Source organism: Cryptomeria japonica, chromosome 5 (assembly GCF_030272615.1).
Source record: "Cryptomeria japonica chromosome 5, Sugi_1.0, whole genome shotgun sequence".
In the NCBI taxonomy this organism is placed as follows: Eukaryota; Viridiplantae; Streptophyta; class Pinopsida; order Cupressales; family Cupressaceae; genus Cryptomeria; species Cryptomeria japonica.
The window spans coordinates 677,856,401-677,928,489 of NC_081409.1; the positions used below are offsets into that span (position 1 = coordinate 677,856,401).

Below are 72,089 nucleotides of genomic sequence, written 5' to 3' on the forward strand. Positions count from 1 at the left end.
GCTGATTAGGGTTGATAATGAAGGAAGCATCTCCTTATATAGAAGACGCTATAAGAAATGGAGGGATAATATTGAGAGGTGTAAAAGATAAATGGTTAGCTATGATTAGAGGGTAGGTAAAGAAAATAAGAAAATAATGAGAAGGTAGGTAGTGTAGGAATTAAGAGATGAATGACATGTGTCATAGGTAGAAAAGGTTAATGAATTAATTAAATAAATAAAGATTTATTTAATTAATAGAAGATGTGGGATCAATTAAATAAATAAAATATTTATTTAATTTAGAAAAAGGATAATTTAAATAAATAAAAGTATTTTTTAATTGAGAAATAAGGCTAGAAGAGGATAAATGAATTAATTAAATAAATAAAGATTTATTTAATTAATAGAAGAATTAGGTTAAAATAATTAAATAAATAAAGAAATTTATTTAATTAGACTGGACGATTTTAGGTGTCTACATTTTGCCCCTCTTTGAGACAATGAAGCTTGTCACGTTGTTTCAAAGAAGATAAGATGAACTGATACAAAGTTGCCCCAAGATGGGAATGATATGCCCCCTCGAGAGATTGGATGAAAATGTCTGAAAAGATCGCAGACAAGCTCTTGATAAGAAAGAAAGGCTAGAAAGGACTAACGAGATAGGATAGAGTGACAGAGTCACGAGATAACGAAGACTGACACCGGAGACTAGGGCTAGGGCAGTCTATAAGATAGACCAGGAGGGGAAAACATCCTCATTGTCATTCACACATCCAAGAGATCAGAGTGCAGAGAGAGAATAGAGTAGCAGCAGTCAGCAGCGATGACATTGGTGCATAGATTTGAACGCGTTCGCCGATATCAAAGGCCAGCAGATGCAAGGGAGTCGGTAAGTACCACAAAACCTCCTTGTACTTTTTCGCAATAAATGTTGTCAGTAATGCATGTTAGGTAGCGCAATAAATGTATTCTAGAATATGTCAGACAAGGTCAAAAAATGTTGAGGCGCGTCTGTACTGGTGCCAGGCGTGTCTGTGTTTGTGTCAGGCGCGTCTATGCAGGAAAAGGCGTCTATGTCAAATGTGAGCATGTCTGCATTGTGTTGGTGCGTTTGTGCTATGTGGGTGCGTTTGTGCAGAGAAGGCGCGTCTGTGCAAAAGCATAGGCACATCTATGTATTTCAGGCGCATCTATGCAGAGCAGGCGCATTTGTGCAATATGTAAGCACGTTTATGTCTTCAAGGCCGAATCGACAGTTCTGTGATGAACATACGTTGTCGATTGGATAAGCTGTTGAGAGGATACACTCAAGCAGCTCCTCTAGGGAAGACTAGGATAGTAGATAGGGCTAGGATTAACAAATCTATGATAGAACATATGTTGCCAATTAGGAAACTACTCAAGAGGATACACTCAAGAAGAGGCCCTAGGATAGGATAGATCAAGGCACTTTGTGATAAACAGTGAGTACCAAGACAGAGTACTTTGTGATGAACAGGGAGTACTAATATGAGCAACACTTTGTGATGAACAGGGAGTGCAAATATGAGTAGCACTTTGTGATGAACAGTGAGTGCAAATATGAGCAGTACTTTGTGATGAACAGTGAGTACCACTAGGATAAATAGCAACACTTTGTGATGAACAGTGAATGTCACTAGAATAGAAGCAACACTTTGTGATGAACAGTGAGTGTCACTAGGATAAAGTATCATAAGCACTTAGATAAAAAGAAACATTTTGTGATGAACAGGGAATACCACTTTAACTAACATAGTTGATTTGCTTGACTACAGGAGTACCTACCTATGCTAGAGTCACGAGAGAGATTCCCATCGACTTTTACGACCGGAGTTGACATTTGAGGATAGGGTAGTGGTTGAGGTTATGGGTCTGTGATTTATTTTGTATGTGCCTGAGTTTTGGGTGAACATGGGGTTGCTGACTGCGCTTGCTGAGAGATGACACTCTGAGACACGCACATTCCATTTGCCAATGGGTGAGATGACAGTCACCTTAGAGGATGTGTATAGGATACTAAGGATACTAATCGATGGGGAGTTAGTTACTTATGATCGAGACGGAGACAGATGCACTAAGACGAATGTTTCAGGATCCAGGATTGTAGATAAGGGTAGGACACATGGCTTGGGACACGATGACATAGATAGGACTGGCACTACCATCAGTACTGGTAGGAGTGATCAGTGGGTTCCTCTGTCCAGATAGGGCGACACGAGGGTTGGCTATGGGATGGGGGAGGAGAGGAGGAGGATGAGCTACTATCCTTGAGGGAGACCTGCTAGGGATAGGCAAATGAGATCCATGATTTGGAGAGAGATACGGCTAGACTCAGGAGACAACTGAGGGACACTGAGCGGGAGAGGGATCAGGCTATTCAACGCTATACAGAGGCTGAGACAACACTAAGGGCAGAGAGATAGGTAGCAGAGGACACATGGGCTGGATAAACCTATGTTCTATGGGTAGGAGAGGAGATAGACTACTGGAGAGACCTATACTATGGAGCGGTGTCACCAGATCAGTGGGCTAGGAGCTTCCCTAGACCATTGTGGACAATGACAACCATTGGAGGGAGGGATAGGAGATAGGCATCGAGCAATGGGGTCATGGGTCCTTCACCACCACCAAATAGAGGGGATAGGAGAGATGATCCTGGAGCGGGGCCTTCTAGGGCTCAGACTCCATCGAGGCCAACCGGCTCTGAGGGAGGGAATTCATCATAGCCTTAGAGGGCTCCCTATGTATCAGTTTTGTACCATTTTTGTATGATGATGTAGACACCTTTGGGAGATTGTAGCTATATGATTTTGACATCATTGTATCATGACACTTATGATTATATGTATATATATGAGATGATTCATCTTTGCGACAGCTATATGCATGTGTATCTATGTGATGAGATGTTCTTATGTGATGCTTATGATATGGATGCAAATATGTACATGATGGAATGCAATATTTTTGGTCTTTTATGTTTTTAATATGTTATGCCAATGCAAATGTGAATGTATGAAATGCAAATGAATATGATAATGCAAAGAACTATTTACATGATAAAAATGTAAAATTGCTAACATGTGTTGTGTGCAGGATGTGATGCAATTGTGATATCTATATGTATGTATGAAATGCTTAATATGTGGTAATGCAGGTGCAACTACATGAAATGTAAATGTTTTTGGTGTGTCATTATACTCAGTCATGTGATAGCAGACTACACGGACTCAAGAAGGATGATGGAGGTCAATCAAGAAAGGGGGATGAAAGATAGAAGATATGAAAGTGAAAAGAGCTTCTTGTGTGTTATCATCATTGAGGTTTATTATGGCAAGTAGGTTATGATAATCGAGGCATATGTTCAACCCAAAAAGTCATTGTACCTGTTTGCATGGAGATAAGACAGTCACAAACAAGGAATGCCCTAGTTCACACTAGACTCTCAGTGTCCTCATATCCTTGGACAAGTCATAGCATTACTAGGAGACAATCCACAAACAACAAAGAAAAATAGGTGACGATACCCCATCCTCGCCTTTCTAGTCAAAGACATCCTGGAGATAGAATCTCTAGTCAAAGACATCCCAGAAAAGCTAAAAGACATGTCACCAAAAGATAAAATCAAAATAAAACCAAGACTCGACACCAACATCCACTGTAGTCCTCAAGTTTAGTGTCTCTTGTCACTTGTATAAGTCTATTTGATTGTGGTCACAATGTTTACTTTCACAAAAGAATAGATAGCATTGAACCATAATGTTGTCTGAGTCTGTTGAAAGATTTGATTTGTTGAAGCCCATTGTTGTTTGTCTCATCTGAAACTGACTAAATCCATGCAACTGATACTTTATTGTGGAGAAGATGAAACTTTATTATGGATCGAAGATGCAATTGTTGCTTTATTATGGATTGTGTGTGGATAGACTGAAGAAAGGTGGAGGAAACTGTACTCCTCGAAACATGTGATGCTCTCAGTTCCACACCCATCACTAGATGTAAGATTTGCCTTAGCCACAGATAGGAGCTGATTTATTATGAATAGAAAGAGGTGAAAAGAAAAGGATTTTTATGAACGACTAACCAATCTTAGGTAGATCAATAACAAGCCATGATGGGAATGTGTAAAGTTTATTGTGGATGAATAGATTGTGAGTGTATGCAAAGTGACGGGATGAAAGTGAATCCTGAAGGAGGGAGGAGCAATGTCTCTACGCATGGTGCCAGTAACCCGATTTTCACCATGGTACTTGCCCAGGGCGCCACTAAAGTGGTTTTCACCGTTGGACGAAATGTTTTTCTTTACTTTTTTAATTTTTCAATATTTTTTTTTTGTGTCACAAGGCGCCTATTTGCCAAGTTTTCACCAAGTAACCATTTTTGTTTATGTTTATGAATTTTTTGTATTTTTTGAATTTTTTAATTTTTTTGTATTTTTTATTTTTTTTATTTTTTTGTATTTTTAAATTAGGATACTTTGAAGAGCTATGTGTAAAACCTGTGAAGGTGCATGCTATTGATAGGATCCTGCAAAGGTTCACCCTCTGTGGTTGAGAGCTGATATGCACCAGATCCATATGTTGTTGTGATGATGTAAGGACCAAGCTAGTTTGGTTTGAACTTGCCCTTCTTCTCTCTGTCTTGCTATTTTTTAGGATTTTCTTTGAGAACTAAGTCACCTACCTCAAATGTGTGAGGCTTGACTTTATGATTGTAACTACAACATTCCTTGACTGAATGATGTGTATCTCGAGTGACTGTCTTCCTTGATGAATGAACTAAGATAGAATTACTAGTGTGTGGACTACACAGGCCCGTATGCGTGTCACCTGAAGAAGTTTGGGCATCCTTGATGACAAAGTCCTTCAAGGAAGCTCCATTAAAGGTCCATGATGTATTGCCAGAAGGGAAAGGATGTGGAGAACAAGTGGATGAGTTATGAAGGCTTATGATTGCGAAAATAAGTGAAAGCGGGATAGCATGATGGAGACTTAGGATAAACAAGTATGCTTTTTGACTTAAAATTTTAAAACTTTTGCCCCCAGTTATTTTGATATCAGGGGAGATCAACTCTTGTTCTTTTTTCTCCATAGGATTTTTATCCTTGACTTTGATTTTTGCAGAGTCTAATAGCTTTTGATTTTGATTTGGACTAAAGGACTTTTCTTTAGTTTTGACTTTTAGATTTTTCTTTTCAAAGTTTGATTTCTGATCTCCAATGAGTAAGGGCTTTTGTAATTCTTGTTGATCCAAGTCTGGGAGAGGAGTGGAAATGAAATGAGTGGATGAAATGGTAAGGCTATGTGAGTTCTCAAGAGGGTTGGCGATACACTCAATAGATTCTTCGCTGGAACCACTCTTAGGACTATTGATATCAAGAGATGCTTGCACCACTAGAGGAGATTTGCATTCAGACTTAGTAGCCACAACATTAGGTGGTTCACACCCAATTCCTTGATATTGTAAATTATTTGTAGGTTGTTCTTGTCAACTGAATTTCTTAGGAGATAGTGGGAGTTGATCAACATGAAAGATATACTCACCACATCCCATGTCTTTAAACTTGAATTTTTCTTTGATCTCTGCTTGTTTTGATGTAGAAGCTTTCAAGGATTCTGGATCCACATATGTTTATGAAGGAATAGATTCTTGATTGACTGGTATTGTTATTTCTGATCTATGTTGCAGGTTATTGCAATATATGAATGGATTAGGATGACCATTAACTATTGCTTCAACTCCATTGTGTGGAAGCTTGATACATCGATGACATGTAGATGGTATTGCGTTCATCTCATGAATCCATGGGCATCCCAAGAGTATGTTGTATGTGATATCTAGATCAAGGACTTGACAAACCACATCCTTTGTAATTGGCCCAACTTTGAGAGGCAAGGTGACTGTGCCTTTGGAGGATCGCTCTTCATCATCATATGCCTTGATGGTAATTTTGTTTGTAGCATTCACATCTTTGTCCAAATATCCCAATTGTTTAAGAGTTTTCAATGTACAAATGTTTAGACCTGCTCCTCCATCAATCAGGACTCGTTTATTTGATGTTTGTGTAGGAAGGCTTCAATGTATAAAGGTGCATTATGTGGTTGGCTCACGGAGGCGCCATCGACTTCTGTGAATGTAAGGGATTGTGGAATGGAAAGGCATCCCACCATTGCTTGAAACTAGTCCACGTTCAGATCAGTGGGGACAACAGTGTCTCTCAAGATTTTGGCAAGAATAGCTTTATGTGTTGGGGATATGTGTAAAATCTCAATGGTTGAGATAAGCGCAGGTGTCTTCCCTAACTGTTCTACAAGGTCGTACTCAGGTTTGGTTGATGAGGAAGCGGTGTTTTTAGCTGGAGCACCATGCAAAGTGAATTTAGCTCAACGAGTTGTAACATTACATTCAAATGTAGGTTCAAAAGAAGATCCAATGCCTTTTAGGACAATCTTGGGTCTTTGGGTAGAATTTTCAAGTGTTTTGTCCTTGATGATAATGGTAGAGACATAATTGTCCATCGATATGTGATTGACAGTTGAATCATAGTAATAAGATGCTCTGGTATAATTGGTTTACTCATCTATGGCTTTAGCTTTTCCCTTGTCATGTTTTGGGAATGGTTCCTTAAACATTCATGTTCTTGATTGGATGAGTGTCCTTCAATCTCAATGTCACCTCTATCAATGAGATCTTGTATGATGTTCTTCAGTCGATGGCAATTTCATATCTTATGACCCTTGCTCTTATGAAATTCACAATACTCATCATCATTCCACCAATTTGGTTTAACCTTTGGCTCATATGGAGGCATATCTGGAATTGTTATTATTTTGTTTGCCACTAGCTTCTTGAAAACTGATTCTAGTGGTTCTCCCAATGGGGTGTACTTCCTTCATGATTTTGAAGTTGTTTGAGTATTCACTTGATTGTTTGTAGAGCTTGATCCAAAAAAAATGATTTTGGGTCGCACTATATTGGCATCAACAACACCATCATTGATTGTGTTCTTGTTTTTATTCCAAAATCTTGGCTTATCTTTTCCTTTAAAGTCATCTTTGTTTTCTTTGAATATTTTAATGATGCCTTGCTCAATTAGGAACTTTTATGTCGCTAATCCTTTCTCAATGATGTCCTTGAAGGTGGACAAACAAGCTTTTCTTAGATCATAACCAATGTCTTTGTTAACATTTTGGGTGAACATCTCTACCATTTATTTTTGTGGAATTTCACAAGAGCATTTGCAGGCTAGATTCCTCCATCTTTGTAAAAATGATGAAAAAGACTCTCCATCTTTTTGCTTGGTGTTGCACAAAGTAGTGGCTGATATGTCTATCTCTATGTTGTATGAGAAATGTTGGATAAATGCCTCTGCTAAGTCACCCCATGACTTAATACTAGTTGGAAGTTGGGAGAACCATTCCATAGCTTGATCACCTAAGCTTTGTGGGATTAATCTCATCAAATATGTCTCTTTTGCTGCTACCTTGATGCAAGCTGTGAAAAATTGTCTTATATGTGCCTTAGGATCTCCTTTGCCTCTATACTTATCAAACTTAGGTGTCACAAAGTGTGTAGGAAATGGAGGCATTGGAATGATTTTGTCAAATGGATAGGGACATATGTCTCTCATTGTGTAAGTTGGCTTCGGTGTATTTATGTCCTCCATTTTATTTTGTAAGTCCTTAATTTGCTGTTCCAAATTGTTCTTGGACCATATCCCTTGCATGAGCCACTGGGTGGAGGAGGAGCATGTTGCATATATGGATGGTATTGATCATACACATGTTCATATGGAGGAGGTCTATAATGATGTTGCATATGCGTATAAGGACCACTTGGTATAGAGTCATGGTGAGGAATGGAATATCTTCTTTGTCCATGTATACCATACTCTATAGGCATGTCATGAGTTTGTTCTAGTGTGTTGCCCCCAAATTTGACGCGAGGTTTCCTTGTGTCCAAATTTTGAGCATGCCTTTGAATATCCAATTGCCTTCGTGGTTGATCCTTAGCATTGGTATGTGATTGAGCATATTTTTCTGCATAAGACTTCCATAATGGTCTGCGAAGGTGAGTATCATATGCTTGACCATGTGTATGTGGGACGTTTGGTTTTTGAAACAAAGATGATGGTGATTCAGGCATCATATGTGGTCCTCTATTGCCTCCACTATTAGGCCTCCTTTGATCCACGTTGAGGTGAGGTTGTTGCAAAGGTCGATTTTTGATTATTTAAGACATGTCAAAATCATGAGGCATCTTGGCTCCACTTTGTGCCATCACTTGTAAGAAATATTGTCTATCTCTCCTCATTATTTCCTCAACCAATCGATTGAAACGGGGATCCATAATGGAGTCTTCCACTTCTGCTGAATGTATAGAAATGTTGTCCATATTGTCATTGTGTGTACCATTGTTGTTTATAGTATCCATGTTCTCGACATTTTGAATGTTTCCATAAGCATCCATGTCAGGTAATGTATTATGATCAGAATTGAAAAAGACATCATTGTCATATTCATAGGAACTCATGTTTGTGGACTCTTGAGCCTCTTTAGCTTCTCTCCTAGATTTTTGGGAACGGGTTTCAACCATGAACTAGGTATTGACCAAGATGTTTGAGACTAGATGAAAATGGAAAGAGTATGGAAGACCAAGAGTTGGATGAAACGTAAATGAATCTGAAGTTTACTTGCAATGTCCAAAGTGTAAGACTAAGTATGTATGTAGTAAAGTAGGTGTGGCTTCCAAAGAGATGAGAGTTTCTCTTGATGAGGTAAGTTGACCTTGACTCTAAGTAAGACCAAATGAGACCCAAAGGTGATAGACCTTGATGAGGGACCACTTAGCAAAATGTTGTCTTATGTAGTGTGTTGACAAAGTATGATGAGGACAAGCAAGTGACCTTTTGACTCAAGTTTAGACAAATGTGAATGTAATGCAAGAAGTAAACCAATGATGGACTTTGTGAGACCCAAAAGTAGGTTGAATGCTAGATGAAAACTAGGAGAAATAACTTAGGAAGCTCAAGAATTTTGAAACTGATTGCTCTTGTTTGCTGGACTGTAAAGTTTTGCCAATTTGTGAACTCATTTGTTGTTACCAAATCTGAATGTTTGACTGTTTTTCGTGACAAGAGGACACAATGTTGATGAGGACTCAATGTTTGCAAGTGTTTAGACTCAAAAATGACTCAAAGAAAAGTGTGTTGTTTGATATAAAAAATGTTTTGCATACACTTGAAGACACAAAAGACAAAATATTTTGATGTTTGGTTTTGAATGTTTGATTGTTCAAAATAAATCGAGCACAATTCTTATGGTTGGCCAGGACAATAGTTGTTGATTCCCACATGAGGCTACGCTATTCAGAGTCGATACTTAGATGCTTGACCCTATTGGCTCCACCCTTGACACTCACTTCTTGGGGCAGCCAAGCATCAGTCACCACGAAAACTCCCTGTGGTGAACTTTGTATCTCTACTAAGAACCGTATGTGTGTGGGCTACTCCAGAGGTCTGACCTCTTGCCCCAAAAACTAGAAGGATTTTGGCTTCTAAAACAAAAAGGTGCTAGTAAGGGCATCCGCTCGTGTGGCCATACATGCAGCACTTTTAGCTCTGTAAATACAGAAGACTCCCAGTCGGTAGGGGTTACGCCCTACAAATGATCAAATAAATTTGATCAAATGGGTTTATGGGGAGACATAGTGTCGGTATGAACTAATCAGCACACGTTATCCATAGTTTTCACCATGAATACAGTTGTTTATAGTGGTTCGGAAGAGGATGAATTTTCCTTGCTACCACTTGGGTCGTTCTCTCCTTACTAGTAGTCTTAATGACCACACAGGGAGACATACCCTCTAAAGATGAAACAAAAACAGCCTATTGCCCAAGACACAAAGGACACTGGTTCAATTTTAGTGCACCAATTGAAGTGTTTGCTAATCTACGAAAGCAAGGCACACAATGAAAGATCAAAAACCATTGCCAAGGTCCTGCAACAAAGATTTGTTATAGTTTAGATTGTTTCAAATGATCACCCCTTCCTGCAAGCACACAAGTTAGGTAAATTTTAGATCCAAAAGACTTTGTGAAATAGGGGCCTTCAACAATGCTTTTTGTTGACCAATTCAAAGATCTGATTCATCACAAAAAAAGACCACCTGTAAAATTTCAAGAACTTTCCATAAATGTAAGAAAATCCAAAAAAATTGCTAATTTGCTCCAAAAATTAATTTTTTATGAAAAATCATAAAAAATTCATATAAAATGAAAAATGGATCCAAAAATCTGGAATTTTTATTTGACACTCCTGATGGTCTTCCAAACCTGCTTAAAAAAATTCCTGCAACAAATCCGAGCAGTTTGTGAGATATGAGCAAAATAATGCAAAACCCTAATTTTCAAAGATCTAATTTTTGAGGAATGATTTTGCATCAAATTTAAAATAACAAAAAATAGAGTCTATATATAAATCAGAGAGCTTTCCAAAATTATAAGAAAATCCAAAAACTCCGGTAATTTTCTCTCAAAATTAATTTTTCATGAAAATACATAAAAAATCCATAGAAATTTCAAATATGCTCCAAAAAATCTTTTTTTTTTACTGCACATCTCTGATAATGTTCTTGACTTGCAAACAAAATTTGATGCCAAAATTCAAAGCCATTTGTGAGATCTAATCAAAACAATGAAAAATCCTAATTTTTAAAGATCCAATTTTTTAGGAAATATTTTGCATCAAAATTAAAATCACAAAGAACAGATCCTGTGTAAAATTATGAGAGACTTCCAAAAATATAAGAAAATCTAAAAAATTCGCTAATTTGCTCTCAAAATTAATTTTTTATGAAAAATCATAAAAAAATTATGTAAAATGAAAATGTCCTCCAAAAATTCTTAATTTTGGATTGAGAGCTTTTAATACTATCCTCAACCTTCAAACAAAATTTGGTGCAAAAATTCTTAGTTGTTTGTGAAATCAGATCAAATCTCTCCAAGATCTTGATTTTGCGTCCAAAACCCTAGCTGCACAAGGTTATTCTTCAAATTGTTTTACAAAACAACAATATATGGTTAGGAAAACCTGCAAAAAAACACACGGATATAACAAAAATCCATGTTCCACGAGGCGTGCCAAAATGTATATGGTGAAAATGGATACAACAATAATATTGAAAGACTAAACGAATTCAACCACAAAACCCTAGCCTAACAACAACAAAGATCCACAATAACATATGAAGATTATCTAAGACAATGCAAATCAAATGAAATCACAAAGATTATACCATCACATGTCCAATAGGGTTTGGATCTCCATTCTTCCTATCTCCATTGATCTTGCTTGATATATTTGCTCTTAGATTTTACGTGTGCACAAGAGCTCAACAAAGACCAGAAATGTGATTGCAAGTAGGCTTGATCACATATGAAAGTTCGAAAGCGTAGTCAAGTAGTCAATTGATCAGGGTTGATAATGAAGGAAGCATCTCCTTATATAGAAGACATTATAAGAAATGGAGGGATAAGATTGAGAGGTGTAAAAGATAAATGGTCGGCTATGATTAGAGGGTAGGTAAAGAAAATAAGAAAATAATGAGAGGGTAGGTAGTGTAGGAAGTAAGAGATGAATGACACGTGTCATAGGTAGAAAAGGTTAATGAATTAATTAAATAAATAAAGATTTATTTAATTAATATAAGATGTGGGATCAATTAAATAAATGAAATATTTATTTAATTTAGAAGAAGGATAATTTAAATAAATAAAAGTATTTATTTAAATGAGAAATAAGGCTAGAAGAGGATAAATGAATTAATTAAATAAATAAAGATTTATTTAATTAATAGAAGAATTAGGTTAAAGTAATTAAATAAATAAAGATATTTATTTAATTAGACTGGACGATTTTAGGTGTCTACAATAGGTGTATGGTGACAGTGAGCTGATTGTCAACCAGGTAAGAGGTCTCCATACCACTAAGAATGAAATTTTGAAGTCTTATAAGCATAGGGTATGAGATCTCATAGAATATTTTTAAGCTTTTAATATGTTGTCCATTCCTAGAAATTTGAATAAACATGTTGATAGACTAGTTGCAGTGGGAGCACAATATGATATTCCTAGTGATATCAGCAATGTAAGAGAGCAGCAGTATGTGAAAGTAATTGTTAGGCCTTCTATTCCTAACAATGTTGATCATTGACAAGTTTTTGATAGTGATCAACAGATTATTAACTTTTGAGAGAAGAAGCAGAATTTTCAGGTAGTAATCAAGAGAAACTCAAGCAACAGTATGATGATCAGATCATATAGCTAAAATCAAACAGGGTACCTAAAGGTTTGGTCACATTGGAATCAATCTTCAATAAGGATGACCAAGTGAGTAAGGAAAAGTCCAGCTTGCAAAGCAAGGAAGAACATTATGAAAATCTTGAGATTTTCAAAGATAGGTTGTTAAAGCTTGGAAATGTATGTACTTTAAAGGCATGCATTTATTTTACTTTGCCAAGAGTTTAGTGATATTTTTGCTTGGCAATATTCTAATTTGAAAGACTTTGACCCTAGTATTGCCCAACATACCATAAAGCTTGAGCCAGATGCTAAACCTGTGAGGCAAAAACAAAGGCCTCTTAACCCCAAGCTTAAGCCCCTTATGGTCAAAGAACTTAATAAACTGACTGAGAGAAACATTATTTTTCCTATCAAGCATACTTCCTAGGTGTCAAACCTTGTCCTAGTGAGAAAAAATAATGGTGAAATCAGACTTTGTGTTGATTTTCGAGACCTTAATAGGGCTTCATTGAAGGATAGATACCCATTGGCCCTCTATGGAGCAGATTTTGCAAGTTGTTGTTGGTTCTGAGAGGTTTTCCTTGTTAGATAGTTTTTCAGGTTATAAACAAGTTTTAGTGAAGGAAGAAGATCAGTTTAAGACAACATTCACAACTAAATGGGGTACTATGGCATATAAGAAGATGTCATTTCGTTTATCAAATGTTGGTGCCACTTTTTAGCATGCCATGGATATGGCATTTCATAGTTTAATATGTAAATTTGTACTTGATTATTTGGATGATATCACTATTTATTCCAAGAATTCAGATGAACACTTAGCTCACCTAAGGAAGATCTTTGAGAGGTGTAGGGAGCATGGTGTATCCCTTAACCCCAAAAAATGTTTGTTTGTTGTTCATGAAGGTAATCTTTTGGGTTATGTGGTGTCAAAAGAAGGTGGTACTATTGATTTGGAGAGGGTAAGTTCTATCTTTCCTTACCTTTACCAACATACAAGAAAGGATTATAGAGTTTCTTGGGTAGGATAAATTTGTGAGGAGGTTTATTCCAGATATTGTAGAATTATTAAAACCTCTAAATTCTATGTTGAAAAAGAATGTCCCTTTCAGCTGGTCTAAGGATGGAAAGAGGAGTTTTGAGCTGATAAAAGAAGCACTTGCAGCTGCTCCTACTTTTCTTAATCCATATTTCTCAAAAGATTTCATTTTTTATGCATATGGCAGCATTAACAACATTTCAACTATGCTGGTTCAGGAGAATGAGAATGGTTTAGAGAAACCCTTAGCCTTTTTCAGCCAAGGCCTCAAGGACTATGAAGAGAAGTATTCTTTTATTGAAAAACATGTTCTTGTTGTTGTTAGGAGTTTAAAAAACTTTAAGCATATGCTATCAAACAAGAGGATTAAGTTGATGATTTCTCACCCTTTAGTTAAGGAATTCTTGCTCAGCAAGGATCTGAATGATAAAAGGGTTGGCTGGGTGACTAAGGTGATTGAATTTGATGTGGATATCAAGGTCACTAAACTGGTCAGAGGTAAGGGACTATGTGATTAGCTTGTTGATCACACAAACAACAGTGAAGAAGGAGAGAAGACTGTTTTAGCTCTCCAAGATCAAGAACCAACAACTATTCCTACTCCTCCTACTAGTTGGGTACAAGAAATTACTCATTTCTTGCTGACTGGGGAGTGTCCTCATGGATTGAGTAAGTAAAAAAGAAGGTATCAGTCCATTCCCTATATACTCTTGAATGGTTTTTTTGTTTAGAAAGGATTTTCATGGTGTATTATTGAGATGCATAGAGGCTAATCAGGTTGATAAGGTTTTGCATGAGTTTCATGAAGGATCAATAGGAGGAAATTTCTCTCCCAGAGCTATAACTCTTAAGATATTGAAAGGAGGCTATTATTGGCCTAACTTATTCAGAGATAAACATTCCTGGGTTAGGAAATGCAAAGAATTTGCCATGTTTGCAAGCAAAGAAAAGTTAGTGGTGCTGCCATTGCAGCCTATTCAAGTAGAACAACCTTTCATGAAGTGGGGTTTGGACTTCATTCGAGTTCTAGATACGCCTTCAAGTGTTGGTCATAAGTGGGTGCTCACAACCATTGATTATTTTGCCAAGCGGACTGAGGTTGTGGCACTAAAAGAAGCAAATGAGACAGTTGTTTTGAACTTCTATGATGAGCTAATAACAAGATTTGGTGTTCCCAAGTCTATAGTTTCAGATAATGCTCTTGATTTTCTAGGGAGCAAAATATCTGATTGGGCTGTTAAGAATGGTGTTCTCAACACTTCATCTAACTATTACCCTCAGGGTAATGGACAAGTTGAGTCCACAAATAAGAACCTGCTCAAAATTATTAAGAGGACCTTGGAAGGAAATTAGAGAGCTTGGCATACCAAGCTAAAATCAGCCTTGTGGGTTGATAAAATCATGCCAAAGAGATCCACTAGAATGTCACCATACATGCTTGTGTATGGGAAAGAAGCAAGGTTATTGATTTCACTTGAGTTTCTAGCACTTGATCTAGCTAACCAGTTGGATATGATTGAAGAAGAACCTATGGTAGCAAGATTGGCTCAGTTGGTTGAGCTAGAAGAAGTTGGAAATGAGGCAATGAGGAAGATTGAGCATCACCAAGCTCAAATGAAAAGATCATTTGATAAGAGGGCAGCTCCTAGAGTGTTCAAGGAAGGTGACATTATCCTGAAATAAGATGAATTCAAGAGTAGACCTGGCAAGCATACAAAGTTTGATGTTTTTTGGAGCGGGCCTTATATGATTTCTGAGTGCAAGCAACACAATGGCTTCTAGCTGACCTAATTGGATGGTGAAGTTGAACCAATCCCAGTCAATGGGATTCACCTGAAGTGTTGCTTTTGAGATGTGCCTAAAATCTGTACATATTGCAACATTTTCTATTTATTAATAAATGCTTTTGCACAGTAGGTTGGTTGCAATTTGGTTCTCCCTGAGTGCCTAGTGCACAGTTTTGTGGGAGTTATAAGGAGTTTTGTTTACTAATGTAGCGCATTGTAGTTATTAAAGGGAAGTGTTCATTATATGAAGCAGAGAAAATGTGTACTCACTACCACACATAGAAAATACCCCCTTTATATAGCTATAGTGTACTATAGTAATGTTGTTTAGAGTTGTTTTGTTGTTACCCTTCCATAGTCCATCGATTACAACCATATCATTCCTGACAACAAGCTATTTTATCTTACTATCAAAAATCACATACTTGTAATCAGTGGATTAGGACAGGTTTTGAGGAATTTTCAAAGTTCTTGTTGTGTCATGAGTTGTGTTTTCAGTTTTCTACAAGTTTTAGTGACTATGTGCCCAATGGAAAGCATCAGGTAGCCGGTTAAGATGTTTAGTAGGCAAACATATAGCAGATGTCACCAAAAATGTTACATATTTTCTCTATAAGCTCAAATAGGTAGAGCTTTAGTGTTTTAACATACAGAAAGGTACATTTTATTATGTTGTTATTACATTCATGTGCATGAAAAAGAAAAAGGAAAAGATTACATTTCCATGTTTTCAAATTCAGAACAATAAGAGAATACACATTTCTCTGAAAAATAGAAATCTTCGTTAAAAAATGAATGTACAATGTCTCACACAAGCCATGAGACTATCTGGTCGTACAGATAAGAAATAAACTATACACTTGCAGATGCAAACATAAAGGAAAAATGAAGACAAGGAAGGGTGACTCATCATTGCCTAAATGAAGAGTCCTCTTTGAGTTGTTTTGAGCATCTGCAGTCTTTAGTCTCTCGCCATCCTGTATCCAGCTATGCCTCCTTGCTGCCCCTAAGTACCTGCATTTGAGAAGATAGTGTTGTTAGAGAAATGAAAGCCATCATTCCATATCTGCATCTGCATCTACAAATACATAAACTATTCCTCATATGCATCATGACAACCAGTATCTAATCAACAAGAAATTAGATGTGCATTGTTTTCTCTAACTTGTTTGCTTAATGTGCACATGTAGGAAATTAACATGGTTGTTTATCAGCTGATTATGAGTGGTGTAAAATGTGGCTCCCACAAGGGTTGAGCCCAACTCATAAAGGTTTCTTATTAGTAATGTCCCAAAGAGGTATCGAGATTTTTTTTTGGAACAGATAGTTATCCAAACAAATCATAATGCCTTAATAATCATCGTGTTCTAAAGAAAAACCTCAATACCTCAATCAAAGAAAACTACTTCTCAACATATGTTTATTACAGTCAGTAATTTCAAGTTATAACTAAAATAATGACAAGTGTAGTGTAAGAAGTCACTATGATAAGCAAGAGTAATAATGACAAGCAAATAGACCAAGCACAATCCTCTAATGTTAAAAATGCAGTCACAAAGTGACTTTAAGACAGTGTCAAGAGAAGCTATTTGAAAGCTAACAAAAGCTAGCAGTCTTCAATCACAATGCAACATTCATTGTTTGTATCAATACCTTCAAGGTGTCAAATGGTAGAAGTAATAGCCCCTGGTCTAGAGCACAGAATCAAAAGTCTTAATCACAAGCAATTGAAGAACCAAATATGTAATAGAGTACAAGTTGCATTATGCACAATGGTGGCAGCTTCAAACGTATCAAGAACAAAGAAAAGAGAGCAACTAAACGTCTCATTGATCAGCTACAGTTATTCAGACATAAAACTCTTTCTTGATAATAATGTTTTGGCATTAAAGTAAAGAATATAAAAAAGACAGACTATATATGTTGGCATCCCTCTATGCTTGGTGACATTGCAATGAGGATCATTACAACATCATTCAATTAGACATGACAAAACAAAGATCTTTTAAAAAAATATAGTCTACTCAACAGTTCAGTCGTAACATAGTCAGGGTGACTATTAGAGAACAGTACAATGGTATGCTGAGGGAACCATAGGTCCTTCACACAGAGCAAGGTAGCATAGTATGAAGGAACCAAATCTATGCCTTAGAAGACAGTGAATCATAGGTAAAGGGCTCTATACATTATGAGCAATCTTCCTATATTTTGATAGAGCAGTTATAATGATCAACGGTTCTTTAACAATCATTTTGAAGTGATCCAATGGTCAAATGACAGTAAATGAATCAAGGTGACAATGAATATTCATGGAGCAATCATTTAAGTAAAAAAAGGACTCATAGGGCAGAACAAGATGACAACAGTATATATTGTCCACAACATGAAGATATCAGCCATCAAAGAAAGGATCAAAGCTCACAAATACAATAGTCATGATGTACAAACATAACAATCACAATCAACTTAAAGGAACAGTCATAACTTCATGATAAAGACAATAAGTACTCACAGTAAGAGATAAATTGTAACAGTCATTCATCAAACACAGTGAACTCAAGCAATCAGAAAGAGGTCCCAGTCAAGTATAAAGCTATAGTTTACAACATGTTGTTCTTATTCACAATCTAATCATCAGATAAAATCAAGGACAAGACTTATTAGATAACTCATATGTTTGCAAAGTGTGAGCATGTAGAGCAGCAGATGGGAGTCATTATGGGAAATCTCAGTTTCAAGTCCTCTATTGTATAAGTCAATAAACGCTTAGGAGCTACCAAATGTAACAATGAATAAAGATACAATGAAGATTGAAGCAGTGACTTTGTTTGACCCAAGGGCAATATTTCTTTTCTGTTATTTTCAGGATCATGAAGGTAGTGTTGATGATTTATAGGTAAAGAAAGAGATCTAAGATGCATTCAAATGTTAGGAGACAATCACATTTTGTGATAGCTCTAGATGGTCATTGTCAAGGATTTTAGTGGTGACATTGAGAATAGAAATGTTAAGTATATCATTATCCTTCCTAAGCATGGTTCACAAAACTAGAAATACAGTTTAAGAAATACCAAGAAATGACAGTTCCATCATAGCACATAGCAGCAAACTGTACGTCAAACCATTCAGAGGTAGAGAAAATCATTAATCAAGTCTGGTAGCAGCCATAGCACATAATATAGCTTGAATTGGTCACAGTTTGAGCAAATAGGTTGCAGTCCATGAAATCACCTCATGACTGTCATTATTTTCAGTCAACACACCGAGCATTTCAGACATATAAAAAGTAGTGGTTAGGCATCAAAATGTTACAATCAAATGTTCAAAATAAAGGTCTCAGTCCTATATAAGGGACTAAAGAGAAAAGTATTGTTTTGAAGGAATGGATATAAGATTAACTTTTACTGTCAAAACAATGAGGAGCAATTCAAATAGAAATGACATGCATAGGTCAAAGATCAAAGATAGGCTCCAAGGAATACCGTCATACATTGAAAGCAGCCAAGAACAAGGATTAGAACAACTTGAGTAGGGTCTTAAAGGTGATAAGACAGTGTTCTCAAGATCCTTGATACACATAACAATCAATTGGTTGATAGATCTAAAGGCAATGATTTCACAACAAATATAAAATATTTGCAACAAAAAATTACAATCACCAAGTATCAGATGAATACATTGATATTCTTTTCACTATAAAAAACCAAAGGTATAGTGATAGGCATTGAAGATGACAATAGATCATAACCTAGGACAACAATGTAGTCCTTGTAGCACACAATGAACAATGAGTAGATTATTGTTGCATCATTCATAAGATAATAGTGTTAAGCACAAACATAAGAATCGTCATCAAAGACACAAAAAGGCAGCTCAATGCTAGTAAGTAACACTGTCAATGTTTTGACAGGGGTTTGAAATAATCAATATTGAAGCATGATAGCGGTAAAAGAAATCACAAAATAATATATGGTGAAACCCTAGCTATAGGTTTGATGAAATCCTATCATAATGATCACAGAAGTAAAACATTTGATCTTTCCAAGAAGCCTGTGAATTCAAGAGAGTGCACAGTGGTGATACACAGAAGCAAAAGCTTTCATCAAGAGACAAAACACAGTGATAATAGATCTATCAAAGAGAACATATGACAAGATCTAAAATAAAACTATCATGGACGCAATTTTACCTCTCATTCCTGGTCAATATTTTATGCAAGTAAGTCATAACAGTGGCTACACATTACTTTCTCATCTGAAACCCTATTCTTCATGGCGACTATTTTGTTAGAAGGCAGAAGATGCTAAATGATAAAAATAAATTTAAAAAATTCCTCTTTTCTTATCTTCTAGGGTTTCCAAACCCTAGAGTAGCCCGATAAAAAAAAATGTTTTTCTTTTATTTTGCCAAGAAATATCCTTTACTCTCACACATTAGTCATGGTTTTCTTTTTATATTTTTTTAAGTGTTTGTTAAACACTTGTATAAGTCAACATAAGCCTTTTTAAGTAAAGCTTCTTTATATTTTTGCATTTATGCTTGTAAGCTCTTTATTTTAAAGTGATAGTTATAAATCACTTAAAATAAAAAGATATTTTGAATGCAAAAGTATAGTTGAAATTGTGATTGAATGGTGAGAGTGAAGTAAAGCAAAGGATTAATTGACTAAGATGATTTGTACACATGTGGGAGTAGAATTAGGAGTTTTAGCTACCTAATAGGCACTTTAGCCTCAATTAGAGAATCTTAAGGGGATGAGTTTCAGTCAAGGAGGGTTTTTAGGGGTTTAACTCCTTGATTTTTTTTTGTTTCACTCCTAATATTTAGGGATTTTCAATTGTATTCACCCAAAGAGTTGTGTTTATTTTGACTTCTCTTTTGCAGTTTGAGGGGACTTATCTTTCAGTCAAGTTCTTGATTTGAGGAGGCACTTAGAGGTCATTCTTTTTGGAGCCAAAAATTCAAATTTTGAATTTTAGGAGGCTTTTGTATAAGTGACTGTTTGTCATCCATTATTCTCTAGTTCTAGAGTTCTGAAGTTTGGTACCTGTTGTAGCATCCTAAAATTGTGACACTTGCAATTTCGACCGCATTTGGGTCTTCACGATGGCGATGCAACATGGAACCTGAATGGAGACCCCGAAACTTGTTCATGACATCAAAAACTGCATTTTTCCGCACCCTAGCCTGATCCCTCCTTGCACCCTGCTGTCCCGGGAGGTGGGACCATGGCGCCCAGTGCCCTGGTCCTTCTGGACTAGGGTGCCCAACGCCCTGGTCCCCCAAGACCATGGCGCCCAGCACCCTGGTCCCTAGCCCTATTTTGCGCCCGGTCTCTTTTGGGGCTTCGGGTCTTTAAGTTTGCAAATTGGAAAATAATGTTTCCTGGTCGGCCTAAGGTCAGGAAAATCAGTCTATTAGCCCTAATTGACAAGTATATAAACTACATTTCCTCTCCCATTTGAGGAGGTCGAAAAAAAGGAAATAAGCAAGAACAAGATGCGGAAGCAATATTCAAACATTCAAGCATTCAAGCATTCCTTCAAGCAATTGAGCATTCTAAGTCTCCATTCAAGGCTAAGTGTTGCATTCAAGACAAGGATTCAACCATTGAAGAGGAGATCACATACAACATACAAAATACAACATTCATTACACCTTCACATGTAAGAATACAAACATTCTTACAACAAGGTATCAGTACTTGTTTACATTACAAACATTTACATTTATAGCATTCTCATTTCTTGGTTAATTCCAAAACCGGGGTTTGACCTAAAGGCAAACCCCTCATCCCTAACCCCCCAATCATCCTCTCTTTTCTGTGTGTAGGTTGCAGGTACGCGGCTGTAATTGAAGATCTGGAATCCTTGTGCAGAGATGAACAAATCCCCCTTCGTTTCGTGGATTTTTCGGAGGACCGTGTGCACGTCGGGCGCCATCGTCCCGTTAACTTTCGCTCAAATTTGCAGAACAGCTCCGTCTCGACATTTTACTGCTAATTCCAGGTCCGCAGCTTCATCCCATATCCCTATCTCTGTTTATAAGCGAATCTTTCCTACTTTACATGCATTCCTAGTTCAATCTTTCTATCAACATTCTTTACAAAAGAGGGTATCCTTGCTATCACAACCCTTGAAACTCATTTAGAATCCAATCTTGCATTGTGTGGGATTGGATCTTGTGGGTTTCAACCCCTCTTTTGAATGTAAAGTCTCCCCTAAGTGAAAACCATCAACCCTAGTGACTCTCCCTTCTCTCTCCTTGGAGTTGGGGAGGGGAGAACGACTAGGGTTTGATTTTTCCACTTTACATTTTGGTGAACCCGACGTGAACATCCTCATTCTGATTTCCATGTTTGATCTTTTGTGAATTTTAGAGGTTAATTGCATAAAAACCCTAAAATTTTCTTTTTAGTAATTAAACTTGTGAAATGTTTAATTGTTAATGCTTGTTTCAGATCTACCCTTCTATTGCAAATTATCAATTCATATTTGTGCTTTAATTATGAAAATTAAGTGGTTAAATGTCAAAACCCTAATTTTTAAGACCTTCTTGATTCAACCTTTGACTAATAATTTCACTAATCAAAACACCTCCAAATCGGCTGTAACTTTGGATTCCGCAATAAAATCACAATGTCTTTCATCCCTGAAAATTTGGAAAAAAGTTGCGAGGACCGTTTGCACCCCGAGCGCCATCGTCCCCGACATTTTTTCCGAAATTTCGGGAGCTAGATCTTACTGTATTTTTCTGCTAAAATCCAGAATTTTGGCTGATTTTATCAATGTTAACACTTTCAAAATTAAAGTCAAAGTTGGTCTAGCGATTGCTTGGATTGAGGCTTCTAATCATTCAAAAAATTGTTGAAATTGAAATTCATATCAAAATTGTGTTTCTTACTGTCCTAAATCTGAAAAGTGTGTTGGCATTCATTCGAAATTTGAGTACCTTTATTCAAATTTTTACAATTTGTGACTTTTGAAATTGTAAAGCGGAAAATCGCGATCGAACCCTAGTTGTTCTCCCCTCTTCCGACTCCGAGGAGAGAGAAGGGAGGTTCGCTAGGATTCGATGGTTTTTCACTTAGGGGAGAGACTTTACATTCAAAAGAGGGGTTGAAACTCATAAGATCCAATCCCACACAATGTAAGATTGGATGCTAAATGAATTTCAAGGGTTAGAAAAGCAAGGCTACCCTCTTTTGTAAAGAATGTTGTTAAGGAAATTAAGCTAAGAATACATAGAAAGTCATAAAGATTCACTTATAAACTGAGTTCGGGTTATAGGATGAAGCTGCGGACCTGGAATTAGCAGTAGAATGTCGATACGGCGCTGTCCTGCAAATTTGAGCAAAAGTTGTCAGGACGATGGCGCCCGACGCCACGGTCCTCCGAAAAATCCGCGAAACGAAGGGGGATCTATTCGTCTCTGCACAAGGATTCCAGATCTTCAATTTCAGCCGCGTACCTGAAACCTACACACAGAAAAGCGAAGACGATTGGGGGGTTAGGGATTGGGGGTTTGCCTTTAGGTCAAACCCCGGTTTTGGAATTAACCAAGAAATGAGCAAGAGCTGTAAATGTAAATGACTATAAAACAAGTACTAATACCTTGTTCTAAGGATGCTGGTATCCTTATGTGCGAAGGTTTAGATGTTGTATGTTGTATGTTGTAGCATGTAGTATATGATCTCCTCTTCAATGGTTGAATCCTTGTCTTGAATGCAACACTTAGCCTTGAATGGAGACTTGAAATGATCAAATGCTTGAAAGAATGCTTGAATGCTTGAATGCTTGAGTATAATTTCCACGCTTTGTACACATATCCTCTTCATGCCAAATGAGAGAGAAAAATGTAGTTTATATACTTGTCATTTAGGGCTGATAGACTGATTTTCCCGACCTTAGGCCGACCAGGGAAAGTTAATTTCCAAATTGCAAACAAAAAGACCCGAGCCCCTTAGGAGACCGGGCCCAAAATAGGACCCAGGGACTAGGGCGCTGGGCGCCCTGGTCCTGAGGGACCAGGGCGCTGGGCGCTCTGGTCCCACCTCCCGAGACAGCAGGGTGCAAGGAGGTTCAGGCCAGGGTACTTGAAAAATGCAGTTTTTGGTGTCGTGAGCAAGTTTCGGGGTCTCCATTCAAGTTGCGTGTTGCGTCGCCATCGTGAAGACTGAAATGCAGTTGAAATTGCAAGTGTCACAATTTTAGGACGCTACATTTAGCCCCCACTTTAGCGGGAGTATGTATGCTCATACTTCCGGTAAAGTACAAGGAAACAACATTGAAAGACTTTCACCACGTCAAGGAGGTAAGATACACCAAGCCCCCAGTGGACTAAGGATCTTACGACTTCGATTGACAAAGTAAAAGGGAAGATCACGAGGGAGAACCATGACTGTCAGTAGTAAGATTCCCTCACTATGAGTCATGCAAGAAAGATATCAAAAATTTTCAAGGCAAGGTTAAATTTACCAAGAAATTTTCAAGTATCTTGAAAAGATATGAACGGGATGTATGCCCCCCTACGTTAAAGCGATCGCACACACCTCACCGGGGGTGATTGTTTTAACGTAGTGATACACATAAGAAATGAGAAAGGAGCACGTTATCGCAAGGATTTAGCCCCCAAGTGTGAGATAAACCCAAGGATAATAGACACAAAACACAAAGCACAAGGTGACTTTGCTTTCCTCGGGGTCAGTATGCTGTATGATAATTCATGTATATATATCATATGTATGTATGCATAATTGTTCTTCATTCCCCAATCAAGGAAGGTCACCTAGAAGAAGGGAACACATGTGTCTTTTGAGTCAACATGAGAGAGATCGAGAGATCTCAATGCTTTGCATCGTCCTCAAGTAGACAACACTAAGGACAACAAATAGAAGAATGAGAATAACATATAGAAGAAGTAACACAAGAGAGGAGAAGAGAATCTGCTATGCTAATGTAACTAGTCTAGCATGTCATCTACCCCCCGATCTTGCTGATCAATGTTTCGGGAAGGCAGGGAACACGCCAGAGGAGGAACATCCAACACAGCAGATGGAGCTATCACAAGATCCAAACAAGGGCTATGTTCATGTTCCGAGCCACATTGTTCTTGTCTAGGAGCTAGGATAAGTGCTTTAGAAAATTCATTAGATAAATGGTTATCAATATCAACAAGTTCATATTCACTATCAGAAGCAAGAGGAGTAACATTTTCATCATGAATAACATTTTCATCTATAGCATCATCAAGATTTATAAAACTAGGGTCTTTAACTCGCACAGGATCAAGACCATCATGCATCTTATGTTTAGGAGATTTAGGCTCAATGTCTGGCTGAGGAGAAAATGGAATAATGCTTGTTGAAGGTGTTTTTGGAGATTGCAAAGTTTGAGAAGCAACTACCTGAGCTCTAAGACAACGCTTTCGTCGGCGTTCACGTGCAGAACAATTTCGTCTAGTCTTAGTAGGAAGTGGAGAAGATTGAGGAGGAGGAATGTTCTCATCCTTAGCACTTGGGTGTTTAGGTTGTGGTCTCTTAGGCTGGATAATAGGAGAAGAAGAAGGTCTCTTCTCTCTATAAAAAGAAGGAGGAGGAACTGCTCCATATAAGGGAAGAATATTTGGTTTAGGGAGAAGACCAAGTCCATCATGACGAGGAGGTATAGGTCTACTCTTAGGAAGTTTATTAGGCATAGACATAGTCACATCCATAGGGATGGGTTGGGAATCTTCTTGAGGAAAGACATTAGTTTTATCTTTCAAAGGAAGAACTTCCTTCTCAAGAATGATAGGAATGTCAAGTTTAGGTGTTCTAGGTTCACTTAGAGATAAGATCATATCTGTTTTCCACTTTTGATAAGATTTGAAAAGATGATCACTTCGCGAAGGAAGAGATTGGAATTGTTTAGGCCAAAAGTAATCAATAGGAACGCTAGAAGTTCTTTCAGCTGGTTTAAAGAGACTATGATTGACAGTAACAACTTCACCATTATGGGGAAATTTCAAACACTTATGAATAGGAGAAGCAATAGCTTTCATGGAAGACAACCAAGGATAGCCAAGCTTCACACGAAATTGTTTGGAAGATGGAATAATAGCAAAGTTCACATCAAGAGATTTGTTATGGACCTCAATAGGCAATGTAATAGAACCAATTGCAGGAGAAAAAAATGCATCAAATAATTTCACAATCATATCTGTTTTGTCATAAATCACTTGATTCAATTACAAAGTAAAAAGAAATTCTTCAGTAATAACATTAACCATGCATGAAGGATCAATAAGCACTCCACGGCAAGGTGTATTCTTAACTTTTGCAACTATGTATAAAGGACCATCAGGTGCCCTAATGGTTTCGCTAGAATCAAATGTGATGGAAGGTTCTTTAAGGATTTCTTGCTGCTCTACAAAGTTAATCACATTCGGAGTCATAGACACAAGACCATCAGATGAGAGAGAGGAATCATTAGTCTCAATCGCATTAGAGGTATGAGAAGGCAATGGATCAGTGAAAATCTGAAGATTTTGGTTAGGAGGAGCTACAGATGTGTTGCCTTTATCATTCACTCCAGAAACAGAGATAGTATTATTATCAATCAAATCTTGAATTTTACCCTTTAAAGAAAAACATTTTTCAGTATCATGCCCAGGCTGACGATGAAATTGACAAACGGCTTTGTTATCAAAATAAGGTGAAGTAATCCTTCCAGGATCAATTTGTCTTATAGGAGGAAGAGTAAGCACATTTTGTTCCATTAACTTATTCATAATACTATGCAATGATTCATTCAAAGGAGTATACTTTCTTTCTTTCTTGAAAAATTTAGAAATAGGAGGCACACCTGATGCTGCATTCACATTGTTGTTGATAATGTTTTCATTGAATTTGATGGAATCTCTGTTCGGTTTAAACTTTCCAAATGGTTGTTGACTGCTATCACCCTTATCACTCGGAGCCATAGGATGTGATTGTTCCATTTGACTCACAGTCAGTTGATAATTGTGAAGAGTGGCGCACAACTGTTGGAAAGAAGTAAACTCAGAAAACAGAAGTTTGTCTCGAATATCTTTTTGTAAATTAGAAATAAAGATTCTTTGAATATCATTGTCAGGTACTGGAAAAGAAATTTGAGCATACAAATGCTTATATCTACCAATGAAATCAGTCACTTTTTCTTTAACACCTTGTTTACAATGCATTAAATCAATCAAAGTAACTTTAGGACTTATATTGTTTTGAAATTGTTGAATGAAAGCATTTGCAAGTTGTTCGAAAGAAGTAATAGAATAAGAAGGCAACGAGCAATACCATTGTAGGGCTTTGTCTCTTAATGTTCTAGTGAATAGTTTTGCAAGCAACCTTGGGTCATAAGCAAAATCAGTACAAATTGTTTGAAAAGTCTTAACATGTGTTAGAGGATCTCCTTTACCATTATAAAGTTCCAAATGCGGGATTTCAACATGTTTAGGAGGAATAGCTCGGACAATGTCAAGAGAAAGTGGGCTCGCAACATCAAATGTGGGCACACTAAACTTAGATTGATTCATAGAGGCAATTTGTTGCTGTAAAGAAGAGACAGTTTGTGCAAGATTGTTAATGGTCGCTTAAGTCAGAGAATTCATATTAGATGTGTTAGATTGAGATGGAGGTGTTATGTTATTGAAAGAAGGCAAAGAGTAAGGTGGTGGGACTCTATGATAATTAGTCACAGGAGATGATTGGACAAGAGGAACACTACAAGGAGGAATGGAATGGTTAAATGAATTGCCCCCTTGCGTCATGTTCATTTGTGAAGATGTAATAGGAACACTCATTGGAGGAATGAATGAAGAAGTCGGATTGAATGAAGGAAGAGGGTTAATTGAAGAAGAAGGATTTCCCCCATGACTGGTGATCACAGGAGGAATGTCTTGTGTAGAAGTAGCCATTATGTTTGATGTAAAGGTAGGTATACTAGCAATAGGAGTTGTCAAAGGAATAGGATGATTGACTTGAGTAGGAGGTTGTGTATAACCTAAAGTTTGGGCACAACTCTTCATAGGCATCACGCTCGAACTCACAATGTGTGAAATACCACGCAAAATATCAATTCCATTCTTATCACTTTGAAGCATACGTTTTAGACCCTCAATTAAAGGAAGAGCTTGACTATCAGGGTATTCTTGAGACATCCATTGTCGAAAATCGTCAAATTGGTTATCCAATTTTGAAAGTTGTTCTACAGAAACCTCATGGAGAGCTTCTTCATCATGAGGAGGATTAGAGGAATTACCCATGTCCTCGTTAAAAAGAACATTCAAATTAAGTTCCATCTCCTCAGTAATTAAACCTTGGAAGGACTTAATTCTAAGGCTTCGTCTAACGGGAATAGTGTAAGTAGGGCTTATTGTTGTAAAACTCATGCACTAGAAAGAGAGAGAAGATTTTGAATTTAGAGGTAGCAATTTTCAGTAAAATCAGCCAATCTTCTGGATTTAAGTTGTTAAATGCAATCACAACAGTCTCCCGAAATTTTGGAAAAAAAGTCCGGGACCGTGGCGCTCGGAGTGCAACACGGTCCCTACAACTTTTTTCAAAATTTGCAGGGATGAAAGGTATGATGATTTTAGAGCTAATCTGAAAAAATTGAGTGATTTTACGATCTGTAGATAGGCCAAATTAAAGTTGCAAATTCAAAATTGAACCCTATCAAAATTGTCAAAAAAATGCAAAATTTGAATTTTGAAAAAGAGAGGGAAACTGAAATTTTGAATTTTATGATTTTAGAGGGAATGTCAAGAGCAATGCAAATTTTGAAATTTGAAAATTGACTCAATTTCACGCAAAATTCAATTTTGAAAGCGGAAATCGAAGTTGTTGTAATTAAGCACTTAATTTCAAAAGTCACAAAATGCAAGAATTTGAATGAAGCACTGAAATTTCGAATGAATGCAAACACAATTTTCAGATTCATGATAATAAAAATGCAATTTTGACACAAAATTTTAATTTCAATGATTTTTGAATGATTAGAAGCCTTAGACCAAGCAATCGCAAGACCAACTTTGACTGTAATTTTGAAAGTGTTATAATTGACAAAATCAGCCAAAATTCTGGATTTTAGCAGGAAAATACAGCAAGATCTCGCTCCCGAAATTTTGGAAAAAATGTCGGGGACGATGGCGCTCGGAGTGCAACACGGTCCTCGCAACTTTTTTCCAAATTTTCAGGGATGAAGGATATTGTGATTTTATTGCAGAATCCAAAGTTACAGCTGATTTGGAGATGTTTTGATCAGTGAAATTGTCGGACAAAGGTTGAATCAAGAGGGTTTCAAAAATTAGGGTTTTGACATTTAACCACTTAATTTTTAGAATTAAAGCACAAATATGAATTGAAAATTTGTAATAGAAGGGCAGATCTGAAACAGGCATTAACATTTAGACATTTCGCAGGTTCAATTACTAAAAAGAAAATTTAGGGTTTTTATGCAATCACCTCTAAAATTTTGCAAAAGATCAAACATGGAAATGTAATCAATTTTTTTTTTAGATCTAAGCATGAAAAATCAGAAAGGATGTTCACGTCGGGTTCACCAAAATGTAAAGCGGAAAATCGCGATCGAACCCTAGTTGTTCTCCCCTCTTCCGACTCCGAGGAGAGAGAAGGGAGGTTCGCTAGGATTCGATGGTTTTTCACGTAGGGGAGAGACTTTACATTCAAAAGAGGGGTTGAAACTCATAAGATCCAATCCCACACAATGTAAGATTGGATGCTAAATGAATTTCAAGGGTTAGAAAAGCAAGGCTACCCTCTTTTGTAAAGAATGTTGTTAAGGAAATTAAGCTAAGAATACATAGAAAGTCATAAAGATTCGCTTATAAACTGAGTTCGGGTTATAGGATGAAGCTGCGGACCTGGAATTAGCAGTAGAATGTCGATACGGCACTGTCCTGCAAATTTGAACAAAAGTTGTCAGGACGATGGCGCCCGGCGCCACGGTCCTTCGAAAAATCCGCGAAACAAAGGGGGATCTATTCGTCTCTGCACAAGGATTCCAGATCTTCAATTTTAGCCGTGTACCTGCAACCTACACACAGAAAAGTGAAGACGATTGGGGGGTTAGGGATTGGGTCAAACCCCGGTTTTGGAATTAACCAAGAAATGAGCAAGAGCTGTAAATGTAAATGACTGTAAAACAAGTACTAATACCTTGTTCTAAGGATGTTGGTATCCTTATGTGCGAAGGTTTAGATGTTGTATGTTGTATGTTGTAGCATGTAGTATAAGATCTCCTCTTCAATGGTTGAATCTTTGTCTTGAATGCAACACTTAGCCTTGAATGGAGACTTGAAATGATCAATTGCTTGAAAGAATGCTTGAATGCTTGAATGCTTGAGTATAATTTCCACGCTTTGTACACATATCCTCTTCATGCCAAATGAGAGAGAAAAATGTAGTTTATATACTTGTCATTTAGGGCTGATAGACTGATTTTCCCGACCTTAGGCCGACCAGGGAAAGTTAATTTCCAAATTGCAAACAAAAAGACCCGAGCCCCTTAGGAGACCGGGCCCAAAATAGGACCCAGGGACTAGGGCGCTGGGCGCCACGGTCCTGGGGACCAGGGCGCTAGGCGCTCTGGTCCCACCTCCTGAGACAACAGGGTGCAAGGAGGTTCAGGCCAGGGTACTTGAAAAATGCAGTTTTTGGTGTCGTGAGCAAGTTTCGGGGTCTCCATTCAGGTTGCGTGTTGCGTCACCATCGTGAAGACCGAAATACAGTCGAAATTGCAAGTGTCGCAATTTTAGGACGCTACAGAAATTAAGTGTTTAATTGCAAAAACCTTGATTTCCACTTTCAAATTCGAATTTTGCATGAAATCGAGTCAACTTTTAAATTTCAAAACTTGCATTGCTTTCAACATTCCCTCTAAAATCATAAAATTCAAAATTTAAGTTTCCCTCTCTTTTTCAAAATTCAAATTTTGCATTTTTTCAACAATCTTGGTAGGGTTCAATTTTGAGATTGCAACTTTAATTTGGCCTATCTACAGATCGTAAAATCACTCAATTTTTTCAGATTAGCTTTAAAATCAGCATAACTTTCATCCCTGAAAATTTTGAAAAAAGTTGCGAGGACCGTGTGCACTCCGTTCGCCACGGTCCCGGACATTTTTTTCGAAATTTCGGGAGATTGTCTTGATTGCATTTAACAGCTTAAATCTAGGAGATTGGCTGATTTTATTGAAATTTGCTACCTCTAAAATTCAAAATCTTCTCTCTTTCTTTAGTGCATGATTTTTACAGCAATAAGCCCTACTTACACTATTCCCGTTAGACGAAGCCTTAGAATTAAGTCTTTCCAAGGTTTAATTACTGAGGAGATGGAACCTAATTTGAATGGCCTTTTTAACAAGGACATGGGTAATTCCTCTAATCCTCTCAATGATGAAGAAGCTCTCCATGAGGTTTCTGTAGAACAACTTTCAAAATTGGATAACCAATTTGATGATTTTTGACAATGGATGTCTCAAGAATACCCTGATAGTCAAGCTCTTTCATTAATTGAGGGTCTAAAACGTATGGTTCAAAGTGATAAGAATGGAATTGATATTTTGTGTGGTATTGCACACATTGTGGATTTGAATGTGATGCCTATGAAGAGTTGTGCCAAAACTTTGGGTTATACACAACCTCCTACTCAAGTTAATCATTCTATTTCTTTGACAACTTCTATTGCTAGTATACCTACTTTTACATCAAACATAATGACTACTTCAATACAAGACATTCCTCCTATGATCACTAATCATGGGGGCAATCCTTCTTCTTCAATCAATCCTCTTCCTTCATTCAATCCAACTTCTTCATTCATTCCTTCAATGAGTGTTCCTATTATATCTCCACAAATGAACATGACGCAAGGGGGCAATTCATTTAACCATTCCATTCCTCCTTGTAGTGTTCCTCCTTTCCAATCATCTCCTATGACTAACTATCATAGTGTCCCACCACCCTACTCTCTACCTTCTTTCAATAACATAACACCTCCATCACAATCTAACACATCTAATATGAACTCTTTGACTGAAGCGACCATCAACAATCTTGCACAAACTGTCTCTTCTTTACAGCAACAAATTGTCTCTATGAATCAATCTAAGTTTAGTGTGCCCACATTTGATGTTGCGAGCCCACTTTCTCTTGACATTGTTCGAGCTATCCCCCCTAAACATGTTGAAATCCTGCATTTGGAGCTTTATAATGGTAAGGGTGATCCTCTAACACATGTTAAGACCTTTCAAAGAATATGCACTGATTTTGCTTATGACCAAAGGTTGCTTGCAAAACTGTTTACTAGAACATTAAGAGATAAAGCCCTACAATGGTATTGCTCGTTGCCTTCTTATTCTATTACTTCTTTTGAACAACTTGCAAATGCTTTCATTCAACAATTTCAAAACAATATAAGTCCTAAAGTTACTTTGATTGATTTAATGCATTGTACACAAGGTGTTAAAGAAAAAGTGACTGATTTCATTGGTAGATATAAGCATTTGTATGCTCAAATTTCTTTTCCAGTGCCTGACAATGATATTCAAAGAATCTTTATTTCTAATTTACAAAAAGATATTAGAGAAAAACTCCTGTTTTCTGAGTTTACTTCTTTCCAACAGTTGTGCGCAACTCTTCACAATTATCAACTGACTGTGAGTCAAATGGAACAAGAAAATCCTATGGCTCCGAGTGATAAGGGTGACAGTAGTCAACAACCATTTGGGAAGTTTAAACCGAACAGAGAGTCCATTAAATTCAATGAACACATCATCAACAACAATGTGAATGCGGCATCAGGTGTGCCTCCTATTTCTAAGTTTTTCAAGAAAGAAAGAAAGTTTACTCCTTTGAATGAATCATTGCATAGTATTATGAATAAGTTATTGGAACAAAATGTGCTTACTCTTCCTCCTATAAGGCAAATAGATCCTGCAAAGATTAATTCACCCTATTTTGATAACAAATCTTTTTGTCAATTTCATCGTCATCCTGGGCTTGATACTAAAAAATGTTTTGCTTTAAAAGGTAAAATTCAAGATTTGATTGATAATAATACTATCTCTATTTCTAGTGTGAATGATAAAGGCAACACATCTGTAGCTCCTCCTAACCAAAATCTTCAGATTTTTACCGATCCATTACCTTCTCATACCTCTAATGCGATTGATACTACTGATTCCTCTGTCTCACCTGATGATCTTGTGTCTATGACTCTGAATGTGATTAACTTTGTGGAACAGCAAAAAATCTCTAAAGAACTTTCCATCACATTTGATTCCAGTGAAACTATCAAGGCACCTGATGGTCCTTTATATATAGTTGCAAAAGTCAAGAATACACCTTGTCGTGGAGTGCTTATTGATCCTTCTTGCATGGTTAATGTCATTACTAAAGAATTTCTTTTTACTTTGCAATTGAATCAAGTGATCTATGATGAAACAAATGTGGTTGTGAAACTATTTGATGCATTTTCTTCTCCTGCAATTGGTTCTATTACATTACCTATTGAGGTCCATAACAAATCCCTTGATGTGGACTTTGCTATTATTCCATCATCCGAACAATTTTGTGTGAAGCTAGGCTATCCTTGGCTGTCTTCCATGAAAGCTATTGCTTCTCCTATTCATAAGTGTTTGAAATTTCCCCATAATGGTGAAGTTGTTACTGTCAATCATAGTCTCTTTAAACCAGCTGAAAGAACTTCTAGCGTTCCTATTGATTACTTTTGGCCTAAACAATTCCAATCTCTTCCTCCGTGAAGTGATCATCTTTTTAAATCTTATCAAAAGTGGAAAAAAGATATGATCCTATCTCTAAGTGAACCTAGAACACCCAAACTTGACATTCCTATCATTCTTGAGAAGGAAGTTCTTCCTTTGAAAGATAAAACTAATGTCTTTCCTCAAGAAGATTCCCAACCCATCCCTATGGATGTGACTATGCCTATATCTAATAAACTTCCTAAAAGTAGACCTATACCTCCTCGTCATGATGGACTTGGTCTCCTTCGTAAACCGAATATTCCTCCTTTGTATGGAGCAGTTCCTCCTCCTTCCTCTTATGGAGAGAAGAGACCTTCCTCTTCTCCTATTGTTCAACCTAAGAGACCACAACCTAAACACCCAAGTGATAAGGATGAGAACATTCCTCCTCCTCAATCTTCGCAACTTCCTACTAAGACTAGACGAAATCGTTCTGCACGTGAACACCGATGAAAGCGTCGTCTTAGAGCTCAGGCAGCTGCTTCTCAAACTTTGCAATCCCCAAAAACACCTTCAACTAATATTATTCCATTTTCTCCTCAGCCGACGATTGAGCCGAAATCTCCTAAACATAAGATGCATGATGGTCTTGTTCCTGTGCGAGTTAAAGATCCTATTTTTATAAATCTTGATGGTGATATAGATGAAAATGTTATTCATGATGAAAATGTTACTCCTGTTCATGAATATGAATATGTTGATGTGGATAACCATTTATCTAACGAATTTTCTAAAGCACTTATCCTAGCTCCTAGACAAGAACACCGTGGCTTGGGATATGAACATAGCCCTTGTTTGGATCTTGTGATAGCTCCATCTGCTGTGTTGGATGTTCCTCCTCTAGCGTGTTTCCTACCTTCCCGAAATATTGATCAGCAAGATCGGGGGGTAGATGACGTGCTAGACTAGTTCATTAGCATAGCAGACTCTCTCCTCCTCTCTTTTGTTACTTCTTCTATGTGTTATTCTCATTCTTCTATTTGTTGTCCTTAGTGTTGTCTACTTGAGGACGATGCGAAACATTGAGATCTCTTTTGGTCTCTCTCATGTTGACTCAAAAGACACATGTGTTCCCTTCTTCTAGGTGACCTTCCTTGATTGGGGAATGAAGAACAATTATGCATACATACATATGATATACATGAATTATCATACAACATACTGACCCCGAGGAAAGCGAAGTCACCTTGTGCTTGGTGTTTTGTGTCTATTATCCTTGGGCTTATCTCACACTTGGGGGCTAAATCCTTGTGATAACGTGCTCCTTTCTCATTTCTTATATGTATCACTACCTTAAAGCAATCACCCCCAATGAGGCGTGTGCGATCGCTTTAACGTAGGGGGGCATACATCCCGTTCATATCTTTTCAAGATACTTGAAAATTTCTTGACAAATTTAGCTTTGCCTTGAAAATTTTTGATATCTTTCTTGCATGACTCATAGTGAGGGAACCTTACTACTGACAGTCATGGTTCTCCCTCGTGATCTTCCCTTTTACTTTGTCAATCAAAGTCGTAAGATCCTTAGTCCACTGGGGGCTTGGTGTATCTTGCCTCCTTGAAGTGGTGAAAGTTTTTCAATGTTGTTTCCTTGTACTTTACCGGAAGTATGAGCGTACACTTATACTCCCGCTAAAGTGGGGGCTAAATGTAGCGTCCTAATATTGCGACACTTGCAATTTCGACTGCATTTGGGTCTTCACAATGGCGATGCAACACGGAACCTGAATGGAGACCCCAAAACTTGTTCATGACATCAAAAACTGCATTTTTCCGCACCCTGGCCTGATCCCTCCTTGCACCCTGTTGTCCCGGGAGGTGGGACCATGGCGCCCAGCGCCCTGGTCCTTCTGGACTAGGGCGCCCAACGCCCTGGTCCCTGGCCCTATTTTGGGCCCGGTCTCTTTTGGGGCTTCGGGTCTTTAAGTTTGCAAATTGGAAAATAATGTTTCCTGGTCGGCCTAAGGTCGAGAAAATCAGTCTATCAGCCCTAATTGACAAGTATATAAACTACATTTCCTCTCCCATTTGAGGAGGTCGAAAAAAAGGAAATAAGCAAGAACAAGACGCGGAAGCAATATTCAAACATTCAAGCATTCAAGCATTCAAGCATTCCTTCAAGCAATTGAGCATTCTAAGTCTCCATTCAGGGCTAAGTGTTGCATTCAAGACAAGGATTCAACCATTGAAGAGGAGATCACATACAACATACAAAATACAACATTCATTACACCTTCGCATGTAAGAATACAAACATTCTTACAACAAGGTATCAGTACTTGTTTACATTACAAACATTTACATTTACAGCATTCTCATTTCTTGGTTAATTCCAAAACCGGGGTTTGACCTAAAGGCAAACCCCTCATCCCTAACCCCCCAATCGTCCTCTCTTTTCTATGTGTAGGTTGCAGGTACACGACTGTAATTGAAGATCTGGAATCCTTGTGCAGAGACGAACAGATCCCCCTTCGTTTCGCAGATTTTTCGGAGGACCGTGTGCACGCTGGGCGCCATCGTCCCATCAACTTTCGCTCAAATTTGCAGAACAGCTCCGTCTCGACATTTTACTGCTAATTCCAGGTCCGCAGCTTCATCCCATATCCCTATCTCTGTTTATAAGCGAATCTTTCCTACTTTACATGCATTCCTAGTTCAATCTTTCTATCAACATTCTTTACAAAAGAGGGTATCCTTGCTATCACAACCCTTGAAACTCATTTAGAATCCAATCTTGCATTGTGTGGCATTGGATCTTGTGGGTTTCAACCCCTCTTTTGAATGTAAAGTCTCCCCTAAGTGAAAACCATCAACCCTAGTGACTCTCCCTTCTCTCTCCTTGGAGTTGGGGAGGGGAGAACGACTAGGGTTCGATTTTTCCACTTTACACCTGTCTAACAATAGCTTTGCAGACTTTTGTAACTCATTTCTTATGAGTAATATTCATATTTTGTAAGCAGTTTTACAGATTTGGAATGCAAACAACTTCTATTTGTCAATAAAGAAGTTTGTTCTCTTTCTTGTCATTTCTTAGTTTTCAAATATTATTTTTTGAGTTTTATGGTGAAATATTGTGTTATCCTTTATTTTGTTAGATTCCTTCAATGTTGAATGTTGAGAATGTTATGCCATAGTGCAGGTTTGTGTTAGTGTTTTTCATTCTTTTGGATCAAAATTGTGAGAGCTTTATTGTTCTCCTTTTTTTTATATACATCTAAAAGTCAAAACCTTTCATAAGAATTGTTTTTGCAAGCATAAGCAACAAAGTTGTGAGATTTTATAGCTTCATTAGTTGAGTGTTTTGTGAGTTTAAAAGCATTTTGGATCATCTTATCATTGGTGGATCACATTATTAGGAGTATTTTTTGGTTTATGCATATCCTCTTATCCCTTTTCTAGTTATTTTTCTTTTAGTTTTAGGTGATCAAATAGGAAACTGACCTATAATCTGGAGGTCTACTCTCATAATAGGATACTTACATCCTAAGAGTAGTCCCATGTATCATGGGCTTGCATGAATTTCACACTTGCATAGGGTGCAAATCCTTGTGACAACAATTTTTGGCACGCCCGGTGGAACTATTGGACTTTATAGTTCATAGAAGGCCATTGTACGTTGTCTTGGTGTGTGCAGCAACAAAATATCTTTCACACCTGGTGACTCAAATCGTTGGTTTTTAAGCAGTCCAACCTTCCTAGCTTATGATAAAATATTAGACTAGGCAAAGTACAACCCTTATAAGCTCTTTATTTTAAAGTGATAGTTATAAATCACTTAAAATAAAAAGATATTTTGAATGCAAAAGTAGAGTTGAAGTTGTGATTGAATTGTGAGAGTGAAGTAAAGGAGGGGATTAATTGACTGAAGATGATTTGTACACGTGTGGGAGTAGAATTAGGAGTTTTAGCCACCTAATAGGCACTTTAGCCTCGGTTAGAGAGTCTTAAGGGGATGAGTTTCAGTCAAGGAGGGTTTTTAGGGGTTTAACTCCTTGGTTCTTTTTGTTTCACTCCTAATTTTTAGGGATTTTCAGTTGTATTAGCCCAAAGAGTTGTGTTCATTTTGACTTCTCTTTTGCAGTTTGAGGGGAGTTATCTTTTAGTCAAGTCCTTGATTTGAGGAAGGTCTTGGAGGTCATTTTTTTGGAGCCACAAATTCAAATTTAAAATTTTAGGAGGCTTTTGTATAAGTGATTGTTTGTCACTCATTATTCTCTAGTTCTAGAGTTCTAGAGTTTGGTACCTGTCTAGCAATAGTTTTGCACACTTTTGTAACTCATTTCTCATGAGTAATATTCAGAATTTGTAAGCAGTTTTACAGATTTTGAATGCACACAACTCCTATTTCTCAATAAAGAATTTTGTTCTCCTTCTTGTCATTTCTTAGTTTTCAAATATTGTTTGTGAGTTTTATGGTGAAATATTGTGTTGTCCTTTATTTTGTTAGATTCCTTCAATGTTGAATGTTGAGAATGTTATGCCATAGTGCAGGTTTGTGTTAGTGTTTTTCATTCTTTTGGATCAAAACTGTGAGAGCTTTATTGTTCTCCTTTTTTTGTATACATCTAAAAGTGAGAACCTTTCATAAGAATTATTTATGCAGGCATAAGCAACAAAGTTGTGAGATTTTATAGCTTCAGTAGTTGAGTGTTTTGTGAGTTTAAAAGCATTTTGGATCATCCTATCATTGGTGGATCACCTTATTAGTAGTATTTTCAGTTTTCTGCATATCCTCTTATCCCTTTTCTACTTATTTTTCAGTTAGTTTTAGGTGATCAAATAGGAGGTCGGCCTATAATCCAAAGGTCTACTCTCATAATAGGATATCCATAGCCTGATAGTAGTCCCATGTATCACGGGGTTGCAGGAATTTCACACTTGCATCGGGTGCAAATCACCGTGACAACAGTTTTTGGCATGCTCGATGGGACTGTTGGACTTTACAATTCATAGAAGGCCACCGTACATTGTCTTGGTGTATGCAACAACAAAACAAAAAGTCTACAAATTTCTCATATGTAAAGGATAAGAAGGATATTTAGTCACCATTTCTAGAAGGATAATAAGGATATTTAGGTTCGTGATACATATTGGATGTATCAAGATCTTCACTGATAAAGTTGTAATATACAAAACCTCAAACATAATTTTTTTTAAATATAAGTATATTAATCATTAGTTTAAAGATGATCGAAGAAAGTCTACTAATTGAGTCAATTAACATTCAATATAATAATGAGATTCATTTTGTAGACATCTAAATAACATGGAGTTCAAATCTTTTACAATTTTTTTTTTTTTTAAAGTGTACAAGAATTGCTCATTTGTAGGATAATAAACATTCAATATAATAACGAAATTCATTTTGTAGACATCTAAATAACATGGAGTTCAAATCTTCTATAATTAAAATAAAAATAAAATAAAACAAAAGTATATACAAGAATTGCTCATTTGTAGGATAATAAGGATATTTAGTCACATTCCTAAAAGGATAATAAGGATATCATGTTGTGATGCCTATTGGATGCAGCAAGATCTTCATTGATAAGTTGTAATATAATATTCAATATAGAAAACCTCAAACACTCTTTCTGTATTTTTTATTATAATTTATTAATTATATACTTATATTTAATGTAGAAAAATAAACAAATATGACATCTTTCACATAATTTTTTTAAAATATAAATATGCTAGTCTTTAGTTTAAAGATGACGTTTGAGAAAAGTCTATAAATTGAGTCAATAGACATTCAATTTAATAGTGAATTTCACCTTGTAGACATCTAAATAATGTTGAATTCAAATCTTCTACAATATAAAATAAAAAGACCTATTAATTACTCATTTGTAAAAAAATAATTGAATATTTAATCGTCATTTCTAGAAAGATAATAAAGATATTTAGGATCGTGTTACCAATTGAATGTAACAAGATAAAGTTCTAATATACAAAACCCCCAACACACTTTCCATACCGCCTGACATGATCCGCCCTTTTTATCTTTTCTTTTGTTCCATTCAACAATATTTTTCAAAAGTACAACAGTTGAGTCCCACTTCCACACAAATTCCTGCACAGCCCGAAAACACCGCGAGACTCGACCCAGATTTTTTTCCCTGAACTCTATAAATGCGCTTCAAATCCCTCATCATGAATCCAAATGCGTAGTTGTACGCTCAGAATGTCAAGCCAAGTGGAAAAAAAGCTCGTGGATGAGGTCTCAGGATGGCTCAAACTTTTCTCCGACGGCTCAGTGGAGCGCACCTGGACCGGCGCAGACGAAGTGAAGCCCCTCATCACGGCCGTCCCTCCTTCAAACGACACTTTCATTGATGGTGTGGCCACCAAACACGTTGCAGTTGACGAAGAAAATGGTGTCTGGATCCGAATTTATTTGCCTCGTACGGTCCAGAACAGAGAAACCCATAATAAATTGGGCGTCGCGATCCATTTCAAAGGCGGCGGTTTTTGCGTGAGCCATGCGGACTGGCAAATGTATAATCATATTTACTCGCGCTTCGTAACGGCCTCCAATGTGATCTGCGTCTCCGTGGACTACAGGCTTGCTCCCGAGCACCGACTCCCGGCGGCGATCGACGACTGTTTCGCCGCCGTTGCGTGGCTCGGAAAAATTGCTCGCGGGGAAAAAGAGGAATCGTGGCTCACTCAACATGCGGATTTCGATCGGTGCGTGTTGATCGGTGACAGCGCGGGTGGGAATCTGGTGCACCAAGTGGCCGTAAGGGCCGTGGCTTGTGAAGAAGAGCTACGACCTCTTTGTCTGCGGGGCTGCGTGGCCTTACACCCGGGGTTTGTTCGATCGGAGCGCAGCAAATCGGAGCTCGAAGTTTCGCCCGATTCGGCGCTTTTGACGCTGGAAATGGTGGATAAATTTCTGGGCCTTGGGTTGCCCGTGGGGAGCACGAAAGATCACCCGATAACGAATCCGATGGGGGCTCAGTCCCAGCCATTGGACAAGGTGAAGTTTCCTCCTTTTCTTGTGGGGGTTGCGGAGAGAGATCTGATGAGGGATACGCAGATGGAGTATTGTGAGGCCATGAGAAGCGCAGGACATGAGGTAGAAATTGTTGTGTCGGAGAAGGTGAGTCACTGTTTTTATCTGAACCAGCTTGCTGTGGATTCTGATGCCCACGTTGGTGAGGAGACTGCTAAACTTTTGCAGGTCATTCATCGCTTCATCAGTCGCTGCTTTGCCAGATAATGTGTCCGAATGCCGTAACTATTTGGACCACTGGTGCTCGAAAGCGCGTTCATTCGGTCCACTCGATTTTCCTTAAAGCTGCTGTGTATTTTTTTGGCAATGGGCACCATGATAAAGTACCTGACTGGCCGGAGCACCAAAAGCTTTCGATCTTTTAAAGATATTAGCTTTTATAGTGTATGTTTATTAATTTCAGAGCTTCTGATTTGATATTGGTTTTTGGGTGTAGTGGTCCTTATATGGATAATAATCATATTGCTGTGGACTATAAAAGAATTTTCATATTTTGAGCTTTCTATTTTAATACTAGCAATTTCGTGCTATAAGTCATCTAGACTGTGTAACATCATGGAATATTTTTATCGTGTTATTTTATCTTTTCAATTTTAATAAAAAAGTAAAGTTAGGTTTCAAGCTCAATGTCATGACATATTACTATTTTTACAATTTTATTTTGAGTTTTCTATTTTAATACTAGCAATTTTGTGTTATAAGCCATCTAATCTGACATTGTGGAGTATAAAAGAATCTTTCTTTCATGTTGAAAGGTTTTGATATTAGAGTTACATCTTATCAATATTTCTATAGTTTTATTTTTATCTTTTCAATTTTAATAAAAAGGTAGAGTTAGGTTTCAAGCTCAATGTCATGTCTTATTACTATTTTTACAATTTTATTTTGAGTTTTCTATTTTAATACTAGCAATTGCATCGAAAAGAGGTGGAAGGATTACACTGATGGAAAAATGTGTAAGCGAATATGTTAGAGAGTACATTTCTATTTGTGTGTAGAAGATTGCAATAGTTTTATTACCAAATTTTGTAAGTTAATATTTAAAATACAAAGTACAATTATATTATATGTAATCATTAGATTTTAAGGCCACATACATCGAAATTTTTAGATGTCATGATTCTAAAGAAGATAAAGTTTCATGTTTGATACTCTTTTTGTTGTCATATAATTAAGGTTTTGTCTATAGCTTAACTTAGTTGAGAAGTCACATCATAGAACTTCTTATTAACATAATTATATATTTCTAAATCCTCCCGAATGCTAGTTTCAAAGTAAAAATGAACCTAAAAGCAAGTTAAAATCTAATAGCGATGGTGATATGAAAAAAAAATGTAAGAATATGATTAAGTGGTCAATATGATTTAGATTTACAATGAATATTATAAAATTTACACAATAAGACTTTAATTACACATCATCTACTATGACAAAATAATTTAATTTAAAATTTTAATGGAAAAATTAATTTTTGGGTGGTCTAAACTAGCATACCTATCTTTAAAGAAATATATGTAAAATACGCTGAGAGATATCTTTGATTGAATCTTAAATTTTAAATAAGTGTACACAATCCTAATTGAATTATAACTCTTTTTAAATAGTAATCTTAAGTGAAAAAATTTAGATAGTTTATTAATTAAAGTATATTTGATGTGAGTACTATATAAATAAAAAGATTGGTAGTGTTTGTAGAAATGATAATTGTATTGAATTCATAACTATGTTTTTTACATACTTCATTTTTTCTTCTTGCAATTTATTTTTCGTTCTTCATTGTTAGGGTTAGATTTAGGTTTAGGGTTTAATTGAGTTTCATTTCAATATACATCAAGACAAATCATAATGATGGTGAATCTAAAAATTCATCCAACATGGGAATAGATTTTGGAAAGACAAATACTCTAAACCTTAGATTAGATAAGCTTGATAATGATACTATTATTATCACTATTATTCTATTATTATTATACTAACATAATATTAATAAATTATCCCTCATTAATAGCTTACTAAGGTTAGGGTCAAATTAGATTCAAGTTCAAGGTTAGTGTTGACTTTGGTTTATTGTTAGGGTTAGGGTTCAATTTGTTTCAGTGCTTGTGTTTGTGTTAGGTTTAGGGTTCAAGTTAGGGTTAGGATTAGGTTTCAATTAGGTTCATCTTTATAGTTAGGGTTCAATTTAGTTGAGTGTTAGGGTAAGGATTAGGATTAAAGGGTTTAATTTAGTTTTCTTTTCAAAACATAACAATATAATACTAATATATTTGGTTTAGGGTTAGCGTTTGATTTGCTTTAGTGTTAGGATTAGGATTCAATTTGTCATAGGTTTAAAATTCAACTTGGTTTAAGGTAAGGGTTTATTTCGGTTTAATATAAGGGTAAGAGTTCAAATTAGTTTAATGTTCGGTTAGGTTTTGGGTTTAGGTTTAATTTAATTTAAAATTAGGACAATAGTTCAATTTGGCTTAGTTTTTGGTTAAGGGTAGAATTTGACTTAGGGGTTAAGGTACCATCTAGTTTAATATTTGATGCTCTGCAAAAAGGGGTTAGAAAAACCTGTGGTATGGCAACACACACAAGAAACAAGAGTCAGTGTTAACAACCAAAGATTATTGTAAGCAGGCATACCAAGAGAGACACTATAAGCAAAATAGAACATTTAACTAAGACAACAAATGCAACAAGGCATCTCCAAATGCCTTCCACCATGCTTGTAGCTCCTCCTCTCTTGTTCCTCTCCTCTCCAAGTTTCCAAATGAGTGTAGCTCCCAACAAATTTTTACACTATGGATGTCTTATGGAGGTTCAAGATTGAAATGTTTTAGACTATGATATGCAAGTGTAAAATAAGCTAAATATGAGATATTATAAAATAAACTAAGATTAATTTTAGTTCCAAATGACAATATGAATGATTATGCTAAAATGCTCTTTTAAAATTGACTATAGATTAAATGCATACAAGTTTTCTGGATTATGAAGAAATGAGCTCAATTTATAGGTAAAATGGAATAATGGATGGTTGAGATTGAGTAATCTCAACAAGGGTTAAGATTGAAGGGCTTTACATCCTTGTGAGGGCTTTCAACCCAATCCCAGGATGACAAATGTCAACAAGAGATGGGTTGAGAGGAGAGGGAATAAGCATTAAATGCTTGACATGACTTGAGGGTTAACTTGGGAGGTAAGGTTAATGTTGAGTTGAATGAATAAAACCATTATCCAATAATTAATGTCTTTATCCAATAGATAAACTCTTGTGCAAGAGTTAGTGAGGATAACCATGGTGAAAGCAATAAATGCTTGAGAAGACACATGGGTTACATGAGGGTTGAGTTTAGAGGTAAAGTCTCTAACCATGGGAGCAAGTGGATTTAACCATAAATGGTTATGTAAGAGCCATTAATGGTCATGTAAGAGCCATTAGTGGTTTGGAAGACTTTAGGGGTTAGCTTGTTGGACACATAAAACATTAAATGCTTTTCAAAGACTTTAAAGGCTTTGAGAAGTGACTTCAAGTTGCTTAGGAATGTGACAATATTTAGGGGATGGATTAGGTTAATTAGGAATGGTTAGAAAGTGGTTAGAAGGGTCTAAAACGGGTTTTAGGATTGCAAGAGGATTTGGTGGGTGAGAGAAAATAGGATTTAAATTAAAATAAAATTAATGTATTTCAACTTGTGGTTGCAACTTGCATTTGTAAGAAAATGCAAGTGGGGGGGGGGATTTAATGATTTAAATAAATTTATTTATTTATTTATTGTAAAGCAGAAAAATCGAACCCTAGTCGTTCTCCCCTCCCCAACTCCGAGGAGAGAGAAGGGAGAGTCACTAGGGTTGATGGTTTTCACTTAGGAGGGACTTTACATTCAAAAGAGGGGTTGAAACCCACAAGAACCAATCCCACGCAATGCAAGATTGGATTCTATATGAGTTTCAAGGGTTGTGATAGCAAGGATACCCTCTTTTGTAAAGAATGTAGATAGAAAGATTGAACTAGGAATGCATAGAAAGTGAGAAAGATTCGCTTATAAACTGAGTTAGGGATATGATATGAAGCTGCGGACCTGGAATTAGCAGTAAAATGTCGAGACGGCGCTGTCCTGCAAATTTGGGGAAAAGTTGACGGGACGATGGCGCTCGGCGTGCACACGGTCCTTCGAAAAATCCGTGAAACGAAGGGGGATCTGTTCGTCTCTGCACAAGGATTCCAGATCTTCAATTTCAGCTGCGTACCTGCAACCTACACACAGAAAAGCGAAGACGATTGGGGGGTTAGGGATTAGGGGTTTGCCCTTAGGTCAAACCCCGGTTTTGGAATTAACTAAGAAATGAGAAATGTTGTAAATGTAATGTAAAACAAGTACTAATACCTTGTTGTAAGGATGTTTGTCTCCTTATATGCGAAGGTATAGATGTTGTTGTATGTTGTATGTTGTATGTTGTAATATGTGATCTCCTCTTCAATGGTTGAATCCTTGTCTTGAATGCAACATCTAGCCTTGAATGGAGACTTAGAATGATCAATTGCTTGAAGGAATGTTTGAATGCTTGAATGCTTGAATGCTTGAATATTTGAATATCGTTCCACGCCTTGTACACATATGTCCTTCCTCCTCAAGTGGGAGAGGAAATGTAGTTTTTATACTTGCCAATTAGGGTTGATAGACTGATTTTCCCGACCTTAGGCCGACCAAGAAATGTTATTTTCCAATTTGCAAACAAAAAGGCCCGAAGTCCCATAGGAGACCGGGCCCAAAATAGGGCCAGGGTCCAGGGCACTGGGCGCCCTGGTCCCACCTCCCGGGACAGCAGGGTGCTAGAAAAATGCAGTTTTTGGTGTCATGAGCAAGTTTCGGGGTCTCCATTCAGGTTCAGTGTTGCGTCGCCATCGTGTAGACCCAAATGCGGTCGAAATTGCAAGTGTCGCAATTTTAGGACGCTACATTTAGCCCCCACTTTAGCAGGAGTATAAGCGTACGCCAATACTTCTGGTAAAGTACAAGGAAACAACATTGAAAAACTTTCACCACGTCAAGGAGGCAAGATACACCAAGCCCCCAGTGGACTAAGGATCTTACGACTTTGATTGACAAAGTAAAAGGGAAGATCACGAGGGAGAACCATGACTGTCAGTAGTAAGGTTCCCTCACTATGAGTCATGCAAGAAAGATATCAAAAAATTTCAAGGGAAAGCTAAATTTGTCAAGAAATTTTCAAGTATCTTGAAAAGATATGAACGCGATGTATGCCCCCCTACGTTAAAGTGATCGCACACGCCTCACCGGGGGTGATCTCTTTAAGGTAGTGATACATATAAGAAATGAGAAAGGAGCACGTTATCGCAAGGATTTAGCCCCCAAGTGTGAGATAAGCCCAAGGATAATAGACACAAAACACAAAGCACAAGGTGACTTCGCTTTCCTTGGGGTCAGTATGCTGTATGATAATTCATGTATATCATATGTATGTATGCATAATTGTTCTTCATTCCCCAATCAAGGAAGGTCACCTAGAAGAAGGGAACACATGTGTCTTTTGAGTCAACATGAGAGAGACCAAAAAAGAGATCTCAATGTTTTGCATCGTCCTCAAGTAGACAACACTAAGGACAACAAATAGAAGAATGAGAATAACACATAGAAGAAGTAACAAAAGAGAGGAGGAGAGAATCTGCTATGCTAATGAACTAGTCTAGCACGTCATCTACCCCCCAATCTTGCTGATCACTATTTCGAGAAGGTAGGAAACATGCTAGAGGAGGAACATCCAACACAGCAAATGGAGCTATCACAAGATCCAAACAAGGGCCATGTTCATATCCCAAGCCAGGGTGTTCTTGTCTAGGAGCTAGGATAAGTGCTTTAGAAAATTCGTTAGATAGATGGTTATCAATACCCACAAGTTCATATTCACTATCAGAATGAACAGGAGTAACATTTGCATCATGAATAACATTTTCATCTATATCATCATCAAGATTTATAAAAATAGGATCTTTAACTCGCACAGGATCAAGACTATCATGCATCTTATGTTCAGGAGATTTCGGCTCAATCGTTGGCTGAGGAGAAAATGGAATAATGCTTGTTAAAGGTGTTTTTGGGGATTGCAAAGTTTGAGAAGCAGCTGCCTGAGCTCTAAGACGACGCTTTCGTCGGCGTTCACGTGTAGAATGATTTCGTCTAGTCTTAGTAGGAAGTTGAGAAGATTGAGGAGGAGGAATGTTCTCATCCTTATCACTTGGGTGTTTAGGTTGAATAATAGGAGAAGAGGAAAGTCTCTTCTCTCCATAAGAGGAAGGAGGAGGAATTGCTCCATACAAAGGAGGAATATTTGGCTTAGGAAGGAGACCAAGTCCATCATGACGAGGAGGTATAGGTCTACTTTTAGGAAGTTTATTAGGTATAGGCATAGTCACATCCATAGGGATGGGTTGGGAATCTTCTTGAGGAAAGACATTAGTTTTATCTTTCAAAGGAAGAACTTCCTTCTCAAGAACAATAGGAATGTCAAGTTTGGGTGTTCTAGGTTCACTTAGAGATAGGATCATGTCTTTCTTCCACTTTTGATAAGATTTGAAAAGATGATCACTTCGCGGAGGAAGGGGTTGGAATTGTTTAGGCCAAAAGTAATCAATAGGAACACTAGAAGTTCTTTCAGCTGGTTTAAAGAGACTATGATTGACAGTAACAACTTCACCATTATGGGGAAATTTCAAACACTTGTGAATAGGAGAAGCAATAGCTTTCATGGAAGATAGCCAAGGATAGCCTAGCTTCACACGAAATTGTTCGGATGATGGAATAATAGCAAAGTCCACATCAAGGGATTTGTTATGGACCTCAATAGGTAATGTAATAGAACCAATTGCAGGAGAAGAAAATGCATCAAATAATTTCACAATCACATCTGTTTTGTCATAGATCACTTGATTCAATTGCAAAGTAAAAAGAAATTCTTCAGTAATGATATTAACCATGCAAGAAGGATCAATAAGCACTCCACGGCAAGGTATATTCTTGACTTTTGCAACTATATATAAAGGACCATCAGGTGCCCTGATAGTTTCACTAGAATCAAAGGTGATGGAAAGTTCTTTAGGGATTTTCTGCTGCTCTACAAAGTTAAGCACATTAGGAGACATAGACACAAGATCATCAGGTGAGACAGAGGAATCAGTAGTATCAATCGCATTAGAGGTATGAGAAGGAAATGGATCAGTAAAAATCTGAAGATTTTGGTTAGGAGGAGCTACAGATGTGTTGCCTTTATCATTCACTCCAGAAACAGAGATAGTATTATTATCAATCAAATCTTGAATTTTCCCCTTTAAAGCAAAACATTTTTCAGTATCATGCCCAGGTTGACGATGAAATTGACAAAAAGATTTGTTATCAAAATAAGGTGAATTAATCTTTGCAGGATCAATTTGCCTTATAGGAGGAAGAGTAAGCACATTTTGTTCCAATAACTTATTCATAATACTATGCAATGATTCATTCAAAGGAGTAAACTTTCTTTCTCTCTTGAAAAACTTAGAAATAGGAGGCACACCTGATGTTGCATTCACATTGTTGTTGATGATGTTTTCATTGAATTTAATGGACTCTTTGTTCGGTTTAAACTTCCCAAATGGTTGTTGACTACTATCACCCTTATCACTCGGAGCCATAGGATGTGATTGTTCCATTTGACTCACAGTCAGTTGATAATTGTGAAGAGTTGCGCACAACTGTTGGAAAGAAGTAAACTCAGAAAACAGGGGTTTTTCTCTAATGTCTTTTTGTAAATTAGAAATGAAGATTCTTTGAATATCATTGTCAGGCACTGGAAAAGAAATTTGAGCATACAAATGCTTATATCTACCAATGAAATCAGTCACTTTTTCTTTAACACCTTGTTTACAATGCATTAAATCAATCAAAGTAACTTTAGGACTTATATTGTTTTGAAATTGTTGAATGAAAGCATTTGCAAGTTGTTTGAAAGAAGTAATAGAATAGGAAGGCAACGAGCAATACCATTGTAGGGCTTTGTCTCTTAATGTTCTAGTAAACAGTTTTGCAAGCAACCTTTGGTCATAAGCAAAATCAGTACATATTGTTTTAAAGGTCTTAACATGTGTTAGAGGATCACCCTTACCATTATAAAGCTCCAAATGCGGAATTTCAACATGTTTAGGGGGGATAGCTCGAACAATGTCAAGAGAAAGTGGGCTCGCAACATCAAATGTGGGCACACTAAACTTAGATTGATTCATAGAGGCAATTTGTTGCTGTAAAGAAGAGACAGTTTGTGCAAGATTGTTAATGGTCGCTTCAGTCGAAGAGTTCATATTAGACGTGTTAGATTGTGATGGAGGTGTTATGTTATTGAAAGAAGGTAGAGAGTAAGGTGGTGGGACACTATGATAGTTAGTCATAGGGGATGATTGGACAGGAGGAACACTACAAGGAGGAATGGAAGGGTTAAATGAATTGCCCCCTTGCGTCATGTTCATTTGTGGAGATATAATAGGCACACTCATTGAAGGAATGAATGAAGAAGTCGGATTGAATGAAGGAAGAGGGTTGATTGAAGAAGAGGGATTGCCCCCATGACTAGTGATCATAGGAGGAATATCTTGTATTGAAGTAGTCATTATGTTTGATGTAAAAGTAGGTATACTAGCAATAGGAGTCGTCAAAGGAATAGAATGATTAACTTGAATAGGAGGTTGTGTATAACCTAAGGTTTCGGCACAACTCTTCATAGGCATCACATTTGAATCCACAATGTGTGCAATACCACGCAAAATATCAATTCCATTCTTATCACTTTGAAGCATACGTTTTAGACCCTCAATTAAAGGAAGAGCTTGACTATCAGGGTATTCTTGAGACATCCATTGTCGAAAATCGTCAAATTGGTTATCCAATTTTGAAAGTTGTTCTACAGAAACCTCATGGAGAGCTTCTTCATCATTAAGAGGATTAGAGGAATTACCCATGTCCTAGTTAAAAAGGCCATTCAAATTAGGTTCCATCTCCTCAGTAATTAAACCTTGGAAAGACTTAATTCTAAGGCTTCGACTAACGAGAATAGTGTAAGTAGGGCTTATTGTTGTAAAACTCATGCACTAAAGAAAGAGAGAAAATTTTGAATTTTAGAGGTAGCAAATTTCAGTAAAACCAGCCAATCTTCTAGATTTAAGCTGTTAAATACAATCAAGACAATCTCCCGAAATTTTGAAAAAAATGTCCGGGACCGTGGCGCTCGGGGTGCACACTGTCCTCGCAACTTTTTTCAAAATTTGCAGGGATGAAAGTTATGATGATTTTACAGCTAACCTGAAAAAATTGAGTGATTTTATGATCTGTAGATAGGCCAAATTAAAGTTGCAATCTCAAAATTGAACCCTACCAAGATTGTCAAAAAATGCAAAATTTGAATTTTGAAAAAGAGAGGGAAACTGAAATTTTGAATTTTATGATTTTAGAGGGAATACCAAAAGCAATGCAAGTTTTGAAATTTGAAAGTTGACTCAATTTCATGCAAAATTCAAATTTGAAAGTGGAAATCAAAGTTGTTGTAATTAAGCACTTAATTTCAAAAGTCACAAATTGCAAAAATTTGAATAAATCACTGAAATTTCGAATGAATGATAACACACTTTTCAAATTTAGGACTGTAAGAAACACAATTTTGATACAGATTTCGATTTCAACAATTTTTGAATGATTAGAAGCCTCAATCCAAGCAATCGCTAGACCAACTTTGACTGTAATTTTGAAAGTGTTAAAATTGATAAAATCAGCCAAAATTCTGGATTTTAGCAGAAAAATACAATAAGATCTAGCTCCCGAAATTTCGGAAAAAATGTCGGGGACGATGGCACTCGGGGTGCACATGGTCCTCGCAACTTTTTTCCAAATTTTCAGGGATGAAAGATTTTGTGATTTTATTGCGGAATCCAAAGTTACAGCTGATTTGGAGATGTTTTGATCGGTGAAATTGTCGGACAAAGGTTGAATCAAGAGGGTTTCAAAAATTAGGGTTTTGACACTTAACCACTATTTTTTCTGAATTAAAGCACAAATATGAATTGACAATTTGTAATAGAAGGGCAGATCTGAAACAAGCATCAACAATTAAACATTTCACAAGTTTAATTACTTTAAAAAGAAAATTTAGGGTTTTTATGCAATTAACCTCTAAAATTTTGCAAAAGATCAAACATGGAAATGTAACCAAGGAATCCAATTTTTAGATCTAACCATGAATAATCAGAAGGATGTTCACGTCAGGTTCACCAAAATGTAAAGCGAAAAAATTGAACCCTAGTCGTTCTCCCCTCCCCAACTCCGAGGAGAGAGAAGGGAGAGTCACTAGGGTTGATGGTTTTCACTTAGGAGGGACTTTACATTCAAAAGAGGGGTTGAAACCCACAAGATCCAATCCCACGCAATGCAAGATTGGATTCTATATGAGTTTCAAGGGTTGTGATAGCAAGGATACCCTCTTTTGTAAAGAATGTAGATAGAAAGATTGAACTAGGAATGCATAGAAAGTGAGAAAGATTCGCTTATAAACTGAGTTAGGGATATGATATGAAGCTGCGGACCTGGAATTAGCAGTAAAATGTCGAGACGGCACTGTCCTGCAAATTTGGGCTAAAGTTGACGGGAAGATGGTGCCCGGCGTGCACACGGTCCTTCGAAAAATCCGTGAAACGAAGGGGGATCTGTTCGTCTCTGCACAAGGATTCCAGATCTTCAATTTCAGCCGCGTACCTGCAACCTACACACAGAAAAGCGAAGACGATTGGGGGGTTAGGGATTAGGGGTTTGCCCTTAGGTCAAACCCCAGTTTTGGAATTAACCAAGAAATGAGAAATGCTATAAATGTAATGTAAAACAAGTACTAATACCTTGTTGTAAGGATGTTTGTCTCCTTATATGCGAAGGTATAGATGTTGTTGTATGTTGTATGTTGTATGTTGTATGTTGTATGTTGTATGTTGTAATATGTGATCTCCTCTTCAATGGTTGAATCCTTGTCTTGAATGCAACATCTAGCCTTGAATGGAGACTTAGAATGATCAATTGCTTGAAGGAATGCTTGAATGCTTGAATATTTGAATATCGTTTCCACACCTTGTACACATATGTCCTTCCTCCTCAAGTGGGAGAGGAAATGTAGTTTTTATACTTGCCAATTAGGGTTGATAGACTGATTTTCCCGACCTTAGGCCAACCAGGAAATGTTATTTTCCAATTTGCAAACAAAAAGGCCCGAAGTCCCATAGGAGACCGGGCCCAAAATAGGGCCAGGGACCAGGGCGCTGGGCGCCATGGTCCTGGGGGACCAGGGCGCTGGGCGCCCTGGTCTTGAAGGACCAGGGCGCTGGGCGCTCTGGTCCCACCTCCCGGGACAGCAGGGTGCAAGGAGGATCAGGCCAAGGTGCTGGAAAAATGCAGTTTTTGGTGTCATGAGCAAGTTTCGGGTTCTCCATTCAGGTTCAGTGTTGCGTCGCCATCGTGAAGACCCAAATGCGGTCGAAATTGCAAGTGTCACAATTTTAGGATGCTACATTTATTTAAAAGAGGAAAGGGGATTAAATTAAATAAATAGGATTTATTCATTTAATTGATTCTGAATTTGTTTTAATGAATTAATTAAAATAAATTAAATAATTTATTTAATTAATAGGAGAATATTTGAAGATGCTTTAATTAAATGTTAATTTAATTAACTGTTGGTTAGTGGATTTTTAATCAAATAAATAACAAATAATCATTTAATTAAATGGACAGATTTATGTGACTGCATTTGCCCCTCTTTGAGACGGTGCGTTTTATCGCGTTGTTTCAAAGAAAGAAAAATAGTTGTGAAGAAAAATGTCCCATAAATGTTAATTTAATGGGTGGTATGCCCCCTCGAGAGATGGGCCAAAAAATTTCAAAAAATCGAGCGATCTCTCGAAAAAGAATGAGAATTGGTAGGGAGGTAGAAGAGAATAATTTAGCAATAATGGTGAAAGAATAGAAGAAATCGGAGATAAAACAGAGAAATGGGATGCATTGGAAGTTCACGAGGACCACAGCGATGAGTAGGGTAAAATTAGGGTTAGGGTGAAGGGTATATATGGGGGTGAAGGGAGTAAAACAGGGTCATTTGCATTCATCTCCACAGTGATTCAGAGCTCTGATAGTGACTTCTTTGAAAGAGCGAGCAACAGTCAGGATGTTGGTACCGATAGCAGATCATTGGCTAGAGTGGGTTCGTCGATTCTAGTGGCCAGATGACTATGGATCAGTGGTACACAAATTTGAAAATTTGTTTTTCACGCATTTTTTATGGCTTTTTTCAAGCGTCCAATTTGAGTCAGGATAATAGTGCTAAAACTGTGTTTTGGTGCTGTTGTTAGTTTATTTAGCGCTATTGTATGCTATAGCGCTATTGCATATTGCTTTTAGCGCTTTTGTAAGTTGTAGCACAGTTGAGTAGTTGTTTTAGCACTAATATAGTTTTAGTGCGATCGAGTCCTTCTCATAGCACTATTGCTTTTAAATGGCACTGTTGCGTAGTTGTTCTAGCACTATTGGTTTTTTAGCGCTAGTGTGTAGTTGTTGTAGCACAATTGTTAGCAGAGTAGCGCTATTGTTTGAAAAATAGATGCCTCAGTGTGTTTAGAAAAGAATCTTCTGATGTCGATGTTGGGTGGATGGATGGGTTAATTGTTTTGAACCATAGCAGCCCCGATGAGACTAAGTCATTAGGATAAATGCATGTTGTAGTCTAAGTGTGCCATGATTGCTTACCTGTTGAGACTCGAAGATACTTGATCAAAGTATCTATTGATGGTCTAGGTTTTAAGAAAGTTTGAAACAAAACAATTGATGATGATGGTTGATGTGCATGTGTAGGAGGATCTTCCCATCTTACAGATGCAGGAGAGGCATCCAACCACACAGTAGTTGAGAGATCAGCTGACAGAGGCCGAGATTGATGTCATTGCAGTGACAGGCCTGTATGATGTGATGTATATGCCAGTGATTCAGACGAATCACGTCTTGATGACAGCATTGGCAGAGCGGTGGCACAGTTAGACTTGTACATTTCACCTAGCTATGGGGGAGATGACTGTGACACTAAAGGATGTGTGGCAGATCTTACACATCCCTATCTGAGGGGATCTTGTGACATATGACTGAGCATGGGGGACAACATCTGTGCAACGGTTTTTTGATGAGGATGTGTTCATTCACGATGGCTCAATAGCATGGGAGGATATAGCTGCATTATATGAGCCACTTCCAGCCATACTATCAAGGATTGTTGGGGGCCTGCTATGCCCAGATCGATGATCACATGGACTGGCCGTGGGTTGGGGCCAAGTTATAGAGAAAATGATGACTGAGGGGATGGACTTTGCATAGGGACCGTGCATTTTATCGCACCTATATCGGGAGCTTCATGAGGTGGTGTACCGAGAGACGAGCTCACTAGGAGTTGGGATCACTCTACTACATATCTGGGCATGGGAGCACCTACCTGCCTGTGAAACAACCAGTTAGTCTGAGATTTAGGGCAGTGGATCAGCCCTATGTGTACATGTATGGTTGTATGATGCGTCAACCCCACCTGGGGAAGTTAGAGTGGTGGCAGCGGGCATTAAATGATTTGGATACAGTGATATGAAGGCCCTATATTGAGTGTGAGCCCTGGGATGGTGATGCAGAGGCCTTGCCTTATGTATTTATGACACGGTACTTGATTGGTAGGACAACCTACAATGTGGAGAGACAGGTACCTGGCAGAGTGCTGAGGCACTTAGGACAGAGGCAGGGATTGCTGAGTGGGTCAGGAGAGTATGCATGGGTGGTACGGGAGAGGTTCCAGTGGGGGTCGGTTTTACCATATGATCAAGCCTTAGCAGAGTTTCAGACTTTACAGGTGAGACCATGGCATATGAGGTTGGGGATTGTAGATGTAGGGGTGTCAGATGAGTATACCTAGTACATTACAGTACATCCTATTCCACACATATCGGATCTGGCAGAGCCGATTCCAGCTTTTGAGGAGGATAGGAGATAGAGATGGAGGAGGAGAGGGGGTCGAGGATTTGTAGGAGGCAAATGAGGGAGAGGTGACGGAGGAGGGGATGGAGGAGGAGGTGGGGGTGGTGGAGGTGGATGATTGCAGTAGAGAGGGAGAGGTGGGAAGCCATTGCGACTGTCACAAGGGTCGTTGATGCAGAGAGGAGTCAGATTAGGTGGCAGGGATATGGGGGAGGGAGAGACACCTATGGATACGGTAGCTACTGGAGGAGGAGGGGGAGCTGTAGGTGGAGGAGGGGATGGAGGAGGAGATCTTTGAGATAAGATGATATTATTTTTGCAAACTCGGCTAGAGGATATGGAGGCGGAGGTTGTAGTTATAGATGTTCAACTATTTGCAAGGGAGTCAGAGTTGACTGTAGTGTTGTGGGAGAGAGATGATGCGGTGGAGAGATTGACGGAGCTGCATGAGAGAGTATGAGTTGGGGTAGGAGCACAGGGTCCTACTGGGGAAGTGATGAGGGAGATAGGGAGAGCTCAAGTAGAGATAGAGTATTAGCGGGGGTTATATGAGCAGGTGGTGCCAGCCAATCAGCGGGCACTGAGCTATTCATAGATGCATCGGGAGAGATTAGAGCAGTCTCAGAGGATACAGAGCAATGGTGGTGTGATGGGTCCTCCATGGCGAGGTAGTGCAGGTGGTGCAGGGGGTAGTGGGGGAGCAGGTGGTGATAGTGGTGCAGGTGGTGATGGTGGTGCGGCATCTAGCCAGAGTGCCATTTGAGAGAGCTATATGTATTTTATTACATTGTCATTTTGGACTTTGACTTGGATGGCTCTTAGTAGGCGATATGTTTGGACATCATTGTACTCTGATACATGTATGTTGTTACGAGATGATATATGATGTGATATATGAGGAGATCCCATATTTTGTGATGATATTTATGTTGATGATATGTATGGATTTTATGTAGGATGATGATCTATTATTTAGCTTAGATGGATGTTTTTACTTGCTATAGGTATATGTTTATGAGAAGATTTTTACATGCATGTTTATGATGATGATTTTATGATGTCAATAAATATGATGCTAACATGTGGATGCAGGTTAATATATGTATGATACGTTGGTTGTAATGTTTTATGTATGGAATGCCTATGATGATGATGTATGCATAATGATGGTGCTAACTATGAAATTGATAACACTTGATGTTTATGTTGATGCAATGATGATATGCAGCTGTGTTTGATATGTTGAAATGCAATGAATTGAATGGTTTATGTAAATGTGTATAGATGGTTAAAATGAATGCAAGATGGATAAACAAATGTAAAGTACAAATGTTTATGTGATGATTTCTAAATGAATGCACACATAAAAAACGTATAAACAAATGTCGAGACAAATGTTTTGTTGTTATGATTCTAAATGACTTAAAAAAAAGATGACTAAGTGAAGTGATAATGTAACGATAATGCAACTAAGGGGGGAAAGAATAACTGCACCTTAATGTAATGAAAAGGATAATGAATGCATTTTAATGGCTCCTAAATGAATTTTTTTTTTAAGATAAAATGAATGAGTATAAGAATATACTAGATGGATAGATGAATGCACTTAACTAATGGATAAAATAAATGCATGTGACTAGAGGAATTTATATATGAATGTATTGTAAACAAACTTTAAATGATGATAAATGATGATGAATGATTTTAATGATGTGAATCTAAGTACATGATAATGAATGCACCTAAATGATATGAAATGCACTTTGATGAAAAATTAAAAATGAATGTAGTGAACCTATATGTAAGCAAAATGATAATGCACTAGATGTAGGTAAAATGCAACTAAATGTAATGAAATGATGACGCCATGTGTGCATGATAAATGAATGCAATGTTGGTGAGAATGTGCATGATGCACTGATGATATATCAGAGAACTCCGTCGTGATTGTATACAAGACCAATGCATTTTTAAATAATTTCTCATATTTAAACTTGTTCACACTTACATAAAAAAAAACATAAATATGAATAATGAATGATCAAATGGATGGGTGATATGCAATGGAATGCAATATAAACAGATGAGATGAAATGATGATCCATAGTGCTTTATTTTTCATCATTGAGCAAGGGTAGTATCAATCTTGGACGAGGCAGTAGGAACCACGTTTGGAGTGTTGTACCTGTAAGAAAGTAGCATAAATAAAGAATATGGACCCTCCATAATGGTTCATGCTCATATGGTCGAGGTATACGCTGTAGTCAGCAAGCCATAGTGATCCATGACTAGATTTTTGCATATGATCACGTAGCTTAGTGAACTTCCCATGTAGACACCATTAGTACATGCCCCAGAACTTAATTGGAATAATTCACAGATAATAAACAAAATGATACTTAGGAACCATCTCAGCCACTCTAATCACTTGTGGATATCTCGGAGTAGCGTAGGAACCTGATATAAATGAATAAATAACTTATCAAACTGACCAAGTACTTGATAGCTTAAACAAAATTTTCTTGTCAAAGAAAACGTTATCATGTCTTTGTTTTGGGTAAGGAAGGATGCATCCTTGTTAAGATAGTTGTGCGTACCTGTGTTGATTGTTTGGTTGATTTGATAAGTGATCATCATTTTGAGTAGCTTAAAATGTTTGATGTCTGTTTCGATGCGTAGGTACAATGCGTTACCGTGTTTTTGGTTGATTTTTTTATGTTTTATGATGTTTTCGGATTTTGTGAGTGTTTTTTAATGTTTTTGGTATTTTGTGAGATAGTTTTGAATGTTTTTGAATTTTGTGAGACAGTTTTTGAATGTTTTTGGTATTTTATGAGACAGTTTTGAATGAAGAACTCAATGAATCATAAGTAATGTAGAATCCACTTCCATTAATAGGTTTAAGAGAATTGCCCCCAGTTTAGACATGACTATGAAAAAGCGGGATGCAAGATGCATGAAGTACTATCCTTGATTGCAGATCAATAAAAAGCCATGGTTTGAATGATGGATGAGTGGATACAATGAATGTGATCGCAACAAGTCTGAAAGACAATGGAGCCATAGCCTTTACGAATGGCACCTATTTTCCAGGTTTTCACCATCGCACTTACCCAAGGTGCCACTGGAGTGGTTGTTCACCGTTTGGATGCATGATTTTTCTTTACTATTTTGATTTTTTTGTATTTTCTTTAGAACATTTATCTGAATATTTTTGGTGTTTTTTCGATATGTATTGGAGCCTGATGCTTTGTACAACTTATGTATGAAACCATTTGAGGTGCATGTTGTTGATCGGATCTGCTAGCAGTTCCCCTTCTGAAGTAGACAACTGATATGCCCCGAACCCAAATATAGCAGTGCTAACATATGGACCCAACTAGTTTGATTCAAACTTTCCCTGATTTTCTTTGTTTGGTTGGTTATGAGGATTCTCTCGAAGAACAAGATCACCTACCTCAAATGTACGAGGTCTAATTTGATGATTATAGCTTCTAGTCATGCATTGTTGATAGGCTTTGAGGTGGTTGTATGCAGCTTGTTGCCTTTCATCAAGTAGTTCCAACTCTTGAAGATGGGAGAATCGGTATGCTTCATCATCTATCAGATTATGCAAGGAAACATGTAGAGATGGTATCTCAACCTCAATAGGAAGGATGGATTATGCGCCATAGACCAGTGAGTAGGGAGTTGTGCCTGTAGGGGTTCAAATGCTAGTTTGATACGCCCATAGTGCTGGATTTAATTGAACGTGCCAATCACGACCGACGTCATTAACTGTCTTCTTGATGATTCTTAATATGTTCTTGTTTGATGCTTTGATGTGACCATTGCCTTGTGGGTAATAGGGAGTAGAAAAGCAGTGTTGGATGTGAAACTTCTCACAGAGCTCATGGACATTCTGATTTTTGAAAGGAAGCCCATTATCTGTGATGATGGACATGGGTACACCATACCGACAAATGATGTAATTAAGGATGAATGAGGCAATCTTCTTGCCGGTGACTTGGGTAATTGGAACAACTTCGGTCCACTTTTTGAAGTATTTGGTGGTGGTAATGATGAATTTGTGGTTGTTGGATGAAGATGGATGAATTTTACCCACAAGATCAAGTCCCCATTGACAAAAGGGCCATGGTGTTGTGATTGGTTGCAATTCCTGTGCTATTGCATGTACCAGGTCTCCATGAAATTGGCATTTCTTGCATTTTCTAACAAAATAGTAGGAGTCTTTTTCCATGGACGGTCAATAGTATCCAACGCGCATGATCTTCTTTGCTAGTGAAGGACCACTTGAGTGAGTCCCACAAATTCCTTCATGTACCTCTTCCAAGGTCTTTGTTATCTCATCCTGTTCCAAACATCAAAGGAGAGTACCATCAAGACTGTGTCAATATAGAGTTTCAGCAATGATGGTATATCGAGCAGTTTAGTGAATGAAGGTTTTGTGTAGGTTATTTGATTGGTTAGAGGAAGTGTGTGATCACGGAGATAGGTGTAGAACTCACCGTACCATGGGGATTCAGAACTGACAAGGTGACATATCATCTTGGATTTGGGGATATCATAAGCGGGAATCCAAAGTTGTTCTACCAAAAACTCACAGCGTGTTGAATTATGTGGAAGATCTAGGAGAGATGCAATGGTAGCCATGGCGTGAACAGCTTGATTCTGATCTCTGGGTATCTGCTCAAAGGTGATAGTCGTAAATGATGCCTTTAAATTGTCCACCATTTGTTTGTATGGCATGAGTTTATCATCCTTGGTTTGATATTCATTTGTGACTTGTCAGATGACCAGTTGGGAGTCGCCATTTATCAGTAGCTCTTTCAGTTTCCATTGTATGGGTAGTCTGACTCCTATGATCAAGGACTCATATTCTGCAATGTTGTTTGTACATGGAAAAGTTAGCTTGTAAGACTTCGGGATGCTATCACCTTGAGGTGTGGTAAAAAGAATGCCTGCCCCTGAGCCATGTCTAGTATGTGAACCATCAAAGTATAGTTTCCATGGTTGTGTTGTTGTGATCATGAATATCTCTTCATCTAGAAAATTGGAAATGAGAGGATGATCACCTATAAGAGGTGCATCAGCCAACTGATCTGCAATAACTTAGCCTTTGATAGCCTTACGGTCCACATACTCAATGTCAAATTCACTTAGAATCATCACCCATTTGGCCAAGCGGCCTATCAATGCCGCTTTGCTGAGTAAGTACTTCAGTGGATCAATCTTAGCAATGAGTTGTACTTTATGTGTTAACGAGTAGTGCCTCAGTTTAGTGGCTGCCAAGATTACTGTTAGTCAAGCTTGCTCAATAGGGGTGGAATTGAGTTCATAGCCAACCAATGTGCGAGAGATGTAGTTAACAACACACTCTTTCCCTTCTGCATTATGTTGTGCCAGTAGTATGCCCAATGTTGTATTTGTTGCTAAAATATAGAGCAAGAGAGGTCTACTTGGATCTGGTGGGATCAACAATGGTGTATTCATGAGATAATATTTAAGCATCTGGAAGGCTTGCTGTCATTTGGCATCCCATTGAAAGAAGATTTTTTTGTGTAACATGTGTGTAAAGGAGTGACACTTATCTGCCAGTTGTACAATGAATCTTCGGATGGATTGTAGCTACCTTGTAATGTCCTTAACTGACTAATGTTCCTTGGAGGTGGCATGTCCATGATTGCTTTGACCTTTGCAAGATTGACCTCAATGCCTTTTCTTGAGACAATGTACCCTAGAAGCTTCCCCGAGGTTACTCCAAAGACAAATTTCTTTGGGTTAAGTCGAACATGATATTGTTCTAGTCGATCAAATATTTTATCTAAGATTTCCAGATGACCTTCTCGTGTTAAGGATTTTGCCAATAAGTCATCGACATAATCCTCCATGATGGTATGCATCATATCATGAAATATGGTGGTCATTTCTCTTTGATAGGTCACCCTTGCATTTTTTAGACCAAAAGGCATTACATTCCAACAGTATGTTCCCCATGGACATGTGAAGGTTGTCTTATGTTGATCCTCTGGTGTGATCTTTATCTGGTTGTACCCTGAAAAGCCATCCATGAGAGAAAGCATGGCATGTCCTGTTGTTAGGTCTACGATCATCTCAATGTTTGGTAGGGGGAAGTCATCCTTAGGACATGCCTTGTTTAGATCTCTGAAATCAGTATAGATACAGATGCCCCCATTTGGTTTGCCAATAAGTACAATATTGGATATCCAATTTGCATAATCAATTGGTCTAATAAAACCAACATCTAGGAGTTTCTTGAGTTCTTCTTTGACAAGTACTGCAATTTGAGGGTGCGTCTTGTGAAGCTTCTATTTGACAGATGTAGCTCCCTCTACTATGGTGAGGTGATGTATGACCAAATTAGGATCAAGCCCAGGCATGTCTGCATATGACCATGCAAAGTTGATCTGACACTTCTGGAAGAACTCTACAAACTTAGGTTGTTCCTCTAGAGTCAAAAGAGATGCCAGATGTATGTGATGAGGAGTCTCAGGAGTCCCCGCATTGAATTATTTTGTTTCCTCAATAAAGATCGTGGATCATTCTGGAGGTGTACTAGAGGGGAGGATGTCAAACCTTTTATCCTTAGGTGCCTCAGAGGGGTTTTCACCATTGGATATTCTCTTTCTTTTTACTCTTTTGGGATCAAACAATGCCACAATGTGGTTTTCACTGGAAGATCCATGTTTTATCGTTATATTTTTGCAGCTGAAAGGTTTGGCATCCACCCCAAAATATGTTGCTCTATTAAGTTCAACGGTGAATCCATCTTTTTGATCCCCGCTTGGTATGGTATCCCGTAGTTCCAAAAAGTTAATAATCGCCTCATCATTTTGGAATTGGTCAAGGCATGGGGGATTAGGTTGGTTCCATTTGATGAGTTCAGGATGGATAATGGGCATTACCTCATCGATCAGGCTAAGTTCATAAGATGTGTCAGTGAGGGTTAAAACGTTGTGGTGAAGGTTGTTGATGGTACTCTCCCTGTCAGAATCAGGCGTAGGATGTGACGTAGGATCTATGGAAGGTGTTTCCAGTTCAAGAACCCAAGAGGTGTTGATTGTGCTTCTCTGTAAACAGGGATTTCTTTGCGAGGTGGAGGTAGTGATGTATCTTCCTCATCTGAAGTATTGAGCTAGATGGAATCAAATTCCCACTCATGTGAGTCAGTCTCTGAGTCACTTTTGAATATCCGATTACTATACCAAACCAGGATATCTTTTGAGTTAAATACTGCTGGTGTAATCGACTTATGTACCTTTGGAGATGGAATGGTTGGTACTACGGGAAGGATTATTGGTATCAATGAATCCGATACTGGGAGTATCGACATTGTTGAATCTGCTACTACTGATGGAATTGTCAGTTTTGTCAATACTATTGTGGGTTCTGATACCGCTAATGGTGTTGTTGATGTCATTGTTGCTATTGATGGAGTTGTTTTGATTGGTGAGATGATTGGTAATGTGGATGATATTGTTGGGATCCTTAGTGGGGCAATTGGTATGGTGCTTGGTGCTGTTGATATAATCAAAGGTGGCCTCTTTAGAGTTTTAGGCTGATATAGAGGTTTGTTGGGTTTCCCTTTGAATCGGAGCTTAGGAAGAGTTTCCTTTTGAAAGCCTAATCCAATGTTATCTTTAGGCTTTAATTTTGGCTGCAGTGGCTCATGTCGTCCTTGCTTGCAAGGTCCCAATGCACTCTGACCATCATAGCCCATCCTTTGCATAATGAGAAGGCCTTTTCCATATTGATCTATGGGAAGCTTAGCTTGTGGGATGCCCGCGGTGATAGGGTCTTTATAGATCCATTCGGCTAAGTCCTCATCTTTGGTCTCTTCTTCTTGACTCTTTCCAAGGATAAAAGGCGTCAAAGTGCATGCTGGCTTGACCAATAGCATTTGAAGTAACCTTTGCGGTTTACCATGAGTTCTAGGGGAGATGGATAGTTTCCCAACACAAAAGAGTTAGCTTAGATAGTACTCCCTAGGACCTTCCTCTGCCATTTTCATTTTTAGCTTCTCTTGCTTGGGTATAGTGGTGTTTGAACTGGAAAGAGAATCTGAAATTACATATGATGTGGACGGGATAGCTTCTCTGTTGTTGGGAACAGTAATCTCTGGCTGATGATTGATATTATTAGAATATGCAAATGGATTTACATCGCCCAAGATTGTAATTTCTACACCGTTATGAGGGAACTTGATACACTGGTGATAGGTAGATGGAACGTCTTACTTATCCAAAGTCTTCCTAACAACAAATTATATGACAAAGGAAGGTCCAGAACTTGACATATGATGTGCTTCACCACTGGGCCTACTCGGATTGGTAACACAACTGCTCCTTTTGACGAATGCTCTGCATCATCATAAGCTTTTATTGTTATCTTTTTGTGGGGATCCACTGATTCAACTACATATCCCAATGTTGTGACCAATTGTAGTGTATAAATATTTATGCCTGCTCCATTATCAATCAAGACTCGCTTGATCCTATGTTGGTTGATAAATCCTTCAATATGGAGTGAGGCGTTATGAGGTTGCTAGAAGGATGTATTGTCACTTTCCGAGAAAGTGAGACATGGTGATGACCTCAGACTACCAACCATAGCTTGAAATCGATCTGTGTTTAGATTGGTCGGGACTAACACCTCTTGGAGAGCTTGATCCAAGATTGTTTTATGAGATGGGGATAGGCACAACTACTCTAAGATGGATTTAAGTGCAGGCATTTTATCTAATTGTTCCACAAGGTTGTACTACTTTGGGATGGAGGTGGTGCCTTGTGGAGTTGCTTTAATGGTGATCTTGCTACGACGCATAACAACATTGCAAGTAGAGCTTGGATTTGTGATGGTAATGGTTGCAATTTGTTCATTGACATCATATAGCTGATTTACAGTGTAATTATAAGTGGCTCGCATATAATCATTGGTATCTGTGTTTCGCCCTGACATGGAAGGACCCCTTTGATCCTATGATGGAAGTGGATTATTAAACAAAAGATGATCATTATTCATGGTTTTTGGGTCATGTCCTTCAATTTCAATCTCTCCTCAGTCAATAAGATCCTAAACAAGATCTTTCAATCTATAACAATTACTTGTTTTATGCCCTTTCCCTTGATGGAATTCACAATGTTCATTATCCCTCCACCATGGAGGTTTGACCAGAGGTTCGTAATTAGACATTTTGGGTAAGGTCACTAGATTTGACGAGACCAATTTACGTAACACTGTTTCAATAGGTTCCCCTAAGGGAGTGTATGTACGTTTTGGTTTATAATTCTGCTATCTTTGCCTTGGTTCTTCTTGCTGGACATTGCGTCCTTGTTTTGGTGGGGGAGGAACCATGTTGGTCTTAGGAGGGGGGTTTTGCCCTACAAATCAGACCACAGGTTGTGCACTCTTGATAGTCCTTGCATCTACAACCCCGTCATTGATGATGTTTTTGTTTTTATTCCAAAAGTTAGGTTTATCACTGTTAAAGTGTGAGCGAGGGGCATCTTTTGGTTCATTGCATATTTTGATAAGCCCCTTTTTTATGAGGGCCCTTTCACATTTTAAACCCTGTGTGATCATGTCATTAAAAGACTCTGTGCCTTTCATGTCTAAATGAGATTCCATTTCTTCGTTCCAGTTGGAAATAAATATTTCCACTAGCTCTCTTTCAGGTAGCTAAAGGGAATGTCTGCTAGACATTTGTCACCATCATTGCAGGAAAGCTGAAAATAGCTCCCCTGGTTTTTCCTTGGTGTTACACAAGTCTGCCATGGTGACATCACACTCTATGTTATGGGAATAATGTGCAATGAATTTATGGATGAGTTCTTCAAATGTCTTAATGCCACCTATTAGTCGAGAAAACCATTGCGTGGTTGTCCCCACCAAACTCTGAGGAAAGAGACACATTAGGTATGTGTCTTCATATGCCACTTCTAGGCAAGTAGAGTGAAATTCCCTAACATGATCACGAGGGTCTCCTTTTCCTCGATACTTTTCGAACTTAGGTGTTTAAAACCCTCATGGAAAAGGTGGCATATGTAGATTCATATCAAAGGGATAGGGACAAATATCATTAAGTGAAAACTGGTTTGTTTTCACACCACTATGGAATTGTTGGGCAAGATTCTCGACTTGTTGCCTCAACATGTCAATGTCATTTGGAGGAGGAGGAGGTAGGGGATTTCTTTGATGAAGGTTGTATCTGATGTGATCTTGACCTCTTCCATCCTCATTACAACTCTGGTGTTCTGATGGTTGTCATAATTGTGTTGTATCAAAATCAGAGGGTAGTTTGGCTCCCTCTTGGGCAAGTCTTAAAAAGTGAGCATCTGCATTGTTTCTGAGGATCTCATCAAAAAGTTGATTGAAGAGGGGGTTGTTTTGTTCCCTTTTGATTCCTTCAGGAGTGGGAGTATGAGGATTTTCATCATTTGTGTTTCCTCCAAGAGCTTCTTGGAATTCATTGAGATTTTGCTCTTCTTCCTCTTCAATTTCTTGTTGTCTAGTCCTTGATTTGGTTTGAGCCATTTTATTTGAAAGTTTTTCTTGAAGTTTGATAAAAATGATGATGAGTTCATGATGAAATGAGAGATAAATGTTTGTTGAAGTGTTTAGCATATGGATATCTAACACTAAAGGTAGATGTTACCAAAGTCCTCTTATGAATTGCTTGTTATGTTTGTTGACAATGTTTGAGATGATAAGGTATATAGAGATCTAAGATATGTTACACACCAAGCTATCTAGTAATGAGAGGATGCACTCATAGACTAGTTTTAACTTGCGTAGAAATGCCTCTTAGGATGAGTTTATCCTAGATGTAGAGACACTCTAAAAAGTGATGTGTTGTTTTTATTCAAGAAATTACTACAAAGAACTTAGGACAAGACCTCTTTATGCTTTGAGATTTTTGAAATGGATTGATGATGTATGAATGTGAGAAGGGATCGAAATGTTTAAACTTCAATAAAAACTCCGTCTTACAAATGGGACAAATTCTTCCTCTTCTCTTTCGGGGGTTGGTTGCTCTTCTCGAGCTATGCTATATGTGATGCAAATGTCTAGAAATAAAGCATGATTAATTTTGCCTCCCTTGTTTTTATGATAGCTCAAAGCTCTATATTGAGAAAAAGCTTTGCAGTTTAAAGACTCTTGATCAAACTCGTTAGATTTTCCTTGAAGATATAGACGCATGTGACATAAGAAGGTTCTATGTGAGACAAAGATTTGTCTATTGAGATAGAAAAATCTCCTTCTTTTGATGAAAGACTTTGAGCTTAATGATCTTTGCTTCAAATTGATATGTTGATGAAGATTCCTCTTTCTCAAAATGTGAAGGATGGTCATATAGTGTGATACTTTATTTTTGCACTTTGTTGTGATTTGTTTGCCAAAAGGTTGGTTGTGAAAATTTTGTGTTGGATGAATACTTGTTTTTGAATAACTTTTTGATTTTCTTTGATAAGAAAATAGAGCGAGCACACAAACACAATAATGTTGCCTCAAAAGGCACAAATAAGTGTGTGGGTCTATATCAACCCAATCTTTGAACTTTTTGACCCTTTAAAAAATGTTTTTGAGCATGTTTTTTCAAAAAGCTTGAAGTCGGCTCAGTTTATCACTGGTCTTGACACAAAATGAAGACACTTCAAACATATTTTATCCCTAAGGTCAAATGGTGAGTTGCAATAATTTCAGCCCACATCTTGATATTTATTCAACTTTGGTACTACATACCTTATGAATCCTGTTGTGGCAGGTAAGGATGTGATATACTAAGTCTTGCACGAGCATAACAAATAGATGATCCCTATGATGGGGGAGTCACCACTTTTATCAAGCCACAAGTAGCCTTTCAAAAAGCTATATTTCTACTCAACGAAATATGTATGGTGAGTATCTTGGGAGAAAAACCATCTATGCTCTTGCACTGAATTTATCACAAATATCCTCAATCAATAGAACGGGTGGGTTTCTACATAAAAAGGTGTCTAGTAATTTTCGATGTTTTTGGACATCAGTTCATTCTGCCATGACTCACTTAAGAGCCTTGTAACTTGTGGTGGGGTCCATTTGTCCTTTCAGCAAGTTACAATGTAGGAACAACTATACCCAAGGCTATAGCTTTCACTCACACCTGATTTCTATAGCGGCTCGAAGAATTTACCGCACGAGGTCGTTCCCAAGAGTGATGTGTCTCTTGGTAGGCCTCTCTTAAAAATATAAACTTTGAGTGTTACTAACACTTTTCTCTTGCACCTAGGACCATGAAATCCAAGGGAGAGGATAATGTGTGTTAGAAGTAGGACCACTCGACAAACTTTGCACAAGTGTGCCAATAACAAAAAGCACTTGTTCATTTTAACTGATTTTCATTGCAATGTTATCTAGCTATTTGGAGATGTTGCTCCAACAATCATGGTGTTTTTTTTAACTTCAAAGGCAAAATGTTTGGTAAACGAGGAATTTGAAATCCTGGTCAGCTGAATTAAAAACACGTTTTGCTTGAAGTAAAAATTATTTTGGAACTTGAAGGAAAAATGGCTTGTTCTTTTTAGTTTGCCCAAAATGAAATGTTGATTGTGAATTTCCTTTAAGTTTGATGCAAGGAATGAAATTTGTGTTGTTGATTTTAAGCACCAAAACAAATCCTAACTTGCAAAAAATAAAAAAATTGTTGGGTTTTGAGTTTGTGGTTCTTTTTACTTTGGACAAATGAAATTCTTTTTAAGAGCCCAAAATAAAAGGTGTGTTTCTTTTTAAGAACCCAAATTTGAAATGTGACGTTTATTTTAAACCAAAATAAAAAGTGAATTCATTTTAAAACCAACTTTTTAAAGAAAGTTAGTTAAACAAATAAATCTATTTTTTACTGTAATTTAAACCTGCACAAAAGAGAAAAATAGTTAGTAAAATCTACCTATTTGGTGGGCTTCTATAAGCCTAATTTTTTTTGTTTTTTGGTTACAAGGTATTTATGTACAACTCTCTATTACAATAGTGCTACTTTGTGTAAAAATGGAAGCGCTATTTAACATGAAAGCACTAAATAAGCAACAAAAACGCCAAAAGGAAAGCCAAAGCGCTACCAGAAGAGACAAAAGGCTAAAAGAACTCTCTCAGATAGAATTAATTATGTCAAACAAAGAGCCAAAAGCGCTAAAAGAAGCTACAATAGCACTAAAAGAAGGTCAATAGCACCAAATGGGAGACAGTAGCACTATTATTATGAACAATAGCACTAAAGTGCCCAGAGACAAAGTTCAATGTTAATAAGTTAGTTTCAACCATAAAACCAAAACAAAGAACTAAAAACCATTCCAAACATATCAAAAGAGATTTCAAAAATCATGAAAGAAGTTTAACAAAACAAAATAAAGGAGAAGAGCCTCCCTAAGATGCTTCCATGATGCCTTTTGATGCTTCTCCCTTGTTTCTCTCCTCTCCAAGTTTCCAAATGAGTGTAGCTCTCAACAACTTTTTGCACTATGGATGTCTAATAGAGGTTCAAGATTGAAATGTTTTAAGCTATGATATGCAAGTGTCAAATAAGCTAAATATGAGATATTATAAAATGAACTAAGATTAATTTTAGTCCCAAATGACAATATGAATGATTATGCTAAAATGCTCTTTTAAAATTGACTATAGATTAAATGCATACAAGTTTTCAGGATTTGGATTATGAAGAAATGAGCTCTATTTATAGGTAAAATGGAACAATGGATGGTTGAGATTGAGTAATCTCAACAAGGGTCGGGATTGAAGGGTTTTAGATCCTAGTGGGGGTTTTCAACCCAATCCCAGGATGACAAATGTCAACAAGAGATGGGTTGAGAGGAGAGGGAATAAGCATTAAATGCTTGACATGACTTGAGGGCTAACTTGTGAGGTAAGGTTAATGTTGAGTTGAATGAATAAAGTCATTATCCAATAAATAATGTCTTTATCCAATGGATAAACTCTTGTGCAAGATTTAGTGAGGATAACCATGGTCAAAGCAATAAATGCTTTAGAAGACACATGAGTTACATGAGGGTTGAGTTTAGAGGAAAAGTCTCTAACCATGGGAGCAAGTGGATTTAATCATAAATGGTTATATAAGAGCCATTAATAGTCATGTAAGAGCCATTAGTGGTTTGGAATACTTTAGGGGTTAGCTTGTTGGACACATAAAGCATTAAATGCTTTTCAAAGACTTTAAAGGCTTTGAGAAATGACTTCAAGTTGCTTAGGAATGTGACAATATTTAGGGGATGGATTAGGTTAATTAGGAATGGTTAGAAAGTGGTTAGAAGGGTCTAGAAGGGGTTTTAGGATTGCAAGTGGATTTGGTGGAGGAGGGAAAATAGGATTTAAATTAAAATAAAATTAATTTATTTCAACTTGTGGTTGCAACTTGCATTTGTAGGAAAATGCAAGTGGGGGGGGGGATTTAATGCTTTAAATAAATGTTTTTATTTATTTATTTAAAAGAGGAAAGGGGATTAAATAAAATAAATAAGATTTATTCATTTAATTGATTGTGAATTTGGTTTAATTAATTAATTAAAATAAATTAAATAATTTATTTAATTAATAGGAGAATGTTTGAAGATGAATTAATTAAATGTTAATTTAATTAATTGTTGGCTAGTGGGTTTTTAATCAAATAAATAGCAAATATTCATTTAATTAAATGGATAGATTTATGTGACTACAATATTCAATTAGGATTAGGCTTAGGGTTCAATATGGTTTAGGGATCGATTATGAGGTCTAATAAATTGCAATAGAAAGACAATGTCTTGCTCTTGTTTTTGCAACTCAGAAGCTGAGACATTACCTTTTGAATGTTGAAGTTCATGTTATTGTCAAATTTGAACCTTTAAAGTATCTCTTTTCTAAAATTTACCTCTTAGGATTTTTAGCAAAATGGGTTATCATGTTGACTGAATTTAACCTTAAATTTGTCTCTCAAAAGGCAATCAAAGGGCAAGCATTGACCGACCATTTAGCCGATGTGCCTTCACCCCTCGCATTACCTAATCAAGAATCTATCTCTGATGAATTTGTCCTTCCTATTGATGTTGCTAAGACTTGGAAATTATATTTTGATGGATCTAAGTGTCATTCAGGCTTGGGAGCGGGTATTATCCTAATATCCCCTAGTGGAAAACCTATCCCTTTGTCTTACCGTCTCAATTTCCTATGTATCAATAACATTGTTGAGTATGAAGCCCTTATAGTTGATCTTAAAGAAGCATTATCCTTGAATGATAAACATATACACAATGGTGATTCTCAATTAATTATAAGACAAGTTATGGGGATCTATCAAGATAAGCAAGATAAATTATCACAATATCGAGATTTGGCCATATCCTTGTTAGAAAATTTCACCTCCTACACCATGGAGCTTTCTCCTCGAAAGCATAATCGACATGCGACATGTGTTGCCTCTCTTCTATCCCTAGAGGACCCTATGGTGGATCTTAATTTTTTAATTCATAGTCTTTCCTCCCCAACTACTGTTGATAATCCTAGTAATATGGCTTATTGTTGTGCTATAGATTTTGATGAATGGTACTCACATATCTTAAGATATTTGACCGTTGGTAAATTTCCAAATTCTACAAGTAAAAATGCTAGGACTAGGATTCATAAGTTAGTTGCAAGATACATTATCATTTCTAATGTCCTTTATAGAAGAGGGTACAATGGTCTTCTCCTTCATTGTCTTAACAAAACTGAGATCCCAATTTCTCTTGAGGAGGCACATTCAGGTGCTTGTGGAGGGCATTTTGGAGGCAAATCTTTCATTCAGAGGTTGGTCCAAATGGGATACTATTGGCAAACCATGGAAAAAGACTCCTTTGCGTTCGTTAAAAACTGTCATTAGTGTCAGCAACATAATAATTTGATCCATGCCCCTGCACAAGAACTTAGGTCACAAGTGGCCTCTTGGTCCTTTTCCTTATGGGGTTTGGATCTCATTGGTAAAATTTCCCCTCCATCTCAAGGACATACTTTCATCATTACCACTATGGATTATTTTACGAAGTGGGTAGAAGTAGTTCCTCTTCGATCTACTACCACTGAAGTAATATGTCAATTCCTCTTAGAAAACATCATTTCTCGATTTGGTATACCTTCCACTTTGATTTCTAATAATGATACCTCATTCAAGAACAAAGTTGTGAAGATATTTCTCAAGAAATATCATTTTTCAACACCTTATTATCCTCAATCTAATGGTCAAGTTGAATCCTCTAAGAGGATTATTGAACAAATCCTTTGTAAGATTGTAAACAAGCATGGTAAGGATTGGCATACTCAGTTGACACATGCTCTTTGGGCCTATCAGAAAAGTGATCACATAGCAACAAGTACTACTCCTTAAAATCTTGTTTGTGGTGCTGACATAATTATGCCTTTAGAGTTAGAGATTCCCTCATTGAGAATTTCTCTTAAAGGGATAGTAGATGTTGACTCTTATTGAGAACAACACCTTCAACAACTTGAAATTCTTGATGAACAACGCATAAATGCTCTTGAGCATATTCAAGTGTACCATAGGTCCTTGCAATAAAGTTACAATGCAAAGTTATTCAACGTTCCCTCTCTGTAGGTGATCTAGTGTTTTATGAGAATTAGCGCAACGTGAATGCTTTACCCAAAGAAAAAGGGAAGTTTAGTCTGAATTGGCTTGGACCATATATCATCACCAAGGTCTATGGATCAAGTGCTTATAAAATAACGGATATGGAAGGTACACCTCTTAAGGAACCCATAAATTATATTATGCATCTTTGTAGATACTATGTCTAGATGCATTTCTCTTCTTACTCCTTTTATCTTAAATTGTATGATGTGTTAGCATGTCTTCATTAAAGCATGTGGTATTAAATTATTGTTATTTAATCTATATTGCTTCGTTCTTGACAAACATCTTTTAAGTTTTGGTTTTCTTGAATTCGTTGTGTAAATTTTTAGGAGTTTAGATTTTGCATGCTAGCTATCATGCAATTTTCCTCATTTGTTTAGGTTAAGGTACATCATGTTGTGTTTAATTAAGATCTTAAATAGATCACATTAGTTATGTAGTTTAACTTAAATACATTTTTGCATCATCACTTGTATTTAATTGAACACTTAGGTGTTTATTTAAATCACACATGTATCAATTTAATCATGAAGTATTGAGAAATTAATCACATGAGAATTAAATTAGACATACATGTATATTCCCAAAATTGTTACTTTGGATCAAAGAAATATACACATTGTTTTGCAATTAAAAGAGCACATTTGAGACAAAGATCAAAAGTTTTAGGTACATCATATATAAATCGACCACTAGAAACAAAATGTGGCATCTACATACATCATCACCATCTATGGAAGGTGGCTACCCGAGCCCTCTAGCCCCTGTCGTGGTGGTCCCATAGGTGTGTAGCAGTGGGTAGAGGATTGTGAGTGACTCCTAGATGAGCTCCTTTTATCTTGGTCCATCACAATGCCTTGATACATGGTTGACTCCATCCATGCCTCTGATAGCTCGCGTTGTATCTGCTCCCTCTCCTCTCATTTGAGCTCTAGCTCTATCCGCACTAAATCAAATAGATATTCATGTTGTCTTGCAATCCTTTGAGGTCTATGCATAATCTGTGAAGACTGAGGAATATGTGATGCAACAATAATGTTGGACTGTGTGTGTTGGATAAAAGATTGCCACTCTTGTACGCCGACTATAGAAGGGAGAATACAATTATATAAACTTTATCACTTAAGAAAATTTCAAATGATTAAATCAAAATGCTAATAAGCGTATACCTAGGTCACCCTCCTACCAATGTGGGTCTGATGCAATAGGGGCCTATGCCACGATCATCTAAGATCTAGAGTCACTCCCTTCTCCATGCTCAGAGTGCCTAGGTGCCTCGAGATATAGGCTTGTTAGGGATGATTGACATAAGCTCAAGATCGGCCTCTCTGGTGTTGTCTCTTCCTCATCTCTTGCTGCATCCTCTTATCTCTTCTATATTGTTGGTGGATTT

At 37.4% G+C, this 72,089-nt stretch overlaps 1 protein-coding gene across 2 annotated transcripts; it reads left to right on the forward strand.

Annotated features, from left to right (window-relative positions):
• Positions 1-38,910: 38,910 nt before the first annotated feature.
• On the forward strand, positions 38,911-40,576 carry LOC131029255 (probable carboxylesterase 15). 2 transcript variants are annotated; one of them, XM_057959674.2, is made up of 2 exons: positions 38,911-40,042; positions 40,124-40,576. In XM_057959674.2, exons 1-2 carry the CDS (start codon positions 39,101-39,103, stop codon positions 40,160-40,162), a joined length of 981 nt encoding a protein of 326 aa, XP_057815657.2. In that variant the 5' UTR covers positions 38,911-39,100; the 3' UTR covers positions 40,163-40,576. The 2 variants fall into 2 exon arrangements, with proteins under 2 accessions (XP_057815657.2, XP_057815655.2); XM_057959672.2 differs by having other exon boundaries at positions 38,914-40,576.
• The last annotated feature ends 31,513 nt before the right edge of the window (positions 40,577-72,089 follow it).

Excerpts from the sequence above, each read along its gene's own strand:
- LOC131029255 (XM_057959672.2), top strand. The coding sequence starts at position 39,101 with ATGCGTAGTTGTACGCTCAGAATGTCAAGCCAAGTGGAAAAAAAGCTC.